The following is a 60,948-nucleotide window of genomic DNA, read 5'->3' as shown; positions in this document are numbered from 1 at the left end:
CCGCTGACTGCACGAAGGCCGCGTCCTTTCCCCGCACAAACCGCGACGCTCGCCCCGACGTGCGGCAAACCCCGCGGCGCGGCCCCGAGCTACCCCCGAAGAGGGGGGCGACGATTTCCCGCCCCCCCCCCCCCCCCCCCAGGCCCCTCTTGCGCGGAGGCGGGCGGGAGGCGAGGGCGCGGCTGCGCGGGGGCTGCGGAGCGCGGTCCGCCCCCGCGGAGTGGGCGCGGCGCTGTCCGCGGTGCTGAAGGGACGCGGCGCCGTCCACGGTGCTGAAGGGGGGCGGGCGGGGGGCGGCGAGGCGCCCCGAGGGTGCCGCTCGCCGCCGCCGCCGCCTCGGGGCGCGACCTGCGCGGCCGCGCTGGCAGCAGCGCTGCGCGGTGGGCGGGCGGGCGGGGGCAGCGCGGACACGGCGGGTCTCCTCGCCGCCCGAGGGATTTAGCCGGCGGCTGCGGGGCAGCGCTCGGCTGTCTGCCTGCGGCGACCACTCGCCCCCCTCCCCCCTCCAGCGCTACAGCCGGGGACGCCGCCAGAGCTCGGAAACGCTCCCGCGAAGGGACCTCCGTCCCCTCCCAGCCGGGCATGGCACTGCCTCCCCCCGCCGGCGCTGAGCCCTGCAAGGCCGAGAAGACTTTCTGACCGTGCCTGGCAACTCCGCGCTGCCGGGAAAGCCGGGGGCTGCCTGCAGCGCTCAGGCTCCCCGCTCGCTGCCGCACACAGGCGCGCTCCCTCGCCCTCGCCCTCTCCCCCCCCGGCTCCGCACGCCGTCTCTCCCTCTCCCTCTCTCCCTCACACACGCGCGCACGCTTTCTCTCCCTCTGCCTTTACCCGGAGGTGCACTGATAGCCATTTAATGAGGGAGGAAAGTTAAGAGATTAAACCACTATGAACCATCGTTGCTCGTAGCAGCACCCTACCCAGAGCAGAGCAGAATTCAGCGAGCACCCCTGCAGGAATGGAGTCGGTAAAACAAAGGATTTTGACCCCTGGCAAGGAGGGATTGAAGAATTTTGCTGGAAAATCGCTTGGTCAACTCTACAGGTAAGACTGAGATCTCTTACAGGAATCTACTTCCTAGAAATAATAGGAAGCTTTTCTTAACCGCCAGCCGCTGAAGGAGGTCGAAAGCTTTGGGGAGGTTAGCGGTGGAGGGGCTGGGGGCTCTTGAGGTACTGCTGATATAATCGGGATCCTGGAAACTAGTGCTGAAGCTTCTCAATATGGCACCCTTGTAACTTCTCTATCTGATTCGTAGATGGTGTCAGTAAATATGTAGCGAAATATTACCCCGTCTTTCCCCCACGAAAACAGGATCCCATCTTGAAATCCTAACCAGGAGAAAGCAGCTCCCTGTATTTTTGTTCTGTGTTAATTTTGCAATGCAGTCACAGGATCTTTCCCCTTGCCTTTACCAATCATTAAAAAATAATAATAATAATCTTTCCTAGTTTCGATTAGTCTTGTCCCTTGTGTAATCCGTCGTCAGAGGAAGATAAACATGGAGATGTATAAATAATTGATATCCGAACGATTTTTTTTTTCTCCTGAAGCTGAAACATATAGAGGGATGTGTTTAATTATTTATCCGTCTGTCTTGAGAAGCATCCACTTGTCTTATAAGTAATACACAACTGCAATTGCTAAACTCAAAAGCACCACTCAACAGTATGTTTCTGTGTGTACAGAACATTTCTACCGTCTTCGAGCCAGGTACACACAGATAAACAAGCCCGAATTCTCACGTACCTAAAAAGTGTCTGCACTCAAGTTAACAGATCCTGCTCCATCCAATCTGGCGACTTTAGTGACCTCCAGGACGTTTGAGAATAGTCTGTGAAATTCCAATGTATTTTCGATTGTCCCCTCTGCTAGAAATTACCCCGAAGGTTGGAGGTTTTTGTTGGGGTTGTTTTTTTGTTTTTGGTTTTGGGTTTGGTTTTTTTTTTTTCTTTCCCGAATTACGGATGAAAGGTAACTGCGGATTTATCTGCCGAGGGTAGGTCACGTAAAATTCTTTTTTTTCCATACCTATGCGGCAGTGTTGGGCACAGGCACAAGGCTGCTCCACAGCATGAGTCACAACTTCTGCTGCCATTTTCAGGAAAGGGGACATATCAGTGAAGTGAAAACGACAAAATTAATATTTCCATTTTAGTAGAAAGGGTACAATTTTGAAAAAAACAAAAGCAGACCCACAGCCATCAACAACGCAGTGAATATCCTACAGGTTTTGGTCATATTTAAGTCATTTTCAATGGTCAGAAAAAGAAACATTGATAATACAGAATAACTGCTTAAAATATAATTAAGGAACTAAACCTCTTTTTCACCCTAAAAGACTCTACAACAAATAAATAAAAGATCATGTCTACTGCTTTTTATATAGTCACACAGTGAATAATGGAGAAACTGTGTTTGTATTTGCCATCAAGACCCCGTTTGAACTCCCCCCTTGATGAACAAATACGCGATTTACTAATCTTTTTCACTCACGGGATTGAAGTACTTTGCGATTCGTAGAATTAAAATACCTTTCCTGTCCCTTACACATCGATTTCTAGTGTCTTCCCGAAGACAAGAAGCCCATTCAGGGAGAAAACACTTCCACACCATCCTTTATTCGCACGAACGAATTTTGAACATAAAACCAGGGTGTTTTATTTTATTCACAACTTTAAGACATTTCTTAGTGCTGCGCTCTTTAAGCATGGAAATAATTCTTCCAGCAAAGAAAAATCGGGAGAATTTCCACCGAGCGGAAAATCCTTGTATTTTCTCCAAAACACGGAGAACCTTTTGAGCCTTATTCTGCTAATTGTTACTGCCCCATTAGCCGGATGAGTTAACCTCAGAGAGATGCTCCTGCGAGGAGAGTTTCTGACCTGAGAAAACACTCGTAGAGCAAGGTGAGGGCAGCGGTAGGAGAGTCCCGAGTCTCGGGAAATGGTCACATATTCGCTCCTCAAGAGGATGGAGCTAGGACAGAAGCGGTTATGTTTTCTGTCTTTTAAATATCTCAGTGACTACAAAACAAGATTAAGAGATTCGGCATGGGACACTTGCTCGGTAAACCCGATCTTTCCTGCTACCGACACGGCAATTTTAAAGCTTTTCCATCAAAGAAGAAATAAAATTAAATGTTCTAAGTCACCTTTCGTGGATGGCAGGGTTTTGTTGGGGGTTTTTTGGTTTTTTTGGGGTTTTTTTTGGTTTGTTTTTTTTTTTTTTCTCCCCCGTATTTTTCTGTTGATTGGAAATAGCTGCAAATAACCATTCCTCTTCAGATTTCTGCACATTGTTTTCGAGGAGGTAAGATTCTCATGTGAAAACAAGGGAGTGGGTGCAAGGGGATGAGCTTAAAGCTGGTCTGGGAAGGTTAAACCTGCGAAGCGATCACACGCTCACACGCGTAGCTGAGCAGATGCGATCTTTTGGAAAGCCTTCTCCGGAGATGCCAGCTCTCTAAACACGGTCATGTTTTCCTCCACTGCATGTGACAGCCATTTTGCAACTCTAAAATAAGTAGCAATATCGCTCCTCCTCCCCTTCTGTTAATATTTCTTTTGTTCCCAGACCTGAAGTGAGATGCACACCCAGATCATCCCCCTTGGTGTTTCTAATACGGCAAGGAGGGAGTAAAACCTTCTCCAAAAGACTGTTTCAGTGTCCATGCTGTGCCTCTTGGGCTGCCCAACATGGCGCCTCTGCAGTGGTTACAGATGATGTCTTCTTAATGCGTCCTACATATTTAAGCAGAAGTCTTTAATGATAGATGAGCAACTCGCAGCCAGAGCTCCTCCCTGGGCTTCTGCGGCGGGGTGGCGGGGGGAGTCGGGGATGACTAATCGTGACTCCCACAGGTCACTGCTAAAGAGCAGTTGAAGGTGAAAGGAAAGCAAGGGATAGGATAAATCCTCGAATCAAGCCAAGCCAAGCCAAAGGGGCGGGCGGAGCGGTGAATTTAAGGTTTCAGCTACCCGGGGTGGCTGTGCGCTCAGCCGGCCGGGGCTTGACTTTCCCTTCTTGTGTCGGGCAGAGTCCTAGAGAAGAGGCAGAAGCCCGGGGACACCATCGAGCTGACGGAAGATGGAAAGCCCATGGAAATGCCCGAGAAGAAAGCCCCGCTCTGCGACTGTACCTGCTTCGGGCTGCCCCGGAGGTACATCATTGCCATCATGAGTGGACTGGGATTCTGCATTTCCTTCGGGATCCGATGTAACTTGGGAGTGGCCATCGTGGATATGGTCAATAACAGCACCATACACCGAGGAGGAAAAATTATTAAAGAGGTGGGAACCCTTCCCTCGCAAATCCCATGCCCTCCCAGTGCAGCTCCCAGGCCAAGCCCCTCAGCGCAGGCCGGGCGGGCTCGGAGGGCTCCGCAGAATTTCCCCGCCTCAGCCCGCGGTGCCCCCGCCCCCCCCCCCCGCACTGCCCGGCCCCGCCGCCCCCCTCTGCAGGTCGGAAACCCCGTTCCTGAAGGAGAAACAATTTCTACTGATTATTTCTTATTTTTTTCCCGTTCCCAGCCCAAAGCCAATTTGCGGTATTAGTTTGCAGGCAGGGTTTTGGGCTTTCAGGCAGGGTTTGGGGCTTTTTTTTTTTTTTTTTTTTTTTTCTTCCCTTTAACACACAACGTTGAAAAACGCAGATATCTCGTAAAATAAATGTCGGGGATGGGGGAAGGAAGGCGTCGAACAAGCGGCTGCCAGCGGATGCGCCGCGCTGTAACGGAGCCGGGAAGGTTGTGCAGGAATGTTTGAAAACACCAGGGTGAAAGAATTTGCGTTGATAAAAGGCGTTAAATGATAAGACCCGTTTTAAAGCGAGTTAGAGAGCAGTGAGAAAGAGATGAACCCTAAAACCGGGTGAGTGTTAACTATTCAAGTCCGGTGACAAACAAACCCCCAGAGCTTGCTCCTTGCAGAGGCGAGGGGTGGGTGCTGCAGCCCCGGCCGGGCGGGCAGGCGACGCCTCCGCCCCCCCGCCCGCGCAGGGATGGATTTATTTTTTTTTCCGGCTGTACTATCTGAATAATTTTTCATAAGATTCGATGCCTGACACTCTGCTACGGGAAACCTAGGGTGAAGGAACTTCTTCAGCACAAGCCCGGCAGCCAGGGCCCCAGGGGGGTCCCGCGGGTCCCGGGGCTCTGCGCTGCCCCGGCCCCGCCGGCCCCGCCCCGGCTGAGGGGCTCAGGGCACACGGGGGTCACTCGTGAGAGACCCTGTCCCTCCCAGCTCACACGGAGGCACGGGCGGTGCTATTTTTATTGCTATTCCCGAATTTGTTCTGCTGTTTATTTATCGGGCGGAGCATTGGCGGTGGCGGGCTAAGGCCGGGCGAGCAGCTCGGGTGGCCCCGCGTCCTCATCCCTGTGCCCCGGCCGCCAAGTGCCACCACCGGCCTTAGAAAGCGCCCCCCCCGACTGCCCGCTCTGAAGCCACTGCGGGTGAATGCTTTAATCTGGCACGATTACAGCCTTCCTCTTCTTTTTCTCTCCTTCTCTCCCGGTCCCTTGCGTTGGAAGAAAGCGAAGTTTAACTGGGATCCTGAAACAGTTGGCATGATCCACGGCTCTTTTTTCTGGGGATACATAATCACCCAAATCCCCGGCGGGTATATCTCGTCCCGGCTGGCAGCGAACAGGTAACCGCGGCCTGAGCAGCCCCGGGGTGCTGTACGAGTCCGAGTGGGAGCGGCCGGGGAGCGCGGGGGGGTGGCGGGGGCAGCGGGCCAGGCCCCAGCCGCGGCCCCCCCGGGGCCGGGAGCACGGCAGGGCCCCCCCGCACCCCAACACCCCCCCAGCAAGCTGCCTCTAGGTCCAGGGCAGTGGCGTTCACCTATCTGTGTCGGGGATATCTCCCGGGGGCTTCGTTTTCCTTTAAACCGCCCTTTGAGAAGGTTGTGGCAGTGATACTCACACAAGCCGTATTCAGAGACAAATGCAAAAATTCGTTATTTCATCAGAGCCTGAGAGGTATTTTTCCATGACTGAACGGAAGAATTTTATAATTTTTCTTTTAATGAAAAAGAAAAACCGTCAGCAGGAATTTTCCATTAACGCACAAATGATTTTAGAATGGTCGAAAAACATGTTTCAATAAGACTTCCACAATGAAAAGAAAGTGCAGATGGTGCGGGGACTTAAGGACTCGTTTCTATGGTGTCTGGCAATTTTTCAAGCACCCAGGGTGCGATTCTACCTGTTAATTAGATCCTCTGAGTATTCAAGACACATGAGGCTTTCACTTCCATGCTTTACGCCACAGGCTCATCGTTTGCAGAAGCAGCGAAGGTCCTAGTGCCCCTCTTCAAAACAGTAACAAACTAAGTGCAAATAGACACAAAACTCAGCAATATATACCTTTAACTCTTCTCAGGGGTGCGCAACATCAAAGGTAGGACTGGAAAGGCAGAGAGGCTTTGCCTGGCGAGCAAGCTCACTTGTGCTTGTTTGAGAAAGAGGGGGAGGAGAGAGGGGAGCCAGGCCAAAAATGCTCTCTCCAAGGTAAATACCTTTTAGACAGAGACCTACATGAAATATAATGAGTAATTGCTAATGGAGAGATGCTCTGTAAGTGAGATAACACAAAAATCCCTCCTTTTAAAGCAAATACGACAAAATACAACATTTATTAAACTGAGGTATCCATTGCCTGTCTGCTTACAAGTGCCATCTTTCTGATAAGGGTTCAGAAATGTAAAAGGCTATTTTAAATAACAAATAACAGCCAGTTAAAAGGTTCTTTCCCTTTTCTTCCTCCTTTGAGCATTTTTGCATCTTTACAGAGTCTGTAACTCCTCAGGATTAATTGGAGTTTTGCTCGAGTAAAGACTGCAGAATTTGACTCAGAGAATCAAAAATCTGTCTTCACTCACCCAAGCAACATCAGTGAAGTCATTTGAATCAATCCAGATTTAAAGTGGTGTGACTACAAAGATTTGCAAGACAATGGCAGGGACATTCCTGGGAAAACTCGGCAGTAGAAACACACAACCTGGCATATGTGAATCAAACTTTCCTCCTCTTCACAAACATTTACATTTATAACAGCAAATGAAGACTAGTTCCAGTTATTAACCTGGGTGTATTTTAACTCAGCAATTTTCACAGATTAGTGGTTCGTTATTACTATTGTGGAAGCCTCTGAGACAACTCCAACACAAGGCAAATGATTATGTAAACCACAGATTTAATTAAGGAACTAGCTACGACATACATGCCAGTAATTGCAAATAGTAAAATACGGAGAGTAGCTGTGACTCATGTTTAGTTTGTAGATAAAAATGGCAGAGAATAGAGTGCTGAGTAGTTAGATATAGCAGTTGGAATAACAAGGTATTGAGAAGGGGAAAATAAAAGTTAGTTCCTGAATGCTGCAAAGAGATTTTGACATCTACACATTCAACTTGAAATGGACAGGATGACTGTAGGGTAAAGCAGCACCCAAAATAGGGCGCAAGCTTTGATGTCCATACCCTTACCAAGAAACTGCATGAGAAAAAGTCAGACAAGTGAGTACGCAGGCCTAGAGGCCAACAGCACCAATAAAATATGAGCTACTATAAAAGTCCCTGCTGATTTCCATGTTTTGTGCTAGAGCCACAACTGGTCCCTTCACACTGTGGTGGATGACAGCCAAGTAACTTTTTTTTTTTTTTAACAAACCTCGCTGAATATCGTTGTGGCGTCAGTGGTTTCCTTTGCATTCAAAGCAAGTCTGAATTGATACAAAAAAACAAAGTTCAGATGTGCTCTACATTAAAAATAATAAGAGTCTAGAATAGCATCATCAGATTCGAGATGATCTGTGAGAAGCTCAGTCTTAAGCTCAAGAAAAATGGAGATTTTCAAGAGATTCATTCCCTGGAAAGAAAGGAGATAATGATTACATGGACAAGATAGCATGAATGAAAAACTGCCTCCCAACTGCTAAGAGTGTCAAGGAAGGAAACTGGGAGGAGGGGTAAGGTGTGCTTTGTGATCTTAATTTGTTATTGACAGGGAGTTGTTGAGTGTACGGCACTGAGTTTGCTTGACATTAAGATTCAGTCTAGCAACCAATTATAGAGATTGGGCTGACATAATTTGCAAGTTTCTCTAAGGTATAACACACGGAAGAAATGACCCTCCTGTGGTATCAAGAAAACCTGTCTACACACAATGCATTAATTTCAAGCTGGGCTGAAATCCTTTATTTTCATTCTGCCCCTGTTTTAAACTGCTTACTGCCAATCAAGAATTAGCAACCTTGAGCTCTGAACTCTCTAACATATTTTCTTCAGCTGAGTCTGTCAGTGGGTAGCATTTTACTGATATCCTTTGCTAATTGTAGAGCTCAAGGCTGCTACTGCATGGTTATTCTGTTCTGCCTTGACCCACTGCTCTCATCACGCACAGCTCCCCACTACTTCTGACAGATCAGATTTAGTGATTTACAGATTTACAAGTAGTAAATGGAGTTTCTCAGGAATTTGCACTTGATAGCCTGGGTCTCAATTTATTTCATATTGCACCACTAAGAATTTTCTGTTATATTTTCAGTCCAACACAAAGAAAATTGTTTTACTTAAAAGGTGTATTTATGCTGCTGTAGTAACAAGGTCAAACAAAACCGTGTTCCAAAATTCCAGAAAACATTCAGAAACAACACATCTCCTGAACACTTACCTCTCAGGTGGGTAATAGAAGTTGGGCTAGTGTGTTACAAAGGTCAGTGCTCCTGAACACTTTCAACCTCTGTTGCCTTCCTTAGGAACAGAGAACCTTCAGTACTTAGCAAGACAACATAATTTTTCAAAATACACGGATTGGGCCTCAGGTGCCCCCTCATTTGCAATCAGTGAGGCTTTAAACTGGCGTCCCTTGAGTAGTGTGTGAAAATAGAAGAGGATTCCCCTTTGCCGCAGGAGGCTGGAGACCTCTTCTCCTAGAGGAAGATGCTGGTACAAAACTCCTGTGCAACCAACCACAGAAGACTGGAGGAACAAAGGAAGCACAGTGCGGAGTCCCATGGGTAGGGTTTATTACAGCTATACCTTTTGTCAGGGTTAAGTTCTCAATGAACAATGAACAATTAACCTTGCCATCAATACAGCATGACATGATGACAGCAGAGAGTACTGAGCAGGCTCTAGTAGTTTAGAGAAGGCATCTTGTCACATGGACATCCAAGTTTGCAACTAATCTAGGTTACTTGTCTTTGAACATATGTACAGCCTTACACTAAAAAAGTGCCCTTCTCTCCAGGCTGCAGTACGCTGGGAGTAGGACTGATGGTCTCCACAGAGATGTTTACGTAACTATCTCTATCAAGAGTAAATCAGCTATGATTCAGAGCTTCTGAGACTGTAGGGGCAAGAACAGACAAGCAGATTCCAGGCCCAAATCCAAAATAATATAAAAGTTTATTGGTTACAACCCTTTCTGATTAGTGATAGCAAAGTTTTCTCCCCAAAAAGTGAAGAAAGAGTGAGACTTTTTTTTTTTTTTTTAGTTTCTTGGGATTCAATGCTATATTTTTCACTAAATCACAGTGAATTTTGACTAGTGGATTCAGGCTTTTCAGGAGGAAGGAACTGAGTTGCTTTTGCACTGTTTAAAAGTATTTTTCCTCGAAAAATATAAGAAAACATGAAAATTCAAGTGTGATGCCCTAATAGCATGTATCCACACTATTTAATCAGCTGAGCTATTACTCATAATGGCAGTTAATGGCATTTAAAAGCACATAAATCTCATTTAAATGCTTTTAAACTACAGGTTTTAATATCAGCATTACATAGGCTCCCACCAGAGGGGTTGTCATTATATGATTACGATGTGATGTGAACAGAAAGGATATGAAATTATGACTGTCCTCCAACCCCACCTAGTCTTAACTTCTACTTAGCCCATGGAAAGAACTTTTGCTAGGGCTAATCAGAATTAATCTAATCTTTACAAGTTTTAAAAAACAATCATCATTCTTAGTGACTGAAATTTTATTAAAAGAGAGAAAAAGAAATTAGTGGTTTGGTGCTTCTTCAATTCTATCATTCAAAATTTGATTTAAATGGGATGCATTTAAAATCAATGGTCAAGATGTTTAAATGTTCTGAAACAATGCAACGAATGCAATATTCTGATATGAAATTCAGAAATGTCATTTCATAATTGCATTCTTTTGTAGTATCCTAACAGCTATATTATAAACAGATTTTATTGTTCTGATACTTTGAAAATAGCAAACTGGGAACTGGTGCAGTTTTTCTTGACTTTGAGCTCCTCCAGGAAGATTTATACTGTTTAACTGAGTGAGTTAATAAGCACTTCAAATCTCAGGTGTATCGTGTCATTGCCAGCATATGCGTATCTCTGCCTATGTACTGTATAGGGACCCCAGGTTACTTGGGGTATTTGCCTGGGTCATCACGTGGTGTGATGAAACCCCTTCTTTTTGTGTTTTGCACAAGAAAATGAGTGCCTGTAACTGGGCTAGTGATATTTATCACACTGGGAGACTGATGAGTAGCTGGCTAGTGTTTATGAACCTCTCAAAGATTTCAATATTGTTATGATACTGCTGAACAGTCCTTAAACAAGATCTACTGTGATCTTCACAGTTCATCAGCCATTTCAGGAACATGTGTAAATGCTGATATATGGGTACAAAAAGGACCAGACGATCAGATGATATATTAAAAACAGTTTGGTAAACTGAATTCTGTTCAATATATATGACACTCAAGTGCAAAGTAACATGAGGGAGTGGGGAACCACCCTGGAAAACAGTCACACTGAGTGGGATCTTAAGCCATGCTGGACTAGAAACCCATCATGAGCTTTCAACAGCGTGCTCTAATAAGGAAGTCGATGTAATCCTGGGTATTTATTTTTTTTGTATTTACTGAACTGAGTGTATTTAGGTCAATGACACAGACCTTGGACTGTTGTGGGTAATTCGGGTACATACATATTAATATGAGTGTCGAAAAAATAGAGATTGATTTAGAGATCTTTAACTACTTAAAAGATGACAGTATATAATGTCACATAGTGAAAGAAATATCAAGAATCATGTATTCAGGATATCAGTATATAAAAAACAGTACTAAGAGGTAATCTGATTACAAAGCATTTGTATAACTCCACTGGAAAAAATTGCTGGGTATAAATGAGTGCTTTAGTCCCGTGGAAAGATATAACAAGAATCAGTAAATGGCAGCCATATAAATGAAAAAAGCATGAATATCAACAATAATGACTGGTCTCCACTGGTCCAACCAGAGAAATTATATGCTAGATTCTTCTTCTTTAAGTGTTAAATTCTTAAATTGGAAGTTATATTTTAGCTATTATAAAATATTTTCAGTACAGGGATAATTAAGCAAAAGAAAAGGGATAATCAAGTGAAACATAAGGGTTAATGCCATAGCAAACATCAGGCTAGATGGCCTTAAAATAAGCAGTTGTTTTATTTTTAATCTAGAAATATAGTCATTCTATTTAAATTAATATTTCCTATTCTACATTTATGCTATTGCAAAGCTGCAGCTGTCTGTGAATAAACTACCTGCTGTGCTGTCACACGTACATGGAAAGGTGTGAAACTGTGCTGGTTTTCACCACCTGATCTCAGGATAATTTAAATATCGTTATATTTTAACTTCTGATACAATCTTTAAAAATTCTGTTAAAACCACACTGGAAATCTATAATAAATTCTTTGCCCCATCAAAAGAATTACCAAAATGCTATGCCAGTATTTCCTCACTGATTTCCTAAGTGAACAGTTTAAATACTTACTGTAAATCAGGAAAGATTCTCTGAAATTAATGGGTCATTGTTAGATTACACAGGGTAGGGAATTAATTCCCAAGTTTGCAATTACATATTTAAAATAGAAATGCAGGTTTTGACTGTATGTGCCAAGTACTGTTTCAAAAATACATGTGCAATAATCACGGATTTTTTTTGGTAAAACAATGTTGAGTGACAATTTTAGCTCATTGGTGTATACTCAAACATTAAAACTTTCCTACACAGAGATACAAAGGGCAGAATAGAGCGAAAATTTTTAAAAAATTAAAGTCCCCTTATAATTCTATGATAATGACATATCTTTCTCATTATCTGTTAAACTGCAAATCCTGGCACTATTCACATTAAGAATCGTCACTACATAACTATACTAAATTTCTCTACAATGTAATTATCTCTCATCTATGTTGAACTCTTCATCATTGTCCCATTCTAACCTGAATGAAAATATATAAATCAACCTTTCACTTCAAATTAATCTTTGTTTTCAAAGTGCCATTCATCTTGTTATTAAGGGCTAAATCCTTCTTCCCAGCAAGTAATCCGATAGGATTACTTGCATGAATCAACTGAATGATATTTCAGACAATTGTATGTCAGTGCATCTCATTTCAGAGTCCTAAAGATTTGCACTGAAATTGTGTCATTAGTGTGTCAGTGAAATGAGAATATTTCTCCCTAACTCAGTCTTAATGACCACAAGCATAAAAAATATAAAGTATTGGTTTAGAAATACAAGTACAAAGATTTACTAGAACTTTATAACTTTACATTTTTTGGTTTGAAAAAGAGAAATTAATCACTCCCCTTTAGCAGGTAGACATATTTTGTGTTTTTCTGATTTGCAAATGATATATTATAATTCACAGCGTGACCAGGGGATTTGTAGCTGCTTAGACAAGAGCCAGCTTCTGAACTTCTGAAGACATAAACTGACCTTGCACTGCAAGAGAGAACCCCGAAAGTTGTACTTGCCAACCCCACCTTTCAAGTTCAAAATCCTGCAGATTGAACTGGGCTCTGGTCCCAGGCACTGGTGTTGGGTTCGCCTGTTTCCAGGCAAAGCATCCAATATTGCTCAAAATCCCAAACCACTTTTGTCACCCTATTGCACTGCAGGGTCTTTTCAGCACCAGTCACTGCAAGAAGGGGACTGCGGAACCATCTATGGGTGGCTGGTACCGCTGCTCCCTCCACCATATGGCTCAGGGTCCTTCCATTTTTCTGTCATGAATGATGAAGCTGTTTTCACAATTTAATGATGCAACAAGGGATTTGGATGGGGGTTTTGGTTGATAAAAGGGGGCCTCAGATGTGTGACAAAAATTAATAATGTATCCAAGCCCTTATTATACTAGATTAGACGGCGGGAGGTCGGCTTTTACATATTAATGTTTCATGAAGGGCTTATAATAGGATTTAGTATGAAGGGCACATAGACACACGTCCGCCTCCTCCCTTGTACACATATGAATGAAAATAACCTGGTTTATCACATTTTAAAAAAGCCAAATAAAGCTGCTATACTACGGCTTCTGGCCACAGACTATTCTTAAAGAGGATGGGATTTAAGCTATTCTCTCATGAAGCACGTTCAATCCAAGACTGGCACTTGGGAATAAGTGTTCCTCTCTAATGTCAAAGGTAGCTTATTCTGTCTGTTCTGCTGGGCAGCTGAGTTCATCAACCATTCTAATATTCATGGCATAATCCCAGCTTTGTTAGCCCTATGTCATTTTATGCAAATTAAAGGGCCGATTCAGAAAAAAACACATTTTGCTTATCATTTATGAAGCCATAAACTGTCAGGGTGAGCATTTCACAGGAATATATCTGCAGTAGAGGGGTCAACAGAGTCATCAGGAAATTAGCCTGTACCAGAGAAAAGTCAGAATGATGATATATGTTGCAGAATAGCTAAACAGTGTCTCCCCATACTGGGTTCATTTTCCCTTAGTCCATTTCAAGTACATAAACATAAATAGAAGTTGTCCCAAGAAGTGTAACCAGCATGATTACTGACTGAAAGGACAACTAGAATAAGAGGAATATCATCAGGGCTATTTAGGTTACAAAGGAGATGAACAAGTGACATGATAGGTAAATATTTAATAAACATCAGTATAGGCAATGTAAATATTCACATGAGCGCCTACTCACAGTTCGCAGTCAAGGAGGTAACCATTGATGCACAAGGGAACAGCTGAAAAAATGCAAAAAACTGTCACACTATATTACCGAGGAAAAATTATCTTTTTAGAGCTCAGTAAGAGTGTTGTTTATATTTACATAAATCGAAAGCAAGTAAATCATCATTAATGGTATTAAATTTTTAGCTTCCAAGCAACCCTCAAGCAAGAACATTATAGGCTAAAATATCTTCTGTTACTGAGAAGCACCTGTATAACTCTCAGCTGACAAATGTGGACTTTTGGAACTATTTGGATATAGAATGGCAGTGATCCTCAAGATACTAAATGCAGAGAACTATATTTACTCTTGATGAGTTATTTCAGGACTAAATATAAAAATTTCAGAATTTGCCCCTGCTTGTTCAGATATAACTGACAAGAGTAGGATTATGTCTGAAATTTGGATTTAGTTCTGCATTCCATCCTCCATTAATCCAAATTCTTTGAAATTGGTATCAGTAGAAAACTTGCTACACAGTTTACATAAAATTACACCAGATGCTTTCAGACCAAGCTGATAAAGAAACTTGTTATTTATTGAGATTATATCATCCAGATACGTCAATACTGTCAAATAACTTTGCTCTCAGTTCTATCCCAGGTCCTGAGCCTCCGTGAATCCCTACTACACGTATGATACCTCATAACCAGAGTCCCTTTCAGAAGGGAAAAGACTAATCCTCTCTAAAACAAAACCCACATATGTTTCTGGCATAGACAATTTCAGGGACTCTATCCAACAGGCATCCTTAATCACCTCTACCTGCTTTGATACTTCATTCCAATGCAACACGTACACTGGATTTCATGCAAAGAAATACTGTTTAGGTTGGTTGTGTAAAAACACTGATGTTCACAGTTGCTTTTCTCTGAAGGAATCTGCATTTGCTCTGAGCAGTCCAGATACAATCAGCTGCAATACGTGGCCCATATGTCAGAAAACACTCCACAAAGCAGTACAGATGTAGCTTTTGAGTCCAACACATAGCAGTTATCCTCCCAACCAGCTCCACAAAATATTTTAAAGTTAAAAACACAGATGATTTCTTTGATAAGTGTATTATATATCTCTAAATCAACAGAGACCATTGAATCACAGCCCAAGCCCTGGAATTTGGTAAGGTAATTTGAATGAGATGGTCTTGGTTTGAAACATGATCTAGCAGATTACATATTTAACGAGCAAGCCATCCTAAAGCTAATGAGCTAGAAGGAATGAGTCAGAGTTTTATCTAGACATATATGGACATAATGAGTTGTAAAATGAAACCGCAGGTTTGAGAGATTCCCCAGATGAATTCAAACAGGAGAGAGAGAGGGTTGGTAGGGTGATCAAATGAATGAAGAATAAAGAAGATGAGGTGAAGAGGACGTGGATTGCTTAGCGATACAAAAGAAAGAAGATAGGACTGCTATTGGGGTAAACTGCAGAGCCTAAAACTGCTAAAATAAAATAGCACAGGTATAAGGTATCTACTGGATGTGGGAAGTAACATGCTGGAAAGGCCTCCAAAATAAGTAGGGCAAATGCTAATTACTTCTGAAATGGGACCTGATCTGCTTATGAAAGGATGATGTAATGCACTTGCTGGGAAGAGCAACGATCAGAATTTAATGACCCAGGAGTCTTTTACATTCAGTATCAATTGCAATGATGCTGTCATCCAACAGTGTCCAAGTTCTCCATAAAATACACACTGACATATCAAAAATAGGTCTGTGAAGAGTCAATGGAAGGCACCACCTGAAAATTATTCAGGGTCTTGGTTTGACCTGTATGAGTCAGTGGCATTTGTGAGGTTTGGAGAAGGCAGAAGGCTAAAGGGACTTTGTGCTACTGATAGACACTGACTTTGTCTCTGCATGTCATTTCACTCTGGTGCTTGATCTAGTCCTTGTATGGTCCATTTTACTAAAAGACTTGTGAGTATTTTAGGATTTATTTATCTTTAAAACCAGCAGATCAAACCACAGCAAATTTGGGTTGTCAAAAAGTTCATGTTCTGTATCAAAGTCTTAGAAGGCCCTCATCACACCTGACATGGGTAGAGATACACTTTGTAAGAAGAGAATTGTTAACTGGCAGATAAACCCCTGAAATTTCTATATATTCTGTCCCTGCACAACTCAAAGAAAAAAAAAAAAGTTAAAGTGGATGATCACAAGTTTGCTAATAGATTTGCAGAAGGAAGGTTTCTGAAAAACTGCTGCATGGCTACAGGCATTCCAACTAGCTCCTGTCCTGTTTCTCCCTAGACCTTATGTTTTACTCAAAAAATTAAGCATTTAACCCAGCATTCAGCCTTGCAGTTCCTCCCAGACAAGAAATTCTTTAGGTTGTCTAAAAATATAACATAATCAGTTCTATGTTGTTGGCCTTTTGCAGGAGGAGGTGTGTCAAAGATGAATGATAGTAGGTAAAGTCAGAGAAAAAGATAATAAATTTTAGAAAACTTGAGCTGAGAGAATAATCTGAGTGACTAAAAGGTCACTTTGCGCAATACATTTATATCTGCTCAGAGTTGTTCAAGAAACAAGCACTGTTCAAGAATGAACACCAAAGGATAATCATGACCCAGTTTATTTGTTATATATGTTTGACAAAATAAGTCTTTGTTCAACATATTTTATGAGTTTTCTGTAAGGAGAAGGAATGGCAGTAACCAGCTCACCAACTTGAATCCAACTAAATTTCTTTTTTTTTCACAAAATTTTCATCTCATCTTTAGACTAGGTTGGAAAACTTTGCAAGGAAAACTCATGTTTTCAGTCCTCTTTATTTTTCACCCTTACCTAAGAGAGGACTCTCATCTAAAGCCAGGAAAAATGTTTTATCGTTGTTTACAAATAAAGTATTTTTTCAATACAGATACTTTACCCAATGAAAATAATGTCCTTCATAATATGATCAGTATTACTGTAAAATTGTCAAATGCAGAGGTTGTATGTCCCAGAAAAGAACAGAGGCTACATTTGCCATAGGTTCCTGTTCAAAGTCAGAATAAACCACCTTATAATATTTGGATTTAATTTATTGTAGCAGTGTGAAATGCTTTCACACACCCCGACCATGATTCCCTAGAAAACTAACAAAATAATCAAACGTTCCCGTTCTGTAGATAGGTCTTCCATGAAATGATGATCAGTGGCTTTTTGAGGGTGAAAACTATTCAGTTACATCCCTGAACAACTTTTCTATTGAAGTCACTGAAAACTTCTTTAGGTTATCACAAAGAGTGACGTGAAACCTTCTCTGCCTTCACAGTTCTCAATGTAAATCCACTAAAATCTATCTTTTGTAGTTGTCAGTGACCAACACTTAACTAGTCTTTAATTATTTTGGATTTTAATTAAATGGCATTCATAATTCTTTGATACAGCATATATTAAAGCATCTTAAACTTACAGTATTTTCTCTTTTAACTAAATATTTTAAAATGCTGTTTTGAACATACAGAGTTACTCTTTGATTTTTAATTTTTTTAAAAGATAAACTTTAGTTAAGGTATTTTAGAAAAGAGATATTATTTGGTTTCCATAACAGTTTTGTTTTCACAAAGTTGGACCACTTATTCAGAGAATAGGAACATAGATAATTGTGGAATTTATCAATTATATTAAAAAATGACATAAATAGAAATACACAGGATTCAGACAGCTGAGGAATTGACTCCTCCCCATACACATATGAAAGGAGTTTTAGCTTTATGGAGTCATTGTAGCAATTTTCTCTCCCAGTCATTGCAGTAAAAGGACGCTTCTAGCCAGGACCCCTTACTTTCAGATATCATATGTGTAACCCAATATGTCACCCATCTGGCATTCAGCATTTGGTATGCATCTGTGCTCCCACTGTTCTCAGCTCACTTTTTGAGCCGGCACTTCTTCCAGCCGAGTAACAATATCTGTAACACACTTCCATGCAGAATGCTCGTGTAATACAAATTGCCTGGAAAAGGTAGATGAGAACAGTGGGGCTGCACAGATGCAAAAATTAGAAATCCAGAAATGAAAATAAATACATTTCTTTTTCTTCAGTTTGTCCCCAAAGAGAAAAATGAGCCAACTGGCTTGAAACCCAAAAAGATTAATTCCCTGTGCAACCTCATTCCATTCTAAGCATTTTTCCTGAATTGTCAGAGTAATTTCCTTCCTCTGCTCCCATCCCAAATGTCTCTTAGCCAAATATGATTTTTCTATTATTACTACTTGTATTACAGGAGGACTAAGTCACAGCTCATGACCTTCATATAATGCCAATGTCAGTAAAACACTGAGGATCAATTTTAGATTCTGTCTTTTGGGACTGAATCTACTGAGTCTAGAAATAGAAATAGACAAGCAAAACATAATTCTTTGTTTCAAGTCTTCTTCTGTTCACTTATGAGGACCAGGATTTACATTTTTTCCCTCTCCTTGACATACTACTACTGTATTCATTTATTTGTTTTCTGTATATGGTTATTTTCTTCTACATATAGTTAAACAGTTGCTGATTTTGTGTCAGAAAGGAATTTTCTCCCAAGTCTAGGGGCTGCTGAAGGCATGTCAGGGCATTTTAATTCCCTCCTAAAGCCAGGGCCAAGGATGATGGCGACGTCAGTGACCTCTCCTGCTCTATCTCTGTGGCATACATGTTCAAGGTGATATCGGAATGTCAAGAGGACAAATAGATACATGTATAAAAGATGCAGTGGGATGTGGGATAGGAGTGAACAGTCCTGAACAGGCTGAAAGTTTTATTTTCAAAAGGGAACCATGTCTGTCTGAGAATGAAAATAATCCATCTTCAACTGCTATAAATACAACTATAGATCCCCACATACTGTCAATTTGCCATGGAAACAAAGATCTTAAAGAAAAATATGGTTGCTAATCCATTGTTGGAGTTAACATTGTAGCAAAATTGAGCAAATTAGAATTGTTTGAGAAGCAGAAATGAAGCATAACAGATCATAAAATCACTAGCTTAATAAACATAACAAAAATGTAAGCACAAAAGAAGAACAACACAATTTGGAGATTTGATGTGTGTGTCAGTAAAACACCTCAGAAATATCTTAGGAACAATCAGAATGTTCCATTTCCTAATTAAATATATTCAAACGTGAGCAGCATTCAAATATATTTAGATTTATCGTAGTTCAAAATCATTCTTGTTTGATCTAAATGATAATAAATGTAGTTAGCTGAGATATTTAAACCAATAAAACTAAGTTTGTACAAAACTTTGTACAAATATCACAATACTCTGTTAGGAAGAAGAATTTAGTATTTATGGGGGTGAAATAGATGTAACAAGACAAAAAAGCACGAAGGAGAAATACTGATTCTATTTATGGATGTGCATTGAGAGATGCAAGGCAAATGTAGGAAGATGTATTTCTCTTGACTAAGAGTTATAGAGGAAACCGACTCACTAAAATAGCCATGCACTGCATTCATGGTGCTGTTCTTAATATGCATTCAAGAAAAAAGATAAAAAAGCCATTTCTCACAAGAATCATAATTTAACTCTAATTTATTCTACCCTTAAATCCATCTATTTTGGGGGGAAAAAGTGATCTATTTTTGAGAGGGCTGTTCCTATAAAGCATAGTTCTGAGGGAGAATTGACTTACAAGTGACATTATGGAATTATTTCATCATCTGCTCCTCAATGTTATTAAATATTCACTGGTACTTGTGTGTCTAAATACAGGCAAGATTTTAATTTGGAAGATGCATGTCTCTGATCATTCCTTAAATTACATTTTCCTTTCTCTTCTAGAAGGAACAGACTCAAGGAAACAGCTTCTCTTTAGTGAACATGAGAACAAAGGCAGTTCTGGGAAACACAGCTTTCAGTTGTGGCAAACAGAAGCTGATTTCAGATACAGAATCCAAAAAACAGAGTAAATTTCCTTGAAGGAACAGTTACTTACCATAACAATTTTGTAAATCTCACCCTTATAAAGAGATGGCATTTTTCAATATTCTATCTTAGCGTGATTTTAACAGGAATAGTGATTTAGAAAGAGTTGCACTGATTCTCACTAGCTAAGAATCTGCTCCAGCCAGTCTATGCACAATCACAAACTGAAAATCACATTGCTGCATTAGGCGTTTAGCTAAACAGCTATTCAGAAAAGAAACAGGGAAGGCTACAAAACAAACAGTCCTTTCTTCCTGCTTACAAGTAAATACGGATTTTCCCACAGAAACTTTAGAACAGTTACAGTCTATTGTTCTTCAAAAATTGCTAACAGGAACATCTAACTTTTTAAAAGAATTTGTAAAAATCACAGGCAAAACTCCTATGAGTCCCAAACTCTTCTCATTAATAAATAAAGAAAAAAGGCAAATGAAAACCGGGACACCATTGTGATTTCTGTGAACATATAGGAGTATTAAATTGTAAGGAAATTAACTGCACATACTTTTGGAGTAGAAACTTACACATAAAGAAATTAAGAGTAAAGAGAGAATTCAGGCCAAAGTAGTTCACGCAGTGCAACACAAGCACGTGCACCAGTCAGTCCCAGTACATGTATTGAACATGCTGCCAGACAAAGCCAGAAATGTACTGCACAGCCAGCTAGATGTTTAACACAAGATAGGGATCACAGGGAACAAAATGAGGAGACCAGATTTAAAGCTATTTAAAAAAACTTCCTTACTGTGCCAAGAAGCTTTTTTTCTGTTGCCCTTTAATATTTGTCAAATAGAAGTGGAGTATACTTAATTTGCTATTTAAAGATTCCTATCAGGCTGTAATTCTAAATAGAGAATGTGAAACATAGATGTCTTTGAGGAGAATTTTCATCTTGAAACTTATTGCTGCTTCGTGCTTCTTTAGCCCAAGGTCTGTTTCTCACTAACTTTTGGCACTGTACCAATTTCTGAAAAACACATGCTAAGGTTAAAGGTTTCTGTCAAATCAGTTCCACATCAGATACTGTGATGTCATATGTTAAGACATCTCCAGGATTTATCTTAACATTACATAGTTTTGTATAAAGTGGCCAGTCATTGCTGTTGGCTTCATCCCTTTGCACAGTTCCACTGAAAGGAAAATGGGGGGAAAAAAGGATTATTTCCACAATAGAAGAATGAATGAACATTAAAAAAAATGAAACAATAATGCTTCCTCCTACAAGGGGCAGATATTAATTGAATCAAACTAGAATTCAGTCAAAGCAGTGGAATTTTGAAAAAGAATCGTCACTTCACACATTTATTTAGACCTTGTAATGCGCTTTATTTGAAGCAAATCCTAGGATGCTTTTGGAACCAAAATCAGCAATATTCAGTGAGCAACCTCTAAAAAAACAGCAGAAAGAATGATCTGTTTTCTACGGATGTGTGTTTCCAGATTGATTAAGTCTTGTGTCTATGTTAAATCCCAGCTCTGTTTAAAATTCTTCCTGCTGCTTTGGCATTTATAAAAGTGGATTCTCTTTTGCTTTATAAGTAGTGAATGCATGGTGCCACTTTCTTACAATTAAAGCACTAAGAAGAATCTCTCTTTTACTTGGCCACCAGTTTTAACAAACCATTTGGAGACCTAATTTCTAATTTCTCTAGAAGGCGGCAAATTCAATAAGATTTGGTTGAAATAGATGTGAAAATTAACTAAAAGAAAGAGTGGGGATATGTAGGGAGAGTAAGATCTACACCCGTGACTGCATAAAATGTATTACTTTAGGAAATTATGCTAAATAGAAGTTTATGTCCATGTTTGGTCTGGGTCTTATTAGACAGGTTATTACACTAGATGGAAGTAGACACTAATCCGGTCCAGCAGTTAGTAGATTCCCTACATAAAGAACATATGTTTAAATACATCTATGTTGATATGTGAGCATATGTGGAATAAGTCAATTGGGACAACACTGAAGTTACTTCCTTTCCTTTTTTTTTCCACCTTTGCAGAGTATTTGGTGCTGCTATACTGCTGACATCCTCCCTCAACATGTTAATACCGTCTGCAGCCAGGGTGCACTATGGGTGTGTCATCTTTGTTAGGATCTTGCAGGGCCTTGTGGAGGTATGCAAAATTTATAAAATAACCAGTAAATGTGACAGATATTTGTTAGCCTTTAAATAGCAATTGTAACTTTCGGGGGAAAATAAAAATTGCTTTCAGTTTATTACTGATTTTCAGCATAATGGATTTCAATGTATGAATTACAACTATTTGGTTTTCCTTCATCTATAAAATTACACAGCAAAGTTTTGTCTTGCTAAGAATCCAGTGACATATGTATTTAACACTGAAGTTCCACTGAAATCCTGTCCTGCATAGGGCTTATACTGATGCTATTCTCAACAGTTATTTGTTGTCCAGTCTCATAGATTAAATCTATAATAAAGAATTGAGCTTCTATCATAGGCCCTGACCATGCTCTTGTCAGAATGAATGAGACATTTAACATAATTTAAAAGCGACAAAATTTGATCCTGCCTTCTAAATTTATTTGTTTGCTTGTTTCTTTACCAAAAGAGATTTTTAGGCCTGTGATTGCTGGTGCTTTCAGGGCTACACAGTTTTATTGCACGAGCTGATTTTAACTCATGCATTTTATTGTATAAAAAGACTCCAAAAGAGGGTGCAGAATGTGCCTGAAAGTTAGGTAACTGTCAATCAAGTTCTTAAAGTGTATGTGTATAAATCTGGACCCATTTCTGAAAAGTGATCTGCATGTACAGAGGTGTGCTTGACTGCAAGGAGGAGAGGAACAGAGCAAGTAGGTAATACAAAATCAAATAGCTATTTTAGACCCACTCATTTCTGTGATACTGTTCAAAGGAATTGTGAATGCAAAACCTCTCAAACAGGACCATTTGAAGAAGGTTTACAATAAATCATGACGATATTTATATTTTTTACATCTTTATATTTTTTTAAAAACTGTCAGAAATGAACACGAAATTGGTTATAGGATCTTCTTTCAAAACAGAATAATGTATCTTACAACCTTTGGCATATTGAGAACGATAATCTTAACTTTTATGATAACCTCAACATTTGCAAAAAGTTATTAATTTTTTCTAATTTTTGCATAGGAAACAAAACATCAGATTAAGAGAAAAGTGACTCTATGTAACTATGTATACACCATAATAATTATTAAGAAGGAATTTTGTAGAAAATTACTGTACATTTCATATTACATTTTCTAAAATTTCAATGTTGCAAGATGTAATGATTTTTTAAATTTTTTTTTAGTTTTTCTATTATGAAGTTAAAGGCTGGTTTTGAAGAGAAACCTAAAAAGTGACTGGTTTAAAATCAAAGCAACTAACATCATTCAATTATTTGCATTAAGTGCTCAAGTAGGTTCATTAAAGACAAAGATGGTGAAAAACTTCTCTCTTTATATTTTTAAACTCTTCTTAATCTTATTTTCTGTTTTAGAGCAGTGGAACAGTAATCTGTATTTCCTAAATTATACTTTAAATGTTAGATCAAAAAAAGTTAGAACACCACCAAAACTGAGTGCTAGAGAAATCAGCCCAGCATTAGAAAGACCCCAGAGGGTCTGTGTTTTCATCCTTCCTTTGACTCTGGTACTTGTGCATTAAGACTATTTCTTTTTAATTCTTCACAATTGTTTCCTGGAAGGGGGAGGGGGAATAAAAGGAAATAATTGTGGTTTATACCTGTTTCATAACACCTCTTTAATGATTTGGAGTGATTTACAAAACTCATTTCAACCTTAATAGAAATGGAAGGTTTTCTATGGCTGTGCTCAGACTTTGCTATAGAAATGCAAAGCATTCTCAACTTCTTTGTAGCAATTTAAAAAAAGTAAATCATGCAAAGACAATGAACTGAGTGACTGATGAGCATTAGCTAACTTGTGGCACACCCATTCCCCAGGGGGTCACCTACCCTGCCTGCCACGGTATTTGGAGCAAGTGGGCCCCCCCATTAGAAAGAAGTAGGTTAGCAACCACTTCCTTTTGTGGTAAGTAACTTTCTATTTTTGTCTTTCTTTCATTTGTAACATAAAAGTATTTTGAGACTGACTTTTATTCCCTTTTCATTCATGTATGTCTTGTTTTGTAGGTTCCTATGCAGGAGCTGTTATTGCAATGCCTTTAGCTGGAATTCTAGTGCAATATACTGGGTGGTCTTCTGTGTTCTATGTGTATGGTACGCATTTTGCTCACCTCACTCCGATATTGTATGACCTTACTCTACCCTTTCTAAAAATGTAAAAGCTACTGTTAAGATGACAAAAAAAAAGAGAAGCAGGTCCATAAAGCTAAAAATACAGTCTAGAGAAAAGGACAGTGAAAGAACAGAATTTAAAGGAGAGAGTAGGAAAGCAACATTACTAAAGAAGAAGATAAACTAAGTTCATGGTGAAACCTTCATCACTTCTAGTACATAAAGTGCAAACTGCTATGCAGATCTATCGAATCTCAGATCATGTAACTCTTTCATTTATACAACTGTAAGTTCAGAGTACCTGCCCTGACTAGGATGTCCTGATTTTTATCTGAAGACCTACATAACTTTATTCACACTTAACTTACACTGATGAAAAAAAATGTTCCAAAGGAGGTCATTCTGCAGTGTAAAATTGATGTGAATTAGGGGGAAACCTTGTAGAAGTGTAATAAACTACTCAGGAATTGCTTTGTTGAAAACAATGCCACAATCTTGTATTTTGCAGGTAAAAAATTTAGTGTAGTAATCAAACAACAGTGGCTTAAAGCAGAAGGGAACGTCATTTACAGTCTGGTGAAATGAAATGGAAGCTTTTTCACTGCACCGCATTGTACAAATTGATGTTAAAATATCAGTGACTATTCACTTACAGTGAAATCGTTCTCTAAATGAAACAAAGAAGTCTTTGCTATGGTCCAGCTCTGCATGTATTTTGCCCAAATATTGTTTGGAGGAACCAAGTCTCTGTTAGAGTGACTCAGTAGAAGAACAGTAACAACAACTGCCATTTAAATTTGTTATAATTATTCACAGATTTTTTTCATGTTTGCTTCATTACTGTGCATCTTTTAAGAGTCTTTCTTTCCATTCCAAAGGGAGCTTTGGTATAGTCTGGTACATGTTTTGGCTTTTGGTTTCATATGAGAGTCCTGCAAAGCATCCTACAATCACAGATGAAGAAAGGAGATACATAGAAGAAAGCATTGGAGAGAGTGCCAACCTCCTAGGTGCAATGGAAGTAAGAATATTACTCATACCTTTTTCCTATGAGAGAAATAAAACCCCCAAATCCCAAATAGAAACAACAAAAAAAATCAAACATAGTCTTCAAGAGAGAAAAACATGTTCACACAATTGAATTTTTTTGGGGGGTGGGGAGATCTGAAATCTGCTGATAGATTTCTGAGTGGATATTGTTTCTGCATGGAGAATTATAGAATCATAAATGGTTTGAGTTGGAAGGGACTTTTAAAGGTCACTTAGTCCAACGCCCCTGCAATGAGCAGGGACATCTTCAACTAGATCAGGTTGCTCACAGCCCCATCCAACCTGGCCTTGAATGGTTTCAGGGATGAGGCATCTACAACCTCTCTGGGTAACCTGTTCCAGTGTTTCACCTCCCTCATTGTAAAAAATTGCTTCCTTATATCTAGACTAAATCTACCTTCTTTTAGTTTAAAGCCATTACCCTTTGCCCTATCACAACAGACCCTGCTAAAAAGTTTGTCCCCATCTTTCTTGTAAGCCTCCTTTAAGTACTGAAAGGTCACAGTGTTCAGTTCTTCTAGCAGATCACTCATGGAATTTATGCCTCTTTTTCTACTCCAAATTATAAAACTACCCCTACAGTTACATTCGAAATTGCAGCTTTATTAAGACTTTCATAGTACCTTGATTTCTAGTGGTTAATTTCCTTCCTATATAATCCCTTCTGGAAGGTTTTCCTCTTTCTAAAAGTAAACTGGAAGATAAGCACTATGCAGTGTCTCTTGAGGTACTCACAACATCAGAGAAAAAGCAAATCCTGACTATTCTATGTTTCATTTGCAAGAAAGACTGTAAATTGCAACAGAGCATGCCAGGAGAGCCATAGGAACATTCTTCATTATCATGGTAACTGCTGGAAACATGCTATCAAGCCTCTCATAATCTGATTTAGTTCTGTACTGGATTAATTCTCAAGAATTCCTAAAAAAAATCTATGAATTCAGAGAATTTTCTAGCCACTTAATAATCCTATCATGCTAAATAATAATTTTCCTATTTCTCTAACTATTGAAAAGCTTTAAAGAAACTATCATCATGCTTACTAACTCAAGAAAGTAAAAAAAAATTGGTCCTTAAATCTCAGTTCATCTGCTCAAATTTTTACACCATCCATTCCCAGTCAACCCTCACTACCACTCTTCATTATGTTTTTTAATAGGTCAGAACACTGGTTCTTGATTGAACTCAGGAATAAACCATTATTCTCTTGGTAAAAAAACTTTGATCCAGATTTTTTCTTGAGGGAGTGTCAGGGTTGATATTCAACAGCATTCAGCAGTGGTCATGGTTTCTTATACCTATAAGCATTGTTAAAAATTTGACATGAAATGAGATACTTCAAAGGATGCCCATATAATTCTAATTTGGGCTGGATAACTTCTATTTTTTATTGTTGTTTTTTAATTAAACATTTTTTAGAAGTGATTAGTCTGTATCAATAGTTCAGTTGCTTCTGAAATACTCAGGTTGAAATTCTTCCCATAGGATCAAGTTAGCTTTTCTGGCTGGCTTGTCATTAACTACGTCACATTAAATCCTTAGCCCTCACTTAAGTGTAATTTAATAGGTATACAAGGTATAGCGTATATCCACCTATGGGCTGTTTTTCTGTGAAGAAAAGCCAGTATTCAAATCAACTGTAGAGTAAATTCAGCCTGAAACCTTGCTGAAGTGATTTTCAAACACTCATCTGGGTCTGGATCCTGTATTTGGATCAACACAGATGGGCAGAACCCTGGGCTCATGGAGAGGTGCTGGGACTCAGCAGGATTGTAGTTCTGTCCATCTGTCTTTTTTTTTTTTTCATTATGCAATTCATTTTAAAAATACAATAAAACAAACAAAAAATGTATTGACCAAGCAGTTTCAGATGAGGCTTGATAAAAAAATTATTCAGAATGCTGGGATTAAGATTTAAATGCTAAAATACATGCTTAAAATAAATCTGGATGAAATTGTGTTCTTACAGTGTAAAATCTGACTGTTCCCTTAGATACAGCAACATTGTCTTTTAAGGACATATTATTAGTTTGGACTTAGTATGTTCATGTTTACATGATTGAGATAATGGCACTTGTACATGAGTGTTGTGATACAGCTAAGTATCACTGTGATTCTCCATTCCTGCATTTTGTAGTAATTTTTACTTGCTTATGTTTTAAAATTAAATCTTGATCATCCAAATGTGGATGCTTTATGATAACTGAAGTCATTGTAATTCAGATATATAATGTGTGCACATATGAGCTTGTTGGAGTATAGGTAAAAATATTAGATAGGAAAAGGCAAGATAGATAGTTGATAATTATCAAAATGGTGACTGGATCCCCCTTTCTGTGTTTCAGAAATACAAAACTCCATGGAGAAAATTTTTTACATCTATGCCAGTCTATGCAATAATAGTTGCAAACTTCTGTAGAAGCTGGACTTTTTACTTGCTGCTTATTAGTCAGCCTGCTTACTTTGAGGAAGTGTTTGGATTTGAAATAAGCAAGGTATGTAAAAATAATGTAAAGCTTTTATCTATGTAAATATCAGAGCTACATTTGTGGTAATTATTAGGAGGAGGAAAGAAAAGTGTTCTGCATCTTTATCATGGGTTTACAAGTCTTAAATCTTATTCCTTCCAGTTACTGTTCCCTCAACTAGCACATATAAGTGAAGTAACTGTGACAAGGGATTGGATTGGGGAAGGTGAAGGCAGGATGAGATTTAGTGATGATCTGCTTGGGGCCATATTGCAAAAAGAGCTTCAGTAAAGTGCTTGAAACCAGATCATGCATGGTATTAGAAAGGTATCGAGAGACCCATTACAGTTCTGTCCCTGACACCCCAGGGGATGCAGGATCCACTGAAGTTGTAAAGAGAGCATTGACAAATGGTTCCATTTTTCTAGGTGTGTTTTACAAAGCAGGACCAGATAGTTTTAGGAAAGAGAGTAAAATTTATCACCTTTCTGTATCTGCTTTTAATGTGGTGAGAACTGCTCTACCTTTTCCACTTAGGAAGTGAAAGAGATGGTGGCAAAATATGAGACATAGGGATGATCTCAAGTTCCACATAATTCATATGAATTTTGGATCAGACTTATAATGTAAATATGGATACATGCAAACATGCCATCAGAGTGCATAGTGAGCTTTCGACTAATACAGATTTTCTTCTTGTGAAAGTGACCGGGGCTTGTGCTTTTAAGACACCTGTATTTGTTTGATATTGTTCCATGAGGTATTGTCACCCTAAATTGCGATGTGACAATAGATGAGTCGCTTCCAAAGTGTTGCCGTATTATGGAGTATTGTCAAAAATATGTAATGCCATCCTGCATTTAAAGGTGGGCTTCCATCTTTAGCTGGAGTTATTTTAAGAAGCTTTGTTATGCTTGAAATATCAGTTGCTATACACGCAATAAGAATGGTCATATTCTATAGAATTAATCTGATCATTTTGTTCTAGAAGGTTTTTCTTAGAGTGTACTCAAAGAAATGTGGAGCTTTGTAAACAATGACAGCAAAATCAGTTTAACCTGCTGTGGATATGGATGCTCATAAATGAATAGTTATCACTTAGTCAGGAACACCTCAAAGCAGTAATGGCAATGCCACAGTTACCTCGTAGTTCATATCTAGCTTATTGGGGGAACCATCTATTAAGATGAAGCTAGCTGTCCCAACATAGTTGCCACATGTATAAACTGAAGCCAAATACACATTTTCACAACTTTGATTGAAGAGTAGAGAAAACTTGTTTTCTTTTTGTTCTCATGGAGCCTGTCTGCCCTGCACACTGATGCAACTCAAGCCAGACATCAGACCAGCTGATACACTGTTCAGACAGCAATCATGCAAAAACCCCCGTGCTTAAGCACTTTTTCAGATATACGTAATAATCAGTATTCTTTATCAGAACAAAATACCACGTGTACTACACCAAAGTGTCTGCAAGGCAGTTATGCTGACAGGAGATAGCAGGTGGCAGTTCGTGCCATGCTCACAGGTACCTGTTTTGCAGGAATGGGCTTCAAATATTTATTATATCTTGGAACAGTCATCACCAAATTACTATTTCTTACTTTGCTAGTATGTGTAGCATTTTGAATATTGTCAATCAATATTTAGCATGCTATCTTTCACTATGTACAGAGTTTCTCAGACATATCTTTTGCCCATGTGAAATTTGAAGCTTGGGGGATGGTCAGAAATCAAAGGCAAATGGCCATTGTGCACGTGGGGATGATCCACAAGGAATCTGTCTAGACACATTAGGTTTGCTGGGCAATGCGACGCCCAACACATCACCAACAGAAATGTAGCAATTCAGTTTAACGCATTTGATCATAAATTTTCTGAAAAGAAAGGGCAGGAGGGCTATGAGTGAGGGGAAAAGAGCCATTAGCTTAAATATAAACTATGAAAACAAACTAAACAAAAAGTGTCATGGCATCAGAGGTTCTTAAAAACTGTGACTGTCCTTCATAAAATACAATGGCAAGATCACCAGTTTTGTTCATTTAATAAACCAAGATTTTCAGTATTAGTTTTAGTACATAGCCTGAAATTGAAAAGAAACAGTTGTTGAATGTTTCAGAAAATGAAGAAATAATATTTCCTTATGGTTTATACTCTGCTGATTCTAATTATTATTTTAGGTGGGTATCTTATCTGCTGTGCCGCATTTAGTGATGACAATTATTGTTCCTATTGGGGGACAAATTGCAGACTTTTTAAGAAGCAGACAGATTCTTTCAACCACTACTGTGAGAAAGATAATGAACTGTGGAGGTAAGTCTTCCTATTTTATTAAAAAGCTTCTTGTACAGATTCAATGTCCCTATAGTATGCTGTATACAGCAAACAAACTAACTGAACATATTATGAAGCAATGCTTTGTGTATTTTTTGCACACCCTCTGCACTAAGAGAGCCCAGACAACTACCTGAGATTACATATCTGACTTCTAAGGTTAAAGTTACATGAGCTGAATCCTGGCTGTGATAAGGGCTGCAGAATTCATAAGCAGGTTAAGTGTATATTCCCATTAGGGTTGGCTGGAACGACCTAACCAAATCACAAGCATTTCTTTTCATCTTAAAATGGACAGGAACCAACAATAGGTTAGCATACAAAGGCTAAAATAAGGATTAGCTGAGATAGAAAGAACATGTAGTTTTTAGGGATGAAAGAAATACCTGAATATATTCCATTCTGAGGTAATGTTTTGCCTCTGTCTTCCTATGAAATATTACCATATCCTAAGGCCTGCAATATTTGAGAGGGAATGAAATCTGATGCCTGGTTTTCTTTATGATTTCCCCAGGTTTTGGTATGGAAGCAACTCTTCTTCTCGTGGTGGGATATTCTCACAGTAAAGGAGTGGCTATTTCATTCTTAGTGCTTGCTGTAGGCTTTAGTGGATTCGCCATATCTGGTAAGATTATATTACTGCTATAGTAAATTATTTTATCTTAACAGAGAGAACATCTCATTTGGCTTTTATTCATTGATAGTAATTTAAACAAACCCCAGAATTCCAAATGACATTATTTATGATAATTACAGGAAAGTACAGTCAGAATTGCATCTTTTATATTAGATTATTTTTGTTCAAATACTTCAATCTTATTCATTGCAGCAAATTAGACTTCTTTTCAGTGAGGTGCTAATGTACACCACAGATTTTTCTTGAAATCAAACATAACACAAATGGACTGATATTATACAGTGATACCTAAATTTCCATGTCTTTGTTTAAATATGAGCCTTTTACTAATTTTTCCACTATATGTTAATTAATGCTTTGTTAATGTTGCATTTTTTTATTACTTTGGGGCCTAATTACTAGCAATTTTTTTCTGATTTAAAATTCAGCTCTCCCCCTTTCCTGCTGATAGATCACCCCTTTGCCTTTGCCCTTCCCAAACACAAGTCACCTGGCCTTCCCTTGCTTTCCCACTGTGATCTTAGTATCCTCTCCCATGCTGGTTCCTTATGTCTAAAACAGGCTCTCTTTTCTTCTGTGCCAAACATCTAAACTCCCCTTAATCAAATCTGTCCTTAATCCCATGTGTTCTGCAAATTATCATGCCTGTTTTGCACAACTTGAAAAGTGTATAGCACTTTCTCTAACAGTTATCCATATCATACTGCTTGCCTTTTCCCTCTTACTATCTTTCTGTTTCTAAAGATTTCGTTTCTGTTTTCATTTACTTAAGTGCTTCCTTTGGGACGATGAGTTCTGTTGCTTCAGAGAAGCATGTGTTTTTTCTAAGACTATTTAAATAGTTACTGCATAAGTTTCAACAGACTTAAGCTGCTGGAGATGCAAGAGAACAAACAAATATTTATAAAAATAATTAATAAATCTTTTATAGATACTGTCTTTTTACTCCCTTCCTTTTACCACTCAAGAACAGAAGGGAACTCCCTTCTGCTGGTCTGTGTGACAAGAAGAAAGATGTGGGCAATAGGAAAGGGAAGTGGTACAAGTTGGAAGAAGAAATGACATGTTATTTACAGCATGAAATGTTTGTGAATGACACTGAGAAATATGAACGCTCTCCCTGCCTAAATATCTCCTGGGTTTTCTACTCCACACAGTCACTACTAGGATTTTTTTTTTTAAACTACAATTTTTGGGAGAAAATACATTTGGTATCCTTTCATAATATATTTTTAGAAGAAAATGAAAACCCAGAGTCTCTCTACAAATATTTAAACATTATAAGTCTTTTAGAGAAAAAGAAATGTAATTAAACACCCCAAGTCTGTCACAGTAAAATTGTCAAGTGACAGCATTACTTTTCAGAACTGAAGTAATGCTCTGCTTTTGGTATGAATGTTTGCTGACCTTTGCATTGCAGGATTCAATGTCAACCATTTAGACATAGCCCCGAGGTATGCCAGCATCTTAATGGGGATTTCTAATGGAGTCGGGACCTTGTCTGGAATGGTTTGCCCTATAATTGTCGGAGCAATGACAAAGAACAAGGTAAATGACAGTACAGTTTTCAAATCTTCCAGTTTAACACTATTGGTTTCAAGAAAAGACCTTTCCATAGTACAGCTTGCCAGGGTATCCATATTAGAATCTGGGACTTCCAGGGCATAGCATCTAGGAACTTGCTAATGTGAAGCATGCTTAAGTATATGCTCACCACGTCAGTGCTTTTATAGGCTAATGAACAGTGATTTTTCAAAGATGGATGTAAGTAATTGGAAACTGGACACTTAAATGCTTTAGCTCTGCTGATTATCACAACCTCAATCCCTAATTTTAATCTTTCAGCTCAGAAGAGTTAGATAAGTCTATGCACTAGTCTCATTTAGCAAATTTCTTCTTTACAGACACGTGAAGAGTGGCAGTATGTCTTCCTCATTGCTGCTTTAGTTCATTACGGGGGTGTTATCTTCTATGGCATATTTGCTTCAGGAGAGAAACAACCCTGGGCAGACCCTGAACAGACAAGTGAAGAGAAATGTGGCTTTATTCATGAAGATGAACTTGCTGAAGAGACAGGGGACATTACTCAGAATTATGTAAATTATGGTACCACCAAGTCTTATGGTGCTACAACCCAGGTCAACGGTGGCTGGCCTAATGGTTGGGAGAAAAAAGAGGAATTTGTACAAGAGGAAGTACAAGACTCATACAATTACAAGGAAGGAGATTATTCATAACAAACCTAAATATTGGGTATATTTTGTAGTGTTTGTGATTAAATTCATTGTGATTGTTTGCACACAGAAATAAAATGTGGTATAAACATGTAAACACATATCAAACAGGAAGGTCTTACTGTAAAAAAATACATCAAAGTGCAATCTGTATGAGTTGTGACATGTCATCACTTTCATTAGGTTATATTTGTTCTATAAACATTAGAGTTTTAAGGGTTTACTGGTCAAAACTATAGAGGCAATTAGATACTTACAGTATACAAGAGCTAAACTCATAACTAAGGATTAAAGCACAACTAAGCAACCAAGTTGGCACATCTAATGCTCTTTTTAGAAAGCCAAAATTACTTGATCATTAAAAATGCACTTATATATTTGTTACACTGTATTGAAAGAGATTGTGTTAAATACACACGTTTACTCAGTGCAATGTAGGAATTGTATGTTTAGTCTAAGACAAGAGCTTTCGTAAAGAAGAAAGGTTGAGTCCTAGACATTTACAGAGGATTGATCCAGTTCCTTTAATGGTAATTGTATCAAGCCTAAAGAACAAATAGGGCATATTGTATGTTTAACGTGATTACATGCTGCAGGCTACTCTGTGATGAATAAAGGAATTATTTAGGAGTTTTATACTGAATGTTTGGGCACAAATTCTTATTTCTATTCTTTACAGAATCTTATGAAATTATAGGCATTGTCATGTTCTTCCCTGCATTTATCAACTAATATAAAAACAATATATAATATTAAGTCTGACTTTTCTTGCAGACTGTCAAGTCCCTTTATCAAAAAACAAGCTTTATTATTCCATTCTTTGCAGTATATTCCAACTTTGTACTGGTGTCTTTAGAGAGAGAAAAAACCAATATAACCTAGAAAAATATATAGTCTTTTACAAAATTCCAAAGAGAAATTTACTATGAGCAAGTAGCCCTATGAAAAAGGATGTATTTCTTTTGCAGAATATTTTGAAGCCAATAGAAGAAACAGAGAATAATTTAACCCTTATTCTTCCCTTAATAGCTTTCATATTTTTACACATCGTGCCACAGTTGTATACATAGATATAAGTTTATTGAAGATACTGTAATTATAGAAAATGTTGCTATTTTAGAAATCCCTGAAATAAAAAAATGTATTTGTCTTTCGATTAAACCGAATAATAATGGACACTGAATATGAGTAACATATAAACTCACAATAAACCAAAGTGGTAAATAACTAGTGTTGGGTTGAAAGAAGCCAACAAGCATCATGCTTGTCTCTAGCATAACTCAACAGTGACTGCAACATTAGTGTACCAAGCAATAAGTGCAATGCATTATGAAGTGCATAATCTTCTAGACTATATATTAACCTTCATTTAGCTTGTTGTATATATTTGGGGTTGTTGGGAGTAAACCAAACTGAACCAACTGAAGTTAGCAACACCAGACCACTTCTTAATACTCTAAAATGACAACAATGATCCATTTCTTAATTCAATCAAATGATTATTATTGTATGTAATAATCCATTCTGGATTCTTGGTCTGTTCATTGTATTGTGCTAGTGATTGGAAACCCTGCTACCGCAATATACAACTTGAGGATTGTTTCTTCTCCTTTTTTTTTTTTAATGCAAATCATACCTTGACCTTAAGGAAAAAGTATTTTGCTTTGTGCCTCAAAGTGATGTAAAATGTGACCATAGCTTTTGCTGTGTTTAATGAAAAAGATGTGGACCGTGTCACTTTTGTTGCTGCAAAAAGTGTTAATAAAATGCTCTATTTATCCTTTTATATAAAAAAGGACAATTGTAGTTTCTTGTCATTTTTTTAGATGTGCCTTAATATAGATGACCAAAATTATAGTCACCGCAGAACCAATTCTGCTATTGACATGGAGATAATATCTTATGTCCCAGTTGGGAGCTCTGCTGAATACCCAATGTCTTTCACTGTCTATTCTCTCCTCTGACCATGAGCAGGTGTGTAGGAGGAACTCTAGATTGTTGTTCCTCCTCTCAGAAGGATGGCTGGAGTAGGCGTGGAAGAGAAAGGAGTAGGAGGATCAGTGTGTCAGCCAATGCAGTGCAACTGGGAAAGACAGACTAATCTGTGTTAGCTAAAAAGTGGGCGTGGATCAGCATTCTCAAAGAAAATGAAAATCACCACAGATTGCTGTTCCTGAAATTTGTTTCCTTTATTGTTCCTGCAACAAGACTCCTTAAGTGAAACATAATGTTACTGTCCATCCACCAGTAGATAGACCCTACAGAAATCAGTAAATTCAAGAAATCACATATTAAAAGTATTTTTCTACCAAAATTTTTAGTTTTCAGTAGTTTTCTTGCACTAAGTAGAAGAATACAGAAACACCAAACTGAACAAAAGGCTACAAAACACTAGAGAGAACAGTAATGGGCCCAGCGTTTCTCACTGATAGGTTAGTTGTCATGAGATGCTGAGTCAAGTAACAGACAAAGTTACTGTCAATTGTTTTGATGGACTGGTGTGGTGTTGCCATGGAAACTTCCTGAAAGAGTCAAAAGTGGGATAAATAGGGGCTGTAAAAGTACTGTTGTATTTACCTTGGCAAATGGACAGCTTGGAAAATGAAAACTAATTAACAAAATTAAAATAAATTCTTAGTTTTCAGTCTGATCTTACAGGTTCTATATCTTTTGGAATTGTTTCAGTAATTTCCTTTCATTAAGTACAGGTAATATTTTTTTCTTATTAGCTTGACACTTTATAATTACTTAGAATAAAGGAGAGATTTTAATCCAGGCATTAGACACTGCACTGTTCAGTCATGCACAGCTCAGTGGGAACTCAACATTTGCCTATAAATGCTACACCGCTTGAAGATCCTTCATATTCTCTTTCCACCTCTCTGCTTCTGCTTTGACTCTGTTACTTCCTCTTTAAATGGCAGTGCAGAGGAGTCTGTTCTTCTGGGAAGGAAGAGTAGAGTGACAGGTTTTAAGATTTTTACTTCTTCACAGACTCCCATTCACAGAAAAACACAGGAACAAATCATCAGGAACATGGCTGAGAAAGAAGAAGGGGAAATGGAGAAAATAATTGGGTTCTTGTAAAGGATGATTAAGTGAAGAAAAGCAGCAACAGCTGGATCTGTTTCAGGGAAAAGGATAGTTGAGAGGACTTGACGCTTCATCTAAACTCCTATATTTCTTCTCCATAAATACATTTATGTTTCTCCCTTGCTACTCCACTTTCATAAAGTAGCACTGTTAAAATATATCTCTTCAGCCTCTTCTGAACTGTGCCCTTTCTGCCCAGAGATTTCTCTTCTGCACCCAGATTCAAAGACCAGGTCTGCGGAGGTGTTGCACTTGTAAGGCTCAGTGTTCCTCTTTTGCAACTCTTAGCAGCCCAAATCATCCCTGTTTATCAATCAGACTGTGTTCACAGTCACTTGATTGTTTTGTCCTGTCACCTATTTCTGTTTTGTTCCCCTATCTAGTAGTCAGTTGCTCAATTACTATGTTGAAAAAAAGGAAAAGAATTGTTACTCACATTTTTATTTATCAGTTAGTTATCTTTTCAGTGAAGAACAGCAAGTAAAAGGAAGGGGCAGAATCCAGGCTCCATTAAAATAATTAGAAGAGCTTTGAGTTTAGATAGACTAGAATATCACCTCAAATGTTCACCTTTATGTCCTGTCCTGGTTTCAGCTGGGATAGAGCTAATTTTTCTTCTTAGTAGCTAGACTAGTGCTGTGTTTTGGATTCAGTATGGGATTTGGTACGAGAAGAATGTTGATAATAAACTGATGATTTTAGTTGTTGCTAAGAAATCAAGGACTTTTCACCTTCCCTTGTCCTGTCCATGTGCAGGTGCACAAGAAGCTGGGAGGGGGCACAGCCAGAGCACCGGACCCAAACTGGCGAGTGGAACATTCCATATCATGTAACGTTGTGCTCAGTATATAGAGGAGGGTGGGCTGGGAAGCAGGGTCTCTCTCTCTTCCAGGATCGCAGTTTTGGGATTTTCTCTCTTCTAGGATCACTAGCTGAGAGTGAGCTGGGTGTTGGTCAGTGGGAGGTGAGGAATCACATTTTGCATTACTCATTTGCATATTCTATTATTACTGTTATCATTATTATTTTAATTTATTTTATTTCAATTATTAAACTGTTTTTATCTCAACCTGTGAGTCTTCTTACCTTTACCCCTCCAATTCTCTCCCCCACTCCCTGGGGCAGGGGAGGGTGAGTCAGCGGCTGCATGGTGTTTGGCTGCTGGCCGGGTTTAAACCACGACATGTCCTCAAATGATTTCATACAGATAGTACCATTCAACCTGTGACAATTCTTTAAATATTTGAATCTGCATTGGTCAGATCTCTTCTGTTAACACATACTCTTTCTTGCAGAGATAAAGCTATCATAAAGTGTTCTTTGCTTTCAGAAGTGATCATGAAATTCAATGGACCAGATTTCATAAAAACACTTTTCTATGGGGGAAAAGAAAGCCTCAAGGTAAAGGTTGAATAACAGTGACAAAAGAATATCTGCAAATATGAATGAAGTCCTCTTTCAGCATGAAGCTAGGAATAGGAATGAATGTGGAAGTCAGAATAAATGTCACAGTTCAAAGCCGTACTGCTAGAAAGATAACATCACAGTCTTAGTTGCTGCCTCTGAAAGATGAAATGTTTTGTTCCTTTCAGGATAAGCTGTGAAGGAGTTTGAAGGCTAGTCTAAGTCTAGATTAACTACTTAACAGCAGCTGCTTTTGTACTTATTTTGAATTTGCCTGTGTTTTTTTCTTGAATAATTTTCATTGCACTGGGAGATTTAAGAGCAAATAACCAAAGGACCTAAAACTACAGTCAGATATTTTAATTCAATGTCTATGTATATCCTCTCTGATCCAGCTAATGTGCCTGATATTGCTATTCTAGCTTTGCTTAATACTTTTTCACTCTGTTGTAACTCAAAGCATGGCAAAGAAGAAAATGTATTATATATTTAGATAAGTAGAACTACTGAAGCCTGTGTACTTATACTGAGGTCAAGTGTTTAGACAGTATCTTCCATGTTTGAGAATTAATGTTACTAAATGATTGTCGGAAAATGCCTCCTTGGTAAGGCTTTTAACATTAGATACATATAATCCTTGCAATTTTTGCTTTAGGTGAAGCTGTGTTCTCTCAGATGCCATGGGTGAGGCATTAGAAAACAATACAAAATAAGATTTTGAGCAACTGTCCAACCTTTGGCAGGCTCTTATCTATAAGAATGTAAGTAGAGAATAAGTATGAAAGGCAGATGTAACGTAAAACATAAAATATAAGGCTAAATTAGAATTACAGAATATAAAGTATTGTAGGAAGTTTAAGGAAAAGCTTACAGAACAGCTGTCAAATTTCCTCACTTTTACTCATGGTAGTAGTGAGAAGCAAAAACTGAATATGAAATCCTAAATATCTGGTCCACCCTATCCTGAGTCTAAGACATGATCAAAAGTTGGCTCAGAAGCTGATTACCATGCTCTGGCTGCACCCTACCTTGTCCTTTAACATAGCTTGTAACACATTTTTGTGTCAGGGCCATGAGGCACTTATAGCCCTTCATTGTCTTGAGCATCCTGCCCTAGAACCCTGACTTGCACCCCTACCCATGACCCAGGAGCCCCATTTCAGCTCAGGCCTGGGATTCCCTGTCTCTGGTCTGTCTCCTGAGTAGAAGTTGGATCTATGTTGTGTCCTTGTCTCCAGCCCTGTTCTGACCCACCTCCTGTTGCTCCTGAGAGGGGTCTCTGGATGGACCCTGGACCTGATTCATTCCTTACTGTCTCTGGGACCGTCAGTGGAGTTAACACCCTGCTCTGCCCACACTGCTCAGACCCTGTGGGACTGCACCCTGGTCAAGAACAGCATAGCCAGCAGCCAGGTTACCCTTGGCTCATGGCTCATGTCCCTAATGAGCTGCCCTTCCTGCTCCTCCTGCTCCCCGTTGGACACCTTCCTTGTTGCGCCGATGATAGTCCAAGGAGACTTCATACATGGTCAGTTCACAATCCTGAAATTAAGCACTTTTGTCAGTCTCTGAAGAAGCAGAACCATGTCTAATGATTCCATCATTATTTTCTTAAAATACAATGAAACATACTGATGTGTCGGGCAGGAGATTTAACCTGTTAGATACCAGAACATACTGCTTCATTAGTGGTAGGGTTTGGATAACTACTTCAAGTCTGTCTCTCTCACAGAGGTATTCTGCCATCATGGATATGCTCATGGTGCCAGTTCCCTTTTCCAGGAGAGCTATGTTTCATTCATCGGTGTGACTTGAAGGAACTGAATCAAGTTTTCATCCTCGCACCCACTACAGCCTTTCTTCGTTGTGTACAGGAAGCTGCTATTACTATCCTCAGTCCTTCTGCTGGAGATGATCAGCATTTGCTTGCACTTTAATGAGCTTTCCAAAACTGATTTATCTTTACACTACTTCTGGCTGGGCACTGCTGCACGATGGCATAGTGTCTGCTCACAAAAGTATGCAAGCAAATGATGTTCTTGAGCTTTGCATGAAGCAGAGTCAGCAGTTAAAACTGATAGTTTGCAAAACTGGCTATAAGGCATTATAGAGTAACACAACCTTGTACGACTGACAAGGAGTTGATGACGAGGTGTTTCTTGTACCCTGAGGATCAAATGGCAGGTTCTGTGCACAAAGAACAGTGAATGAGATACACATTTGACATGGACAAACAGTACAGCTATATTTAGTTTAGCAAGATCCCAGTTCATACTAAGCAGTATGAATTCATTGACATCTACTCTGACTGTGACACCTTGAACACTCAATATATAATTTATACAGGTGCAAATTTACTTCCTCTACTGCTTTCCTTTCAGAAACAGCGATTTTACATGTTGTTATCAAACTAACAGAATAAACCGGTTAACTTAATCAGCAACAGGAAGAATTTTATTTCAGATGGTAAACATATCTTATATGAGAGAGAGTGGCCATCCACAAAAAAGATGGTTATTAAAATTAATCCAATTGTAAAACTTCACTTAAAATTTAACATGAACCATGTTAGAGTATTGTTCTGGATTTGTATACACATACACACAATATGTACATATATATGTACATAGTATACAGATATTTGGAACAGTAATAGGAGAGAAATCTTAGTGCACACAGAAAGATTTTAGCTCTCTTTTAACCTGATAAAAATCCTAATGTATCCTCAGCAAGTTCAAATAGCACTTACATAAGTCTCTCAAAACTATTACAATCTACACTAAACATGTACATCAGCAACAAGTAACAAAAATTTTAAACCATACATAAGAACTTTGGTTGGTTTTGCTCTCTCTGAGAAGATCTTGACATCTGATAGCTGGAGGGAACTTCAGAACAGCATCCTAAAAAAGGTCTGTAAAACTGGATTGAAATATTAGCAGGAAACACTTGGTGTTGTATTGCTTATCTTGACACTTCCACTATTTCATTTTCCAGGTCAGAAATGTAGAATAATCTATTATTTATATCACCCGTAGGAGGAACTTAGTATTTAGTACTTATACAAGTTGATATAATTAAGGTTTATAATATTTCTAGATGTATGAATAGCCTGATAATATTCCCCAGTTTAAGGGATCTTAAAATCAGGATGTACTTTTTCAGATCTCTGTTCTCTCTTAAAAAAGATATATGAAAAAGAGCTTTCCTTGAAGAATGGAGTTTCTTTCACTTATTCAAATGGTTGTACTCCTCCTGACAGGGTTTTCAAGCTTCCTGTGCATCACACTTACTGAAAAATATGAACTAATTAAGTAGGACATGCACAGTAAAAATGATAAGAGGAAATGTTGGACTTACTATTTCCATGCCATGCAGATGAATAGAGCATCACTGTAAAAATGTGTTAAGGTGCACACAAACTGTGTCTGGTTTAAATTAGTGTTCAGAAGATGTGAGTGGATGGCTAGATGTCCAAGGATCCAGAGAGAGGAAAAAATTCCAAAAAATTAAAAAATATTGTCTATGATACAAGGAGTCGTATCTAGAAGAATCCAGATACGTGTATGAGCCTTACTCACTTATTTACTTCTCTCCACATTTCTGTAGCATCTGGGAAGGTCAGCAAATCAAAGAGAAAGGCCACTATTACATCAAAAACAGATGTTAAAAAAATAGAAAAAATTATGCTTGGCAGAAAATGAACTATATAAGAAAGCATTTCAAAAATAAAGGATAGCATTGTTAAAATTGGAGGATTGCCAATTAATTAGAATTAATCTTGTGTAATCAATTAAATGTGTCAACACTGGATAATTGTCATAGATGGCCATGAACATAAGTTGATGGCCATGAACAGTTTGTGAGGAGGGTGTGATTATTTTCTTCGAGGTAAACATCAGAACAATCAACAGAACTGCTTTCAGTTTTAATCTGGAAATTTACAACGTTATTTTCTTTTTTGTAAATGTTGCTTTGTGGAATTAAAATTGAATCAGATAAAAACAAGGTCAACCAAAGCTCAACTTTTTTCTCAGTTGTGTTCTTCTGTGCAGTTATGTCTGATCATAGGATCAATAAAGCACAAATTGTTTCTGCTGTATAGATGAAGCACTGAATTCAGTGTGATGTATGAAAAGATGCTTGTCAGCATGTACAAGTCTTACACAGAAAATCAGAAGGCAACACGGTAAGGTGAAGACTGACCATCTAGCTCTGCTTTAGGAGTCCTGAAGACAATGGTCCACAGTTATTTCCTGACTGACAGTGTGATGGTATATAATAGGATTGGACTATGAAGAAGTGGACTGGCTGTGCTTTGTGAGCTAGTACTCTCCATTGCACGAACATGCAAATCCCTATTACTGTTGGCATATGCCCTTTAATAATAAAAATATTATAATAATCTCAGCCTGAAGTCTAAAATAAGAGCTAATTCTTATAACATGTATGTATACACCCTCCAAAAACTTTTCAGCTCATTTTAAGCAATCTGAAGATGAAATACATTAAAAATTGAATTAAATATATTAAATTTTTTTTTTCAAAAGATGTGTTTCAGGAAATATAATTTTTAAATTTATTTATTTCTCTTATATCTCAATTATACCTACTTACTTAAAACCAGATCTCTCTTTCTTTTTCAGATATGGTCTGGGTCATGCTGAGAAGCTTAAAATTTGACTTTTTCATAAATCAATACACCTTTCTTGTCAAATAAAATAATAATTTCTATATACTGAACACATTCAGTAATAAATGAGACAGAAATGAAAATCTAAGAAGCCAGAATTACCTATTTAGGCCAATTATATCAAAAGACTTTGTGTGTGTGTGTGTGTGTGTGTGTGTGTGTTTCATATGAGTAAAAAGAAAGGGTATATTTATAAACCATTTCTAGTTAATTTATTTTCTTGTCTTTGAATATCTTGATTAGCCTAGAACCTTGTTCATACAATGCCAGCCTTATTGCAACCGTCATTTACTGTTTATATTACTAAATGCAAATACTCTGTGTTTTATTTAGAATAAAAACCTTTGGGCCATCAGTGGTTTATTTGTTCTTGTGCATTAATTTGACATGAGAGGATGCAAGAACTACTCAGCAGAAAACACACAAACTGAAATCATTGCTGTGGCATTGGAATACTAACACTATTTAGCATTTAACTACTGACACTCATTTAAGAACTATTCCCTAACTGATACTTTAATGTCCAGACCACGAAACTTTGGAGAATTGGGCCCTATTCTCTATCAAAATACCCGGTTCTGCTCCCTATGGAGGCAATGTGTTTTGAAGACGCTGACTTCAATACAAGGAAGATAAATCAAGTTTCTTAAAATTGCCACTGTCGCACCCATGACTGAACGCCGTGCTATGGAACAGCCACACTGTAAGCACTGAAATTCTGTTCTGGAACAGCCACCACCAGGTAGGAGATTATCTGCAGTGCTGCTTCTCCCTAGATTTCAGTCTATATTCCTGTTTAATGGAATGGAAGAACTAAAACAGAGAGAAAGCCCTACCTATGCTTTCCTTAATTCAAAGCTCCTGGCATTTGTCAGCTCTCTGTCAGAATAAAAGCTCTATTTTCACAGGACTTCATAACGAAAGCGGATCAGCTCCTAAGTAGTCCCTGGGCTATGGCTGCTGCTGCAGTGAACCAGAGCCTCAAATGTAAGCCTCTCATATTCCGGGCAAATGCTCGAATCCTTCTGTCACTGATTTGATCTTCTGTAATCTCCTGATCTCTTCTGTTTATTTAGCATGGCTTGGTAAGGGTATTTGAAGCAAGGAGAAATGATGTCTTTGTGACGCAGAGTAGAACTGGGGAAGGTCCAGCTCCTGGTCACTGAGCGATTCATCCGTGTCCACCTACCACAGCACCCAAAGGGCAGATGTTCCAGATGTTCTGATTCCAGCATCAGTTAGGTAATACACCTTAATGCACACCTAAGTTTCTGTCAGTAGTGACAATGGTAAATCACACCCATAAAATAACAAATGAAACAACCTAGAGGCATTATGTCATCAGGAAAAAAACCAACCTGTTTGACTAATAAGTGAACCTGGAGGCACTGCTTGGAAATTCTTGTTTTCTCTTTTGTTATGGATTCATTTAATCTTGTGAATCTACCACTTTCAATTATATTATAAAAATGAAACAGTGGATCATATGTAAGTCAATTAACAGCAACATGCTGGTAGCATGACTTAATCATTAACTATGGGATTACTATTTCCTTTCTTGCTTCTTTCATTTCAAGCAACTTTGGCTTCTTCTGTAATGAAATCACAAGCTATCTGATTCATCCTGGAATAATCTCATAAAAATAATCAAAAAGGCATACAGAAAAAAGAAAGTGTGAGAAAGAATGAGACAGAAAAGAATCCTCCAGCTGACTAAGGGGAGAGATTTAAAGGTCACCATCAAAATAGGCTGCAAAACCAAACATCAGAAAAGACAATAAAATCAATTAGCAAAATTGTATTGTTGATGTTTGAAAGTTTTCTGTCTTAATAACAGTGTATAGACATGTTATGTATTCAAATTTTGAGAAACTTCAATCACTTCCAAAATAAGAGATCTATGTAATTTTTATTAGGAGTTAAAGTTTCCTTTAAAAACGTTTTCAATGTGCATATGTTAGAGTTTATACGGACAAAAAGTGTTTATAGAGTAGCTTGAAGCCTGACATCCTGTTAAGTGTGACTTTGCTTCTGGTGCCTGAATAAACAGCGTAGGACCCACAGAGACTCTGTCATCTGTAGTGAAACGGTGTTGATCTCCCGGGGAAATACGCTGGAGTCTGTAATGTCATTTGTTGTGCGTGGCCATTAATTTAATTTGTGATTACTAGCAAAGTACAGGAAGATATATACAGATGAATTATTGATCTGGTTTTGGGCACTAATTAGAACAGGTTTACAGTTAATCTCTAAAGCACTTATTATCTTGTATACAATATAAAGAAAAACAAATTTAATTTGTCCTCTGTTGTTCTTGTGATTAATTGAATGTATGAGAACAAATCAGCATTATATTCGTAATAAGGCATTTGCGAATGAACATTTTGGTTTGCAGACATTGTTCTCCTTATTCTATATCTGTAGAAAGAACAGAGATTGTCAGTAACAACTTTGATGGAAAGCAGGGCTTCAGTTAAATTTAGCTATATGCTAATATTTGATTTGCAGCAGATAAAATGTTTTACCAAGAAAATGTAGTAAAATAGTAGTTTAGCAGATGATTATACACTGATAATGTCTTTCTCCTTTTCCTTTCTCCTTCCCCACCTCTCTGAGCCTGGGATATGACATTTGCTATCATATAGCAGCAAAGCTGAAGCTCCATTGGAGGCTCCCCCTGAGAGCGTGTGGCTGTTAGCTGAGTGGGCAGCGCTGCGGCAGCAGTGCTCCTTTCTTTCCTTTGGCATGAGAAACGACAGTTTCAAAGAAGAGCTTTGGCCATACACAGTTTAAAATCAGGAGCCTGATTGCCTGTGTTGCCAGCACAAATTTCATGTCACCCTTTACCATTAGGATTTGATCTCAGGTTTTGAGTAAGCAGTAATGGTGCCATACTTCCAGGTAAGCAAAACCAGACTTTACAAAGCGTCATCTTTCAGCAGGATCCTCTCTTACTAATTCATTTTAATATTGTTTTTAAAGGCAACATATTTTAGATGAACAGAACAGATAAACAGAAGAAGTGAACATGTTCTACATGAAATAACAGTTCTAATTTGTTTATATTGGTTACTTTTAAAACTCTATTAATGCTAATTAAATTCACATTATTGTTTTGCATTAACATTCACAATTACCTCACTACTCAGTATTGTTAGATATATTATACCTTAAAAAAGAGAAAATCAGAAAATTATCTCTCCTTCTTCTCTTAAAAGCAGTTCTAAGTCCACAGACAGAAGAATAAACCCTCCTGGTAATTCCTTCTGCCTTCTACCACCTCCAGATGATGCTCAGACCACAAACTAAACATGTGCAACACACACTCACTAAAAATTCTGGTTGCTACAGTGTATGTTTATATTTATATAGATATGTGTGTGTATATAAAGATTGCAAAGAAAAGGATTAACAGTTAGGAGACAGCAGATTTAAAATTTGCATGTACAACCCTAATTTGCTCCTTTTCCACATATATTTTGAAACAATGCACGATGAACTAATGTGTTTTTCCATGAGACCTCTGTGTCACTCAGTACACAGCTGAATAACATAAACTAATGAGGAGCTATTGAATATGTTGTTTTCTGCTCCTTGTTCAATGTTATCACCCCATTTAAATGCTGATTTGAAGACAGAGTGATTAATTTCCTTGTTTACTCTTCAGTAATACTCATCACTACAGTGTCCTAGTGCTCCAGACATTGATCCATGTTTCCTCAGCACCCATGTAATATAAGAGGGTCTTGACTGCATGCTTAGGTAGAGAACTAGATCAAAAAAAAAAAAGATAACTAATCTACAGGGCACTAATTTAAGAGTTTTTAATCCTGATTTTTCAGAACAATTAGTGATAAATAAAACTACCTAAGTTTATATCTCCTACCATATCCTCCATACCTACAGATGCTCTAAAGACATCAGATGTGTCATCTGACCATAATCAGACTGTATCACCTCACACTATCCTCCCAGAAAAAAGAAATACAGTTATTTAATATCTATGAGAAGTTTTGTCTGGTTTGTTTAATAACTTATTTAGTTTCAGTCTAGAAATTTTGGAATAAGAAAAAAGGAAATCAGTTTATTGGGACAGCATTCAACAGTCTCAAATAAGTATCATCTCCTTTTGCTAGTAATTTGCTTTTATTCATCTATAGAAACTGTTTTCTGTGTAATGAATTAGTCAACAATCAAGAGAACAGTAGTGCCCAGTCCCCAGCCTGTGCTCCTTGCCTCACCCTCCATCAGTCCAAACCTGCAAACTGCAATTATCAGTCCCAGTCTATAATCTCAATTTCATTTGATTCCTTAATCCAGAGGACCATTTGGATAGCAAAACTGTTGTACCTCATCTACCCATTAGCTGGTCCTTTCACGAAGTTGATAAGAGCAGCCATAACGGTCTACATCACCCAGGGAATCTTTTTCACAGGGATTCTCCATGAGCTAGAACCCCATATGGAATCTATTTCAGTGCATGCAGATAAATATTTGTGCATTGGAGTACAATGAAGTGGTGCATCTTTTGCTAAATTCCAGTGGACCAATACAAAGATTGTACATGCTGCTCTGAAGCCCAAATATTTGAAAGCATACTTTCAAAGATTTCAAAGTTTAAGGAACTGCATATTGATTTAATTGACTAAGTAAGTAATCATCAATTTCTGGAAGGTTTGCTTCTTACTCTGAAAGAATGTTTCCATTTTGTCATGCATATTGCAGAAATGGACAGAAGTGGATGGGATATGTTGACAGTAACATAGCAACAGGGTTGCAGAGAGAAAGTTGTTCAGCTTTGGTAGAGTAGCTCTACTGTCTTCAGATGATTCAGGCCAGTTCAATAAGAGTAAGAGCAGAGCATCCCCCATACATCTGCCATTTACATTTTGGAAGACTTCATTATATGCATTTTTTATGAGTTAACACATACTGAAAAATAGTCAGGCAAAATTCCAAGAAAAAAGTAAGTTTGAAAGTGAATATAATGAAACTCCTGAACTACTTTATAGAAGACTTCTGTCTTCAAATACCTGGGTTATTTTTCATAGCTACTTACTTAAGAATCAAAATCTGTATGTACATTAAAGCAAAAGTAGGAAAAAAACCTTCAACAAACAGTGACTCGTGCAGGAGTTCAGTCTAAAAAAGGCAACTCCACAAGGAGCCACTAGAGTATAAGAAATTTCACTTATTTGTAAATTCATGAGAAATATAGTTAGTCAAATCCAGACAATGAATTATGAATGGTTCTGAGCAAAGGGGGGGAAACTGTACATACTGTACAACTGACAAAGAACATTTTGGCATCCAAATACTGAGAAAAATACTGAATATAAAATAAATAGTAACTGACAATATGAAAACATTTTTCTATCTCAAAGCTGCCAATCTAGTGGTGAAGTATACAGTTTGAAGATGTTGTTCTCTATTTACATAAAGAATGAAATGCTAGAGTCATGAATTATGTCATCTATCTGTCTTTGGTATTTCTGAGTTGCCCCTCCATCTTCTGGTTAGTAATATCTGTTTCTCTAAACAGCTAGTTTTAAAGAGAAAAATGCCATTAGCTACATTTTTTGAGTGTACAAAAACCAGCAGTGTGGCTACTATATTAGATAACAACAAAAAAGAGCTGGCAACATGGTGTACCAAAGGTCAAGCTCTCAAAGTGTAGTTGCATACTTTTAGCTACTCCTACTTTTGCATACTTCTGACAAGTGTCTCATCCTTCATTTCTGATTCCTGGAAGCTGCCAGTCTACCCACTCTATGTCAAGTTGATTAGATATAGAATCATATACACTAAGGACAGGAGCTTGACATGACAACTATTATGATTTTCCTTTCAGCAAGCTGACTTCCTTTCAAGATTTTCAGGTAGACTACGTTGGTATGAAGAGAAATGATTGCCTGACCTAAAATTTTAAACACAATTCAACATCAAATGTGGCAAATGTGTTGAGTTTCACTTGTATTCTCTCCAAACACATGTTCCCACTGTATCCTAAAAGCTTATTAAACAAAATCTTTCTCCCTTTTCTCCATTTCAAAATCTTGCTGTCAGGACTCTGGCATTAAAAGGTCTTTCAAATCCATAGCAACCTAATTTTTAATCTGCACCACCAAAAATAAGTGCGCACGCGTGGCTTCCTCCCCCTCCCCCCGGTCATATGCTCTGCTGACAAATTCAGCATTTGGAGGGGAAGGGATTAGTCACTGGAGCAGCAAGGGATAACCAAGGATTCCTCACAAAAGAAGTCCCTTCAAACCATGTGTCTGCTACTCATCACCCCCTTCACGTGAGAATTCAAAAATACTTGGCATGTTTTAAGGCAAGTTGCCTTTTTTAAATAAAATGATAATAATGGGACCTTTCTGACAGCTGCTCTGTGGTTTGGAATATGAATGGTAGTCCCAGTGGAGGCAGATTAGAGGCCAAAGTGCAGATGAAATGGGGAGAGGTGAAAGGTTATTAGCTTGAGACGTGTGTCTCCAAAGTGTATCTTGCAGATCTGCACCACATAGCTATGCTGTTATATTTACATCACTTTTTTAGAGTATATGTAAAAATATAGATTACACAGTCATTATACACATGATATACCTGAAATAGCATTTAGCAATCTTTAGAAAAGATTATGAATCATAATCATAAAGAAAACTTTATAAATATTATGTATTATAATTAGGCAGTACATTATTTACATGAAGAGGATAATCTTTAGACCAATTTTGTTTCTTTTGTTCATAATTTTCATATTTACCCAAAACATGCACTGTTACCAAATCTTAATTTTTCTGCTGTACTGTTTGCTATTCAAGAACATATACTGACAACTATCAATAATTAGCCAAGTAATTTTACTACATGGACAGTCTAGGAAGAGATATGCACTATCGTCCCAGCAGCATCAGATACTGTACAGAGAACCTGTTAAAACTGCTGGGAGCAGCTATCAAGACTGAGAAACAGGATATGCTATGAGATCATCAAGAAACATTTCTATTGTTTCATCATCTGATATAGCACATATGCAAAGCAGCCCATTTCTTACCTAGCCTAGCAGAACACAGTTCCTTTACTAAAAGAAAAAGAAAGCTGAGCACCTCTTTGCTTGGACTGAGCCCCTTTTAGGATGACAACATATAGTCTATGCTACCATATAATTTTTAGTGGCAGCTACATAATATCTAGGGATTTACATGCCATTGACACCTTACAAGGAGAGGTCTGCTAAAATCTCACACAATATAATTTAGTTTTACTTTTTCTTTTTAAAGATACCCGATACCGAGTAAATATATAAAAAATTATTCTTAAAAGTACATTTTAATTAAGCACTTGACATTTGGAAATATGTGAGTTATAGATGCTTTTGAAATTTCAATTTGTGTATCTTTCATTACATGTACGATAATATTTTCCAATGATCATTTGACACATTTTGCACTCATTTTGCACACACAATGTACACAAGGACAACATCACTCTAAAGCTGTTTTAAATTTTGCTCTTTCAAATATTTGAAGTCCTAACTTATTTGCTACGTAAACAGCATTTTTTAATACATTTTTACATGAGGTTTTTCAGTATTGTATACTGATATTCAGTAAAAGCTTTTATATCCAGAGAAACATTCTTTTATCACTCTGAACCTGCCAAGAGGTCCCTGCAGCACTCAGAGAATGATCAATACTGTAAAAAACATCAGACACTTCCAACTTCCTTTTTCTCCTTAAAGCATTAGCACGTAGTGTCTGTAACTCAATGCTCAAAAACTTCGCATAAGTTTTGACAATTCAGTGTCATATCTGGCAACTTTCAAAAGCTATATGAAAGGCTACTTGAGTGGGAGGAGAAGATAAATATTAGCAGATTAATAGTGATATTTTTTTCTCTAAATAATATTCAGTGCAAGTTTGGAAAAAAAAATATATGTTGGTAAGTATTAGAGAGATGAGTAGAGCCAGTTACTGCGTACAGCAGGCACTGTCAATGTAACTAATTTAATCACTGGAACTAACTCAAGAAAAAACTCAGTTAATTGTGGTCTTATATAAGGAGTGACGTCAGTCCATGTCTCAGTACTGGAAAATAATGCAGCCTTGTGGGGCTTTTAAATCTGGCAGCTGGCAGACTGTGATGTTGACAAGGAGAAAGACTAGAAGCAAGAGCTGTTTTATTTTTAAAGCCAGAATTCTCTGCTCAAAGTCGGGAGAGATCTAATATTTTTTCTTTTTCTGTGGTGGGAAGAAGAGCAGGTAGCAAAGAAGATGTGGCTACAATACAACTGATCTAATATTTCATTTCATGACGACGACAGCAAAGCTACTGATTGTTTATATGTCACTTGAATGATCTCAAAGAGATCTTCACAGAGAAAAGAAAGTATTATGCTCTCTTACCAGTAGGAAAATCCAAGTATAGCAAACTGAAAGGACCAGGACACATTTACCCAGTAGGCTACTGGCAGAGATAGGAACAGAACCCAACTTCCAGCTCTAATGTACTATTGAACTATGGTACCAATTCTGGTGAAGAAGAAAAAAATAGACACATATAGATATACTTGGATTAATTGGATTGGACTTTGATTAATTTCAGCACAATTCAGTTCTTGATTCTGACAGAACACTGACTCATCAGAGTCTGGAAATTGTGGCTGAAATGCTGGGAATGACACTTAACAATCCTTTACTCCCATTTCTGTAAACGGAACTTCTGTAACATCAGGCTGTGGGCACTGAAGACATTCAGCAACTCACAGGATTTAAAACTAAGCCATCAAGTTGAGCTCTAAATAATTTGATGGGGAAAAATATTTCTTTATCTCCTTTTGGAGGCTCCCTTCAAGGGCATAGCCTTGTTTTTCCACTTATAAAAATTCTGTTCTCCTTTAAGCAGACAATTACAAGAAACAAAATTTTACTGGGCACTTCAACAAACCACTTTGAGCTTCTTGGCTTTGCAAACATGCAATGAATGAGTAATAAATGCTCCTTGAAGGATCCGAGCAATTGCCGGTGAATGAGATTACATCCCACATCCTGCTGCTGTCTGTCTTGGCAGCACTCACACATACGAACTCTAGAGGAAGATATTAGAATTATATTACTAGGGGCATACACATTTCTAAATACAACTATTATCTCCTAAACCCCAACATCTACATTCCAGGTTCTATACCTCTCAAAAGGTAACAAAGAAAAATGCATGAGTGGGCACAGCAATCCTATGTGAGGAAATTCAATTTTACTGAATTTTCTGCATTCATATTTCTGAAAAAGCTTTAAACACTGCCTATATATTTTCCTCAAGGAATATCAGTCTATGAATTCCTTTCTTTGAGAAATATGTTCATTTCTGCATAAATGTTACAGAAGAATACAGAATGCCTAAAAGTTTATCACTGAGACAAATGAGGAAAAGAGCTCTTTTCTTTCTCATTCCTAAGCATAAGCAAGTATATTCCTTTGTGCCATAAATCACAAATACACAAGAAGTCCAACCAATTTTCCAAAAAAATATATCTCCTTTGGATTTAATGTATAAAATATAAGCATTCTATCCTAAGACAATGATGGTGCTTTTATCACAGTGAGTGACTGAGCTATACAAACCAAGGGCAGCTGTAACTTGTGTTGCCAACAACTTATACAGCTTTTCTTACCTTCTCATTGTGTTGTTCAGTAAAAAATGCATACAGGTAGTTACCATGGTAATTCCTGCATCACATGATCATCAAAAGCTGTTGCAGAGATATAGAGCATCTTCTTAAAGAAGCATGCATAAATGCACATAGATAACATAATAAATTTTAGATAAACTTCCTTGTTCAGTACATCTTAAATTGGATCAGGTGTGAAAACATTAGCACAGAAAAGATCATGTCAAGACTTCCCAAGCTAGACAACTAACAGTGAAAACACATTTGCTTGTAACTAGATCAGTGGGCACAAATGATTGATTAGATTTTAAAACGTTAGAACAGAAGTTCCATTACTTTCTTGTACAGTGCAAACAGTATTGCATATACTTTGTAAATAATGATAACAAAAATAACTCACTATTTCCTTTGTCAAATAGTCCTAAAAGCATTTGATATGTATGCTGAGATGATATCTGTATGCATTAAACTCATACAGTCACACAGAAACAGCAGAATGTATTTGATTTTGAAATTCTGGGTTTTTTTCAAATATGGAAGTAACAACTTCCATTAGTTAAACATGTGTTTTAATCTTTGGTCACAATCTAAATACCAAAGCCTGAAGAAAATATCCCAGTTACTCAAACAGAAACAACCATTTCAAGCTTAGGAGTATGCCCTTGCCTTAGCTTCTACATCTGAGAACAGAGCTCTTTTTGCTTTTAAAGCAGCTTGTCTGTATCTGTGAAGCGACCTCTCTCTCATCAGAAAACTCTCTCTCTAAAGTTCTCATTTAGGTTGATCTCAAGCAATGCCTGGTGTGTGACTAGGGAAGGACATGAAAGGGTGGACAAAACGCAAAATGCTGCATTAACAGATGTTTGCTTACACGTGTGGGGATAGCAAGGAGAGGAGATGGAGGAGGTGCTGTATCTATCTATCTGATCACTTTTCCTGTTTCGCTAATGCAACAACTGAGTTTTTGTGTGGCTCACAACATGCAGAGCAGTGAAGCCTATTAGGCAGCCTTGTTGCTGTTCTCTGCACAACAGAGGCAAACAGGGCTTCTTCTTTTTCCGTTTCACATCAATTACGACCTGCAACAGTGACTTTTCATAGAATCTTTCTGCATGGTGGGACAGACATGCAATAAAGAGTAGAAAGATGGGCTTGGTACAAAAGCCTGGCCTCTTCTCCGTTACCAACCGTACAGAAACAGTTCAATACAAAAAAAGGTAAAGTGATATTACCGCTACTGTCTACCATCAGGATTTATCACAAATTTAAAAGTACTGGAAATGGAAGTAATCTGGCAGATTTCTCCTGGTGATCCAGTGGTTACCTCTTAATCCCAAAGACATTGGCTCCTCAGCCAAATGAACTAAATTTACTTCATGTCTCTACATCTGTTGTTTGAATCTCTGAAATCTGCATCCTAGATCTCTCAAGCTCTAGTAGCATCTTTATAGCAATATTGACTGTATTTTAAAAAGAAAACTTATTAAAAATCTTTTAAAAGCTAGTAAAACCTTACACAGTCAATCACAACACTATACACTGCATTTGTGCATTCCACGTGAATCTACTGCTATTGTCAGTACTTACCCCACATCACCTGGTTAAGAACAATCGTGATGAGATCCCATCACCATGAAAGCCTAAGAAAACCTTATTTTTCTCTCTAAGTGGAACCAATATTATGCCCTGCTTTTGCCTCTTCAAGACCACATAAGTGAAAGTTAGTGTCTGGATTTAAGCCAGCACATGTGATAAACACAGGTTTAACAGATTTAGTGTGAAAGCAGTGCTGAGTAACTAATTTTTTCACTTTTCCTCAATTTTTAAATATTTCTAAGGAAAAAAAAACATACAAAATGGATTGTAGAGATAGTAGTGGAGTCCAGCTGAGAGAGTGTGGGTAATTTCTAATTTGAAAGTTAAGACTGGTACTCTTTGTCAAGTGAAGGTAGAGAGAGAAAAATAAACGAGCTTTAATTAGGGATAGAAATTAATGACATTTGATTCTGTGTACAAGTAACTGTACAAGGAATGGAGAATTTCAGCTTCTGCCAGCATCTGAAGACAAGGTGGGCTCATAAGCACTTCACAAATGCTTTTTCCAACTTTTGAAAGGTTTGGGGCTTTTTTGCATATTTTCTTTGTCTACTTTCCATATCAGAGCAGACCTTATTTCTCCTGTTCATTGCCATAAACTACTTACAGTTAACAAAACTTAATCTCAGGAAAATGTCAAATATAATGAAAAAGAAAAAGGAAAAGTTATAAAAGAGAGAAAGTTGGCAACAAGTTCTCCTGTGGGTCACATTCGCATAGGTTCAGCAAGTTCTTCTGTTTCATCCATGAAAAAACATGCTACCACCTCAGCTGCTTCTGCTGCTGCCATTGCTGCCCTGGTTTGTGTCACCAGGGTATTGTCCATAAAAAGAATACCTCCTAAAGCACTGCCTAATGTCAGTGCTGGTTGACAAGGTGGACAAACAGCTTTACTCCTGAAAAACACCAAAAAATGAACCACTGGGAGTTTATCCCTTTTCTTTCTTTACCATGAAACAGATTGTGAAAGAAATGAAGTATGATGTTGGTGAAGAAAGAATAAACTATTATTGTAATGTGACGTTCAAGGGTAATTTTAGGAATATTAGAATATATGATGGATCCAAAACCTGAGTAGAATCTAGAAAAGAAGGTCTTCAGGTCTTCTAATAAGAACTCCAACACTGAGAACCCTGAAGAAAGAGGAAAAGCGACTGATTTGTCAGTTAGCTATAATTAGTACAATGGACTTTTTTCTAGCTCTTTGAAAGATGGAGAGCCACAATTTACCAGAATAAAAATTAAGGTTATGATTAAACTAGGAGCTAGTGGGCAAGTGATAAAAAATAACAGAAGGCATGTCAGAAAGTTTAAAATATTTTTTGCTAAATTACCTGTTGAATCTGTATGTGGACAGCAATTGGTTTACACCTAGAGCAAAGTTAATTCTTGAAAGAATGGAAAAATTCACCTATCAGCCAGACCCCTACACAGATATATCTGAGAATCTCCACAGAGATTCCAAAGACACTTCAGATTATAACTATCATGTGAAGACTTTAAAATAAGCCACAGTGAACATTAAGGTACTAATAACTGTGGGGAGAAAGTGATGGAATATTACTGTTAAAAATGAGGGTAAATGGGATCCTCCATCCATCACTTACTGATGTTTATGAATATATTCTACAGTTGTAGAAATCTGCAAATCTGACTTAATATACTTCAGAGATAACAGGAGTCTGGGGAGTGGCTGAAACCTGGGACAGTGTAAGATAAGGACTAAAGTATAAACTGATTTATAATTTATAAGAGTTAGAATATCAATTGTCTAACCACCTGATCAATGAGATCCTGGAACACCTTTCTGCATGGATGTTGAGGAGAAGCAAACTTAATACTTTTAAGATGAAGCTTGATCATTTTATGGAAGTGTGTATTCAATGTGGTTGTCTGAATAGTAGCAGAGTACATATGATGATTCACAAGTTTACCTCTAGTCCTTGCAACATGTAAGATTATTTTTAAAGGACCAAAAAGTACCTACAGGAAATATTCTTAATACAGGCCTCTCAACATCACTTCACATCCACAACATGATGCTGTTTAATTTTTTAGTAACCTGGATGGTGTTATAGAGATAATAGTACTTGGTTTTCTTCTACAGTGAAATCCTGAGGCAGAATTACTCAGAATTAATCATTAGGCTGAATAAGGTTTGATCCAGATGTTACTGGCCAAGTGATTATTATAATGCTATTAAGTGGGCCTGCTAGTGCTTTGGAACTAACATATATGTCTATTTGGCTTTCGGGTCTAGACCAAGTATGGTGGTAGCAGGCAGTTTTCCATAACTGCTGTTTCAGACTGACAGGTACAACATTATCTTCTCTTTTTTCCCCGTATGTTTTCCAGTCATGAAAAAAGTTTTTATTCTCTAAATAACCAAATACATCTTCTAACTTTCAAGAATATCAAAAAGTCTGTGAGGATCAAGATGAATCATTTGACACACACATATTTCAATAAACATGTGGGTGGACACCAGAATGTTTTACCCTTACTGCTGTTAACTTTCAGGCTACAAAATTATGTCATTGATTCCACAGAATGTTCACTGACAAAATCTGCCAGGTGATGACTAAAGAATTATTCTGAGATTTGGAAGATTTAAATTGAGCCCTGTGTTAGGATATAGGCTTCCTGTGTGATCTTATGCATGTTACTAAGATCATCCAAACGTGTTGCAGAAAATCTATGCTTTCTCCTCTGTGTGAGGGGATTTGTTTCCAGCTCTCTCGGAACAGTCATCAGGGAATAAGGTTTGGTTTGGGCACAATCTTTTAACCCATTTTTACTGCTGAAGTAGTTCCACAGGCGAGGAAGGATTACAGAATTACACAAGAATAGCCATACTTGTTCAGACCACAGCTTTGACTCCAACAATAAACCAAAGGGAGTACCTATGGAAGAGTACAGACAAAGCAGGTGTATGCAATATTTCCATTAATACTCTCTGAGCTTCCAACAATTTTCAGCTTGGAAAATTCCCAAAGCCTGCTGGTATTTGTCTACTAAGTAATCCTCAACAGAGCTCTCTTCCAAATACTTATTAGTCCCCTCTTGACACAATATATTTTGTCATCCAAAATGTCCTAAAGTAAAGAATTTCACAGGTCTAACAGAACTGTCTTCTTGTCTGGGGGTCTGTTTTTTTGTTTTGGTTTGGTTTTCTTGTTTGTTTTTTTTCCTTGTTTGGTTTTTTTGTTGGTTTTTTTTTTTTTTTTTTTTTTTTTTTTTTTAAATCAGCCCCTGCTGTCCTAATTTCATGGTCCTATTTTCTTGTACTGGAAAAGACAAATTACAGCTCATCATGCTACTCATGATTTTGAAACTTCTGTCTTGATTAAGTCATCTATTTCCATGTTGAAGATTGCTAGCCTATGCAGTCATCCTCTGTGTAGAATTCATTCCATTCTTTTAAATTTCTTTTCTCTGAGACTTCTGGATCTAGTACATATTTTGTGAGGTCAGAGGACCATAACCGTCCACAGTATTTCTGGTGTCAGCAAACCATGGATGTACTCAATGGTTTAATGCAGTTTTCTCTTAATTATTTTTTTCCTATTCTAGTAATTCCTAATGTTTGATTTTCTTTTTGACCTTTGCTGAGCACTGGGCATAGCATGCATCTCTATACTATGACTCCAAGACCTTGTTGGAATGGTAATGGTCATCTCAGAGCCTACCATATTTTATATGAAGATAGGTCAATCTCCCCCATGTGCAACACTTCACACATAAATAAACCCAAATTCTCATACATAGTTTATATATAAATAATTTACTACAGAAATGTATGTACAATACCCAGTGTAGTGGGACCCTAATCACGGTTATGGGCTATAGGAACTTTGGCAATACGATGACCACCTGTTTCACTTATATATGAGCCTTTTTAGTAACCACTATCTACTTTTACGATGTCTCTCTCTTGCAAAAAGAAAGATACTTTCAAAATGGTGGTATTTGTGGACACCACTGCTGGCATACTCTCTTAAAATATTTTTTCCCTAAATGCAAAGAAGAAACCTGAATAAAATTGGCAGTCCCTCAAGGTGCTTTGAAAATCCAGGCCTATGGGATTTACATGTTCATTTCTTATTGAAATAAAAAGGAGATAGTCAAATATCTTGTGCAATTCTGAAAATCATCTCTTAAGATTTATGACAATGTCTAAAAAGCTGAAAAGGAAATTCTACGTTTGCTCAGCTATGCACCGTGCATTCTGCGCTAAGTTGTAATGCAAGCCAAAACCTTTCCTTGGGTATGCAAAATAGTTTGTTATTATTAAGTTACTCACAACCAGGTTTAGTTAAAGAAATATGGCTGGATTTAAAGGCCACAAACCCTCCAAAGACCTAAAAATAATCAATTCTTTAGGGGGTTCTGGAGCTTTTAAGTATGTTTCTGCAGTACAGAAATCTGATGTGGATTATAAAAAGAAAACAGTGCCCTAATAGCTTACAGTATTATTTTACATCACAAAATCGTACAAGTCAATGTGTACACTCCATAACACAGGCCAAAATCTGCCCTTCTATGCGTCCCCATTGATTTTAACATTATTTAAATTGTTCAAAAGAGAAAGAAAGCTATTGTAAAAAATTTTAGGCCGTACCATACTTTACTGTAATGGCATATATAGTATTAGCATATTTTGTGTAACACAGCAGAGTTTTCACATGGGCCAAGTCTACCTCTGGCTCCAAAGGTGTAGAGGCCTCCTGGCAGTGAACCAGGGCAGTTCTACTAAATGAGGGATTACTACATTTGAGCACCCCCACCAAATTAAGGACCACTATATTTTAGTGCAACATTTGAGCATATGGAATCTGAGGATCCAGGATTTAATATCTAATCTTAAACATTCTCAAAGCATTACTCAGGCCTTAAAACCTAAGGGCTTAAGGGAAAAAAAAAAAATCATCATTTTCATGAGTTAAAATTTAGTTTAATCAGCTGTTTGCCTGTGCTGTGGTTTTTTTGCTTTTAGCTTTCTGGATCATAACAATGTGATTACATTATGCTGTCCAGCTTTCTTTCATATGTATGAGGACTTAAAATTGGCTTTTTTAAAAAATGAAAGTTTGTGATTCTCACTGAACTGTCTGAATTAGGAGGCTAGTTCTTGAGCAAAACTGCTAAGCATGGTTAGACCTTTGCTAAAATGCTGACAGTTCGATTAAAGATAGTTACCTCAGTGGTGCCTTTTACAGTTTCCCATGGAGGACATGCTCAGGCCATATTGGCTACATACATCAGGGCTCTGCCTCTTCTTAGTTAAACCCCATCCAGTTTAGTTGTTCATAGAGCGGAATCTAAAGCCTGTGATGTATTATCAAGTGTGCCACCAGTGTGGATGTCTGATACACTGTAATCTGTAGAAATGCTAGGACTGGTAAAATATTTGTACAAGGGAAAAGTTCACTATTTGCAAAGAGGTATACACAGATGCTTCAGGACTACAGCTTTGTGTATGCAGGGAAGCAGAAACAATACAGAGAAATGAATGCTGTCCATTGAAGACACCTTCCATGGAGCCATTCTATGGAGTCAGAACCAAAGGTTTTTCAGCTTGCTTCCAAGAACAGAGTCCTGACATTAAAAAGAAGGGAATTTTTGGCAAGGAGAACTAAACTAAATCAAAATGAAACTGTTGTTTAGAAAATATTTAATTGAAATATTTTGCATAACAATGCACTTCTCCGCCAAAAGCTGAAACACTCTGATTTCATTGAAATATCATTTAGTTGAAAAATTAAAAAAGGTGTCAAGAATAAAACACCCTGTTTTGGCACTTCTGAACTGAAAGTCTGTAGTTTTTCTTACACACAGAGTGGAAGCAAAACAGAACATTTCAAAACACCTTAAATTTTTTCCAGAATTGTCATTTTAGAAATCCCAAAATGTAGATGGTTTTCCCCTAAATGGAACAGGAATAACTACAGAAATCTTAATTTTTCCACAGGCTGGATTTTCTGTCTTCTGTGTAGCATTCAAAGTGTTCCACCTTCTCAGAAAAGAATAACTATCTTTGGTCTACATCCCCATTGGACTGGTGTGCTGAGAAGCAAGTAAAAAACCTCTATTGTTGAGCTGCGATTTCCATTCTCCTGGGAGAATGAAAATAACAGAGTGCCACATGAAGGCAGTAGCACATCCATGGTATGACTTTAAATATCCAGAAGAGTCTTAATAATGCCTTCAAAAATGCTGTCACATAAGGTAGCCATAAGATCTGTGCTATATTATATTAGATGATTGTCTTGTTTGGCAGTCCCAAGCTCAGAGAAGAAAAACAAACAAACAAACTAACCAACCAACCAATAATGTCTTGAGCTATATTAAAATAACAAGACAGACTCAGCAACCTGAAGAAAATCAGTGTATAACCTCATGGCAGTCTTGTAGTTAGTTCTTGTGTGTCTTCAGCTTGCTCACTTAATTAAAGGCAGGTAGCATAAGGTGATGAAAGGAAATCTTTTTTTTCAACGTACAAAGAAAATACTGATTACATATACATTTATTAAACCAGCTTGTTTGAACACATCTATGAGTTCATGCTACTTGCTACAAATGTAAAACATACATAAGGAGAATAAAGATGTGTAGATTTGTAGACACTGTATGGTCATACAGCTAATAAAAAGGGATCCGTGGTTCAACATAATTGCCACACATTTCTTAAAAATAAATGTAGATTATTCTGCAAACATATGCTACAAATTTATAAATAATTGCAGGCTTTCCACCACATATCCCTTTCTAGGTAAGCCGTTTACTAACTGGAATAATGCTAGCATAAAAAGGCAAATGAATATTAAACAACTTCTTTTGTGGTTGAAAATTTAAAAACTTGGTTTTCTCCATCAGGCAGAGAGATTTTGGCAATATTTACTTATACTAAGTATCCTACTTCTGTGGGGGCAGGGTAGGTACAATGTATTAGAGCCCTTAGCATTTACTAAATTCATAGGTGTTGGCAAGCTTTGCTCATTTGCCAGAATGCTCTTTGCTCTGCTTGGTTTCACAGTAGCTGTGAAACTGCTCCCCAAAGCCTGTGCACACCACAGATATTTATGCATATAAAGGGATGGAAGCAAGAGAAAGCTTTCAAAAAGGGGCCTGGCTGTTCCCATCTGGAGCTCTAAATGAGGAGCTTTAGCTTCACTCCGCCCCACAGGGGACGTGCACACCAGTGCAATAAGGTTTCCTATACATCTTGTTAAGCCAGCATTAGATTGAAAAATGCCAGTTTTCAGCCACACGCCACCATCTCCTGAGCCTTCAAGCTTGTCCTCAGGTCTCATAAAATACTTGCTTCCACCTGTTTCCACCAGTATCCCCTAGAGTTTACCATGAATTTAATTGCCTGCCAGTTTTTATGTCTGCTTAAACTACAAGACCTTTAAATAATTTATGTCCTAATTACTGTTCATCATTTTTTAACTAGAAGGCTCAATTCCATTCACACAAAAGAAAATTCATGGGATTCATTCTTAGGAAATACTTTCAAGGAGCCATATAAAAATAGCAAGTGTGATCATGGTTTTGAAAAATGAACTTAAACTTACTCTAATAAAATGTCATAAAAATATTAATCATTCCC

General features: G+C 37.9%; 1 protein-coding gene across 1 annotated transcript; it reads left to right on the top strand.

Annotated features, from left to right (window-relative positions):
- The first annotated feature begins 404 nt into the window (after nt 1-404).
- SLC17A6 (solute carrier family 17 member 6) lies at nt 405-34,681 on the top strand. The gene is made up of 12 exons (XM_074842070.1): nt 405-1,041; nt 4,037-4,289; nt 5,531-5,649; nt 21,913-22,027; nt 23,864-23,951; nt 24,053-24,139; nt 25,036-25,178; nt 27,553-27,702; nt 29,856-29,988; nt 30,524-30,634; nt 32,067-32,194; nt 32,551-34,681. Exons 1-12 carry the CDS (start codon nt 956-958, stop codon nt 32,881-32,883), a joined length of 1,746 nt encoding a protein of 581 aa, XP_074698171.1. The 5' UTR covers nt 405-955; the 3' UTR covers nt 32,884-34,681.
- Nucleotides 34,682-60,948: the final 26,267 nt, after the last annotated feature.

The sequence above is a fragment of the Strix aluco genome, chromosome 16, assembly GCF_031877795.1.
Source record: "Strix aluco isolate bStrAlu1 chromosome 16, bStrAlu1.hap1, whole genome shotgun sequence".
NCBI lineage: Eukaryota > Metazoa > Chordata > Aves > Strigiformes > Strigidae > Strix > Strix aluco.
The sequence above is the reverse complement of the archived record's forward strand: the minus strand, read 5'-3'. Positions and strand labels throughout refer to the sequence as shown.

Excerpts from the sequence above, each read along its gene's own strand:
- SLC17A6 (XM_074842070.1), top strand. The coding sequence starts at position 956 with ATGGAGTCGGTAAAACAAAGGATTTTGACCCCTGGCAAGGAGGGATTG. Across the intron at positions 23,952-24,052 it reads AGCAACCACTTCCTTTTGTG|GTTCCTATGCAGGAGCTGTT; the intron begins GTAAGTAACTTT and ends CTTGTTTTGTAG. Across the intron at positions 30,635-32,066 it reads TAGTGGATTCGCCATATCTG|GATTCAATGTCAACCATTTA; the intron begins GTAAGATTATAT and ends TTTGCATTGCAG.